Source organism: Orbicella faveolata, unplaced genomic scaffold, assembly GCF_042242905.1.
Source record: "Orbicella faveolata isolate gen_17 unplaced genomic scaffold, um_ofav_v1 contig_37, whole genome shotgun sequence".
Taxonomy (NCBI): Eukaryota; Metazoa; Cnidaria; class Anthozoa; order Scleractinia; family Merulinidae; genus Orbicella; species Orbicella faveolata.
Window position 1 is genome coordinate 3,054,902 of NW_028301566.1, and position 72,089 is coordinate 3,126,990.

A 72,089-nucleotide genomic window follows, 5' to 3' on the forward strand; every position below is an offset into this window, starting at 1 on the left:
CTACATTAATTTTGTTGACACATACATTACTCTTCGTTTTAATCTTTCCCGCATTTCTGTGTGTTATTCTATTAGTTTTATCATTATCAATATCATTTATTATTATTATTATTAATTTCTGAATTTTTACCAGATACATGTAAAATTCAGGTTTGTATGAAAAAGTACTCAATAAAGTTTGATTATTATAAAAAATAATAATATTATTATTATTATCATCATTATCATTATTATTATTATTATTTTAATATATATTTCTTTTATTTTTGACCTTTGTTTTTGTTTTGGGATAATTTTGAATCAACTTACATTGTATTGTTTTCCACGTCGTAAGAAAATACTGAAATATAAGTGATTGTGCAATAATTATCAGGAGAGTGATTCGAAAAGTGAAAGGGGAACGTAATACATCCAGAAAGGGAGAGAGATTTGGGGCGAGGGACAATGCCAAAATTATTCACTGGAAAGAAGGCAGGGTAATATCTAATTTTCAATGAACATTTATGACATGTTCATTTTTTTGTTGTGTAATATATATGTATATCGAACTTGCAACAAAGGCCATTGCAGCTATGCCACGTTTTAAATTATCTTCACTTTTATCAGTCCCGCCCTTTTTCTGCCTTTCTGTCAAGCAAGACTCCTAAACCGCTATCCCACGGAAGCGGTTGTATTAAAACAATTCTTTGTCGGCCGGAAAGAGAAGCCACATAAATGTGTTGGGCGCCAAGCAGCGCGGAGTCATTATCACCATCCATTGACTTAAAAGTATTAGAAGCTTTAATAGCCTATTTAATTTTCTACACAGCCTTTGCCTTTCCCTTACTGGCTTCTCTTTACCTTTTTTCGTTCGCCATTTGCATATTTATTTTTGTTTCAATTCCCACGGGATACGTTGCTCAGATGTCTTTTCCTCTCCTCTCTCTCTGACGAACCCCACCACGAGGATGGGAATTTGTTGACACCATAAAAACCAAGGTATAAACACTCCACAGGAAAACACGCAACAACAAAATAATTCTGTAATAGTTTATTACAATTTTAACCTGACGTTAATATAATGTTATAGCTTAAATCGCATTTCTGTAACACCGGTAAATATACACAAAGTAGTAAATGTAAGCGTGCTAGATATATTAAATACTAATTAACAATTAGATTATGAGCTCGAGATTTCTATGAGGTGATAGCTGATGAGGCCGAAAGCCGAATCAACTATCGCCTCATAGAAAACGAGAGCGAATAATCTAATTGTTTTAGAAGAATTCTAACTGAATTTCTTCAAACAACGATCCAACTCTTTCTGGTCTTAGTATTAAACTTCACGCTTTAAAGAATTCGTGCGGACTGAATTTATTGTCAGTTTGATATTTGCAGTTTTGTAAGCGCGCTTATCGGTTTCTTTAAAAATTTAGAGCTTTTTTAATCCAAGAAACCGTAAATGACCTCCTTTTAGTTTTCTCAGGAATTTTGTTTATTCGTTTGTTTCCAAATGCTCTTTCAAAACTTCGGAGAAACGAGGAAACGTTGAAATTTTGTGGACCACACCAAGCCACTGCACACTAGTGGCTGATAGTGTGCAATAGCTCAGTCAATCAGATTACAGCATTTGCATTAGTATACTAGTAGAATTCTACTAAATGTAATTAAGCAAACGATCAAACATTTTCCTTAGTTCAGTTTACTTAGTGTTTTTGAGGAGTTCACCTCTACATTGTCTTGTATCACAACCTTTCATCACAGAAAGCGTACCAATAAATTTCAAAACAACATTCCTCTTTACTCGATCCAAACTTCACTTATTTTTATCCTTCGCAGGCGAAGCGACTGGCGATAATTCATGTATACCTTCCATTCTAAGCTCTCTTCTGCCACTGAATCAACACGCTAAAAAGCAGGGTTGTTTCACAGCATATTTCCTTCCACGAAGTCAAAGAGAATATTGGCTGAAAAGCAGCTTAAGTTCTAAAGTATACAAAAATGGTTCTTGTGAACTGATCCTGGGTTTTCAAGAGTTTCGGAAACGAAGAGTTTGGTTTTCAGTTTAAACACCTGGGCGTCCCCATGTTTACTTCATGTTAATTTATGACGTCATTATGCGGTCAGAGTTCCCAATATGGAGCCTACAGAAGACGATATCGTGTTGGAAATGGACATATTTATCCGGAGCTATACATATTCATCATGAATTATAAACGATTAGAAGCTTTTTCTTATATATATCTAGGTTCAAGTAATGCTGCGTTTTAAAAACGCCAATTGCGCAATGACGTCATAATTTCCCATCAAACTTTCCAAAAATATAAATAGCAGAAGCAAAACGCCCAGCATTCAAAGACCGGCAAAGAGTTCTTGACTGAAAATTCTTAAAACAATCCAACAAGAACCTCAACATGTGATTTGGGACAAATTGTGTTTTAGCCAAGATTCCCTTTAACGAGAAGGGTTGATTCAACCAGCCTGCACGAGAAAGTAGCTCACATAGCGCATTGCTTTCACAAAGAGAAGAGCTGCTTGCACCAGCTTGTAGGTATACAGCGAGCTTCCCTTGAATTCATCTTCACAGTCTAGTAAAAAGTGTAGACAGATAGGGAACGGTTTACAAAATCAAATGCTCCGACTACGATGCAGGCTGCTGCTTTCGATGAGAGTGGCAGAAAACCTAACACGGGACTGACTGAACACAATCAAGTGACGAAAAGTGGTTATGAGAACAATCATAACCGGACGTTATCAACTGAGAAACGTCAGAAACTGTCTGGGATTCTGTTCAATGCTTCGCTAAAAGTACAAACTATTTTCAAAGACTGAGTCTGGAAAGTTGGTAAACCAACTTAGAGTAAAGCGCTTCTTAACAGACGTCAACAACTACCGGCACCATACCAAAGACTTCTTCACTACATAAACAAAACCGACGCGTACGGACAGCCCTGAAACAGAGCGACTTAATTGGCCTAAAAGTAGATGAATAGAAAATTGCAGCTAGAACCGATCAATGAATGTTGACAAACTTCACACAAGTGTTACAGTCATACAGTCACGGCTAAACTGACCAATGAGTTTCAAAATTAACGGCTCGGCTTATAACATCATCCAATGACTAACACTATCCACTTGACTCTGCACATGACTTCTGTTCATTTTGTGGAAACGTCAGTCACCAACAACAGTTCTTTTTAAAAGTACCTTCTCCCACACGATCCCACTATAAGACCTTCTGATACACGTGGGTTTGTTTGAACTATTCACTATCTTATAACCAACCATATCGATATCAATGTCAAAGTAGCACTGTCTAATTTGGTGATGTCTGTTCTGTCCATTACGTATACTCTTAGATCAAGTAAGCCTGTGCGTCGGAAGGTTCTGCACTTGGGGAAGAAAAGGAAAATCTCTTGAACATTGCCACCACTTTGCTTTTGAGAAAAACGATTCCTCGGCGAAAGAAACTCCACCATCGCAACGGGCACAGAAGAACTGCCCTCCAGAAGAATCGCACATAAAGGAATCCCTTAACTAAAAAAAAAGTTGTAGTTAGTATTATCCATATCACACCATTAAGAAACGTTTTTTTGGTCCCTACGTAAGCCTAAATCACAATCCCTCGCTTTTATTTTACAGTCTTATAACGTTATATGTACTTATTGACTTAGTGGAAGGGCCGGACGGGAAAATATTTTGCTCGAGTTTCGTACGTCCTGACCTCGAGCCAAATATTTTCCCGTCCGGCCCGACCTAACTCAGTCAATAAGCATTTTATCATATGACCACTTATTATAAAATAACTGATCATGAGCGACTACGCGCGCTTTCATTGGTCGAAAGGTGTGTTAAGATGAGAGTATGTAAACACGGTTGTGACGTTTTAGCTTCGCGTGTATTTTTGAGAATTATTTTATAAAAGCAATAGAACACTTTTTCCGTGTTCACATAGCCTCATCTAAACACTCGGGGGTTGGAAGAATTCTAGAAAGTTATGCAAACCCGAGACGTAGTCGAGGGTTTGTATAACTGTCTCGAATTCTCCGAACCACCCTCGTGTCCAGATGAGGCTATGTAAACACGGAAAAAGTGTTCTATTGCTTAAGTGTTGACTATTCTGTTAGAACCTAAATAGGACGCGATTACATAACATCAGACGGCCGCGCGCGGAACAACTACAAAAAAGATTTTACAATAAACACTTGTCATTTATTTCTTCGCGTCGAACAAGAAACACACAATTCATCGAAAAACACGACTCGTTTGCTCATGTTTGTTTTTCAATGTAAATCAACAATTTCAATACATGCTAACGAACAGAAAGTTGACATAAAGCTATCAAAAATATGTCAAAACCATCAAAAACTTAGCGAGTGACAAAAGTTCGCTTTACGCTTCAATAAAATGTCAGCGTCGTTTCAAGGTATTTGTTGACCTCTTGGATTCCCTTGAACAAAGGAGAACTAGCAACTGAATATTAATGACACCGATGTTGAATCCCGCAAACAGTGCCTGGGTTTGCTGACTTTGCTGGCTTTGCTGTGTAGTGGAAATTCAAGCGAGTTTTATTATCTGTATGAACTGTACGGTAATGAACTTGTGTTCGTATTAAGTTTTGTCTCTTCAAACAACACTGATGTAGAAACCGCAAAGCAAATTATCCTACTGTACATATGGTATGTTTGTGATGTCTCTGATTTAACCAACTTCTCCCAGAAACTCTGGAAACTCGAAGAAAACTGAAGAAAACATTTATATCGTGCTTTGTTTTCTTTACGTTGTCTTCTTGCTTTTGACCCAAGAGAAATTTTTGATGCTTTCCACTAGGAGAAGTTTCGCCTCAAGAGTCTGCTTTTTCCAAAGGTAAATTATCGGACAGTTCATCCGGAAAAGTTGTTTTCTTGACCGGCTGTTTGCTTGTTGTGGGCTTCTGAGAAAGTTTGGATTTCCTCAATTTAAAAAAAAAACGTCATGTCATTAACTCGCATCGATCTTGCCGTACGCGTTCCTTGTAGGGCCGTACGGTTTTTCCAGCCCTATCGCTTCCACGCGTACGGCCCTCATACGGGACCTTTTTTCCTATGGTTTTCCAAGGAAATTGCGAAATAATTATTATTTAGGAACTGCCGCCTTCTCCTTATTTTTTCCTTATCTTGGATTTTATCAATTAAAAAAAAAAACGGCTCGAACATAGTTAAAACTGACAAAGAAAGTGAATGGTACCTAAAAATACCAATAAGGTCTAATAAGAATACGGCTTTAGCCCATGCACTTACCAATGGCAAATAACAACACAGAGGCGTTAAGGAGCACAAAAATGACATTCAAAACGACGGAGTCGTTCTGCATCTGGTCCTGGTGGTCTGGTCTCCAGTTTGTATATACTACACCAAGGCAAACATCAAAGAAAATGACCCACAGCACAAACGTTTGCAGTCGATCTTCAAACTTTCCTTTTATTGGTCGAAAGAAGGTGTACGCTACTCCAAATGCGCTCACTGTTAACATAGTGAAGCTAATTTGAGAGGGACTTTCAGATCCGAAAAGAAACACCAGTGAAATAAGAATTAGCTTACGATACATCTCTGTTATCTCCCAGAACCAAAATTTCTTCTTATAGTTTTCAAAGAAAACTTTCAAGCCAAAAGAAATTTCTTCTTCTTCCTGTGACTCACGGTATTTGTACATGAGAGACAACACCAGAAGAGGAAATCCCAAAGGATAAAATGCAAACACAGCAGCAATGGGCCAGAAAAAGTTGTGACGAGGAGTAAAACATTGTATGGAGTAGTCCGCTCTCAGGAAGAAATTACATTGACTCTTTTCATCTGTGAAACACGTCTCTACACATGCGCCAGGAAGAGGCAGAGTTTGAATAATTGTTTTACTTGTTGTCGAGTAAGAAGTCAGTAGAAACAGAAAAATGTTCCGATAGCAGGATTTCTTCAAACTTGAAACTGCACGTAGTTTCTCGCTATCAGGAATATCCACCTTCGTTTTGACGTATCTCTTTTTGAGGAAAAGATAAAGAAGAATTATGAAAACAACAACAACATTCAGAGAAATGATCCCTAGGAATTTGGCAAACTGATCCATCCGCAATTGAGAATGAATGCAGCTTAATGGGGCAAACTGCAAAATATTTCCTTCGAACAAGTTGAGATATTTTTCCATAGAGATCAAAGCTACCGGCCATCGAACTCTCGCCAACGCCGAGAAGATACCGGCAATAACTTGGTAAAATCCAATCACTATTTTAAAGCAGGACATGATGATATCTGCAATGGTTCGATCATTCTCAGTCTGCTTCGAGTCTCCCCAAAGAACCATCAGAAACACAGCAACAAAGAGTACAACCAACAAAATGGATGAAATTATTGTGACAGTTAACCGTGGACATTTCAGACAGTTGTTAAATCGGAAGTAAAAGCCGTTTGTACAAGAAGCACACAAGATCCCTTTATATCCTTTTTGGCATTCTGAGTTAATCCCTCCCTTGCAGGAATTGGCATGAGGACATTTTATTGGTTTTGGTAGTGAAGCCGTAAACGTGGAAAAGGTGTTGTTGTATTCAGGTCCAAAAGTGTGGATGTTGTTAACAAAGCTCCCATAACGCTCCTTCAGAGTTTGGTCAGACCATTTCCAGAAGTAATTCGGCGCAAGTATCGCTGTATCGTTCTCACAGACAAAACCATGGGCGGGACAGGCTGAACAGGCTCCAAAACGATCCAAGCGATATAAATTGCGCAGGCATCTGCATGCACGATAACCAGCGGTCTCATTCGATAGAGTTCCTGATGAAAGGAAAAATAATTAATGAATCTATTTAAAACTATAAGTGTGGACAAATCTCAGTCAGTTAAATAGCAAAATAGCATCAAATGTGTATACTTTCATTCAAAATTACTGGATATGAGATTTAGCAGGATTAAGGCCGAGGGTTATAGAGCCAAAGGCTGGGACGGTTAACACAAACTAGGTATTTGTTTCGTTTCACATTTGTAGCCTCTAAAGCTCTATTTTCGGTAATTGTGGGATATCTCAAATTTCCTTCTCCCAACACAAGTGACAGTGCGTAGCCCAATGACGCCATGTCTGCTGCAACAAAGCTATTGCGGGTAGATGTTGAATATTCAATTAAATTGACTATATCAGGAGTCCACGGGCTCTGGGTGTATGCTCTCAGCCAAAGAGGACACAAAATGCAGAGTGATTATTTGTTAACTCCGCTGTACTATTTTCGCTTTTGATTCGATGAAATATAAAAATTTGTTTAACCTACGTGCAGACGTCTAATATGAAATGAAGAATATGGTAAACGTCTAGACACAGACCAAGCTTAAAGTAAACACGCTTCCACATTACACAGACAGCCTAGTAAACCGTGGGAAAACGTGTGACTGAATATCATTAAAAATTAGTCTTGGTTTTTGGATGTCAAAGTTGCGTGTGTTTGCCAAGCAATCGCTTAGCGTAATCATGCAAAACCAAAAGAAATGCGAATTACTTTCGACACTCAAGTAAAAACCACTCTAGCCAATAGCTGAACCAAAAACACATTCCTTACCATATGGGCATGCCCGGCAGCTAACGGCACTTGTACCAGGACGATCTTTCTCGGAGACAAAAGTACCATTACTGCATGTTTTACAATCAATTTGCCCCATTTGATCCTGGTAAAAACCTCCTGTGACGCAAAAGAAAACAAACAAACAACAAAAAGCAGAATAATCAAGTTATGATGTGAACTTTCAGCTATATAATTGGTTTACTTTTTTTTATTTTCCTTTCAGCATTGTTTCATTTGGTCAAAATAAATATGGAAAAAGCCCTTGGTGGTTATAAAGCAGTCACCACATTTAAATTAACAGACGAGTAGCATTTGGTGCTATGAAAAGCAGGATAAAACTGGCATTATAATTGACCAGAGATCGATTCCCACCCCCCTCCCCCCAAAAAAGATCAACTATATATCAAATCTATTCCATACATATCCATATGAGTCGTGGAAAAATGACCAATAAATTTGTTGCGCAAAATTAAGAAAGTCATATGCGCCCTCTTGTATCAGCATCACCCGATATGTCCAGCAACCACCAGCTATAAAACATCTAATCCATCCAACGGAAGAGGGATAGCTTAGGGCTCACTACTCCTAGTTTGGGAGAAAATGTGGAAGGAGGAAGAGTTGTTTAAAGAATTTGATTTCTTGGACAGTAATTTATACAAAATTTGGCCTATATCACTGTGGAACAGTTGCCCACCGAAAACCAATTAGTCGAGGAAGAAGTTAATACACTTTGTTATACAGCTACCGGCTCCATATACCAGAGAAGGCATAAAGCCCATGTTGATACTTGGTGCCAGAGCACAGTGCCTGAGTACAATTCTCGCTGGACAATAATGTGAACACACCTTTGTTTTTTTTTCTAAATACAGAGTTCCCATACCCAGGTACAAGGTCTCGACCTTGTACTTGAGCACCAAATGGTACTTGGATACTTAGACTACCAGTGTCTGAACGCAACACTATTTTGTGCCGGTGTCCAGGCATCAGTGCTCGGGCGCCAAGTGTGAACGAAGCTTAAGATACAATTTTCGTGGCAGTGTGCATCAGGAATTTTATTTTTTTCGTCAATATTCTGGCAGTTACCTGCCGGACACATTTCACAGGAGTCATGCTTGCCTCTGTAGGTACCAGGTACACAAAGACTGCAATTTGAACATCTGGAGTCATTAACGTATCCAGTGTGACAATTATGACACACAAAGCCCGAGCCTGTCAAATCGATTTTGTAATCCACGTCTTGGAGCAAAAAGATATGGAACGATGCTGACGGGGCGCACTTACTGTGTGGATATAAAATATGACAATATGCACAATTATTTCTTTCAAGTGAGAAAATCGCATTCTTTCTTAGTACTAGTAATTGGTTTCTTTTTTAAATTAAGATGGTAATAATAATGATAATAATAATAATAATAATGATAATAATAAATAAGGTTTACTCACATAGCTGTAGCGTATCTCCCTCGAGGAAATTGGCGAAGGTTTTTACACGTTATAGACCTGTAGGTTATTACTGATGGTTAGCTCACAAAGTGCCAATTTCAGCTTTCCTAAAACGGTTACCTTAAGACCGGTACCTACTTTTGTTAGTGCGCACACGTTCTGCGCATCACGCAAGACATGGTTTAACCGCCACGCACACGCTAGGGTTGGCATTGACGTAATCAACTACCCTACCAAGGTCACGACTGAAATGAGAGCAAAGTTTTCCTTCTGTGACCAAACCAAGTTTGATGAACCTGCACTAAACTTAGGCACACCAGAATAGCAACATATATCCCTAACCACTCACTGTTAACGGCTTCCAGCTGAAAAACTAGCTGTTATCTGTCGAAAATTATACTGGATTCCAACTGTAAATATATACCTGCAGTACAGGTCACCCAAGCGTAATATAAGAGTTTGTACCTTGAGTTTGTATGGAGAACAATGGTTGAAATATAAGAGTTTGTATGGAAATTAGGAGATGACATTTAATTCGTTCAATGTATGGGTAATGTACCGAATAAAAACCCTTGAACATTCAACGTTGTCATTTTATCTCATCCTGCAGAGTTTAAACGAGATCTGAGCGAATCTTGATATATTTGTCCTACGGTGTTATAATAAGAGACATGTTTGGAAACTGCAGCCAGTTTGGCGACAAAACACTCCTCGGAAACGAGTCAAATTTGCACACAAAAATAGCATATACTCAATATTTCTCGCTGAACTCACAAGGCAAGGCCTATACTTTCTCTCTCTGCAGTCCAATGAAGTGCGCATTCAGTTTTCACCGTGTTAGCTGGGCAAAAAGTTGAAATATGACCGCATAAATAGCGGAAAATGATGCTCGCAACTCCCAAGTTGATCAGTTGATCAGGGGAACGTTTTGAATTCCATCACGGAATTAGACAGGATGCACCTTCAAATTCCTCCTCCAACAGTATTTACTCACAATATTTCTCGCTGAACTCAAAAAGTTCTTCTGACGGGCAGACGTGTGAGACAAAGTTTGTAAGGTCAAAAATTCCGTGCCCTCTACCTGTGAGGTGGTAAATGACCAGGTTACCAGTCTCGGCCGAGCGGTGACGACAGCAAACTGATCAACTTGGGAGTTACGAGCATCATTTTCCGCTATTTTTGCGGTCATATTTCAACTTTTTGCCCAGCTAACACGGTGAAAACTGAATGTGCACTTCATTGGACTGCAGAGAGAGAAAGTACAGGCCTTATCTTGTGAGTTCAGCGAGAAACATTGTGAGTATATGCTATTCTTGTGTTCAATTTTGACTTGTTACCGAAGAGGGTTTTGTCGCCAAACTGGCTGCAGTTTCCTACCTGGGCTCTTATTATAACACCGTAGGACAAATATATCAAAATTCGCTCAAATCTCGCTTAAACCCCCCAGGATGGGATAAAATGACAACATTGAATGTTCAAGAGTCTTTATTCGGTAAATTACCCATACATTGAACGAATTAAATGTCATCTCCTAATTTCCATACAAACTCTTATATTTCAATCATTGTTCTCCATACAAACTCACGGCACAAACTCTTATTTAGGCTTGGGTGACCTGTGCCTGTAGATGGTCTAGTTTGCGCGCAAAACAATGTTTTATTTACTAGGGAAGTGACAAGAAAGTTGTAACGGGCACCGTAAAATAAAACAAACAATTCAGTTAACTTTAGAAAAACGCGTGGTTACCCCCTTTTTTATGTTATCTAATGGACGCGGCAAGCCTGTGCCACATATGATTAGTTTCTGGTTTTGAGTAAAAGCTATACACCGAATGCAGATATGGCGGACCACTCGGTCGGCGCCCGGAACAAGCTGCATGAAAGCGAGACTAGTCAGGCTTTTAGTTTTTGTTTTGACAATACTTCCCCAGAAAAGTCTTGCTTCGTCGTCGATGCATATGTGGTCTGTTTTATTTCGCTGTCCCTACGAGTTGCTGTGTTTCTGAATGACACAAGAAGGAATAAAAATCTTTCACCGTTCGCCTCTAAGGGAAAATAGTGGATCAATGCAATTCGTTGAGACGAGTAAGAGTAGTTCACGATCGCTGCGGAAACTAAAGTTTGTTTGTTACATGTCAGGCTAGAAGATTTTAGAAAATCGTTTTAAAGACGGGCTTATGGGGGGTCTGGTGGTGTTCCAACATGATTTCCATGGCCAGTACCTTCCCCACGGTAAAGATAAAAAGCTCTTCTTGAGGGTTTTAAAAGAAGAAGTTGTTTACGTCCGCGTCCACTCGCACGGAATCGCAAGAAAAAAATACTACGGTGCGATAACCAAGCGAATGATCTTCAACTTCCCCCGTCGTTGAAACCAGTGAAAGCATTGAGCCAAATGACAACGGCTTGAAGCTAAATGCGATCGCTTACACATTTTGTAAGATCTTCAGGCCTGAAATGTAACAAACTAACTTAAACAGTTCCTTCGGCGATCGTAAGCTCCTTTCCTTCCACTGCTTTCCCTCAGAGGCGAACGGGGAATCTGGAAAAACAAACAAACAAAAAAAAACACTTTCTCTTCTGTGGAAGATTTCCCACCCCTCTGGTGGTAATCAGGAACGACACAAAAGCTCGTATGGAGGGCGAGAAAAAAACGGACCAAATCGACAACGAAGCAAGACTTTTCTGGGCAAGCATTGTCAGAACTAAACATCAAAGCCTTACTAACCTCGCTTTCACGCGACTCGTGCCGCGCGCCGGCCGAGTTGTCTGCCATATTTGCATTCGGTGTATTTAGACTGTACTTTAGCTGAACCAGAAGAAGGCTGTCAGAAACGCTAAAAGCGCTCTAGCAACGATTTTGTTATTAAAAACATACTAGACGTGGTTTTTATTTGACCATTTACTATGTAGTCTTAAGATCTTTGTAAAAGTGTTTGTTTTTCTGTATGTAAATCTGTGAAAAATATCCTTTCCTTCTTTTTTCAGAAAAATGCTGATGTCAGCATTTTTGTTGAGATTCAAGGCTAATTATCTCGAACACATATATATTAATAATTAATGATTCATTTCTAGCGCATTATATCAAAAATCTCAAGGGTCTTACAAAAAATAGTGATAATTAGGATCAAGGGTCCTTTACAATAATTAATTACAACGTAAAAACTAAACAAAAAACAAGATTGGCATGCTTGAAAGATTAAATAAAAAAGTTTTTGAAAATATCAACGAACGAGGCGCTTCTCACGACTAGCGGAAGGTCATTCCAAAGTGTGGGTGCACAAGATGAAAAAGCGCGACCACCATAGTTTTTTTTTGTGCTAAACACCAGTCTGTACAGTCGCAGGTTGTCAGTGGCGTTTGACGGGACGTTGTCTATAATATTAGCAAATTGGCTAAGTACTTAGGAGCGAGACCATTTAAAACCTTGCAGGTAATGAGAAGAATCTTAAAAGGCGATACGTTTATGCACAGGCAGCCAGTGTGGCTACGAAGAATTGGAGTGTTGTGTTCCATTTTCCTTGGTTTTGTAATTAATCAGGTAGCTGAGATCTGAATGCGGCCCTATGCCCTACTAAGGGCTATAAGGAATTATGATGATGACGATGAGTTCTGAATGCGTTGGAGTTTGGAGTTCTCTTTATCGGGGAGACCGAACAAGACACCATTACAATAGTCCAACTTCGATGATATGATACAAAGGCGTGTACCAATTTTTCCGTGCTTGCTTGATCGAGGTACTGCCGAATACTCCTAATACGCTTAAGGGCATAGGAGGCAGACTTCCAAAGGTTGCAAGGCTGCCCCCATTTTTCTTTGTGGATTTCAATAGTAGTTGCAAAGATCTACTTTTTCCTCATGGTCCTAATATAATCTGGCGCGAAGACCTTTAGTAGGTAGGTAAAAGGTAAAGTCTGCATGCGAGTCAAGTGGCCCATCAGGCCGGAGCTTATCCCGGTTTCTGTAGCATGAAGCGACTAGGAGTATTTCTACTCCCCCTGGATGGGATGCTAGTCCATCGCAGGGTTACCCCCGGCATTAAGTTCGCCGGTACCCATTTATACACCTGGGTGGAGAGAGGCACTGTGAGAGTAAAGTGTCTTGCCCAAGAACACAACACAATGTCCCCGGCAAGGGCTCGAACCCGGACCGCTCGATCCGGAGACGAGCGCACTAACCATGAGGCCACCGCGCCTCCCACATGGATGTGTTTTGTTCACGATTACTGTAATGGTTTATCCAGGATACTCATTCTTGCACGGGTGGATAAACTCACTACTCGCTTTCGGCACCGGTTTAGAAACTGGCAGAGCAGCATTCTCTTTTCAGGTGACTTAACTTTGGTAATGTTTAGGTAAAACAAATGGAGACTAAGCAGAATTCTAAATATTTATAACGTGCTGTGCACAAAGTTCAAACCATGTTAAAAAAAAAACCTTCCGGATATATTGAAGTTTTAAACTCATAAACTCATCAATGCGATAACCCCATTCATTTGCGGCTGGTAGGAAGAAACTATATTCTCGTCGCCACGAAACTTCGCCACACTGCATTGCCATGGTATAACATTGTCTCCTTCGTAAGCAGAACCATGCGAGGATGGCGATACAATGCAGCAAACCCGTCGTAACTAACCGCATTTACTTTATAGTTACTTTGTATTAACCGAGTTTGAGGTCTGTGTAAGAGAATTTGACCGAGGAAGTGAATAAAGACGGCAGTGAGGTCTATACTCATGACCGTGGGCAAGATTAGCACATACAGACTGACCAAACTCGGTTAATAAGATGTTTATTATATAGCCAAACAAGGAACCTTCAATAGGCCATTTCCGAATTGTCTTTTGCCTCTGTGTCAAAACGAGTCTGCATGCGAAACAATTCATATGAAAATGAGATCCACCTACAGGTTCACTTTCATGCCAATCAAAGTCATTTTCATAAGAAAGGTTTTGCACATAGACTCGTTTTGAAACAGGGGCAAAATATGACATGGAAATGGCCTACTCTTTGAAAGTCGTTTGATGTAACTGGTTCGTGGTCGTTGAAACCTGCGATTAGGCGCTTTTTGAGGTGATCGCAGGTTATGGTGGTCGCCATTTTGGTGTCGAATTAGCATGATGCTTGTCTGGCGAAAATCTAGACTGTGATTTTAGGCAATCGTGTTCTTGAATTTGAGAGACACGGCAATGTAATAAGTAATATTAAAACCACTGAATATTAGTGATTTCTCTGCTGATGTTATATCTTTACTTACACTTCGCTATCGGATTTCATTTCGTCAAATATCCCATCTGGTAACGAGCTAAATGGGTTATCAAATACAGTACTGAAAAAAAGAAAAGCAACAATTGTTGATCGTCAACTGCCTTTATAATGCCAATATATTTTCATGTTTTATAATGTATTTAATGTTGTTATTTCAGATGACCTCAATAGCCTATACAACAAAATCTGTTACAGTGATGAAAGAAATGTTCTGCATGCGAAACGTAGACAAGTGAGTTTTGTTTGGATTATATCTTCTAACTTGATCTATTGTTTAATTTAGCTTTTAAATTATTCAACTCCAACCCTCTGACGTACCCGCACACCGCCAACTCTACTTTAGAACAGGGAACCCCTTCCGTGGGTTTTCGTTGTAATAAGACATACCTAAGACACTTTGCTTTGAACAGATAGCCGTAAACTTGCTTTTTAAGATGACATATTTTTGTCAGTCATAACGTAACCTGACGTCGTCTGACATAATTTGAGTTATTTAATTTCGCCACCTTCGAATTTCCTCAAGCTGCCACAATACTTACAGTAACTTGAGGTCACTGAGTCCCTTAAAGGCTTTACTTTCGACAGTTTTGATTGCATTGCCGTGGAGGAACCTATACCAAGAAAAACATATGCTCATGCTAACTACATTTGCTTTTGAACTGGCAGATCCCAGCAGTTTTATGTAAGTTGCGATTAATAATGACGTAACCACTGAGAGGTGAGATTTCGTCTACCTATTACTGAATGCTGAATTTTATTTAGTTCGTGATCGTCCACGTCAAACCCCAAGTATCTTGTCTAGGCTCTCGTTACTCATCTGGCCTATTAAGTTGAACTTTAACAATAACTGCCACAATAGTCATGTTTCCGTTTTCCTGTTGACCTTTGTCCGTATATGTGGCGAAAACACCCTAGTTTAAGCTTTAAGTGCTTTAAGTACTACAACCATGGACAAAACTAGTTGAGACAAATTGAAAAAAGAAAATCTTTCGTTTTTCTGTTGCACTAACTAAAATCCAAAACCTCGTTAATAAGTGTCGGTTTTCTCTCCTCCTCCCTTCTTTCAAAGTTGTTTTGGATAACACAAGAACTGTACGATCCATTGGTTTTCAAACCAAAGCAACATTGAATGGGGTTAGGAGAGGAGAGTGACTTTGATGTGGCTTTATTACATCGTGGTATCGCGTGCAGATAACACATTGATAAAACTGTTTCAACAGTTTTGTCTAGGGTTGTACCAAGTTTGCTACTTACAAAGAATGCAGAGGAGTTTCAGCAAAAATATCGTTTCCAATAAATGTCAGACTGTTTTTAATCAGCATCCTTTCGAATAAAATAAAATAAAATAATATAAAATAAAATAAAATAAAAAAATGATTGAAAATGTCAATAACTGACCAAGTTACCACAACTAGGTATGATTACTACAGTCCGAAATTGTAAATATCTGGCTGTTGTGCTCCTTGTTCATCATTTTTGTTCGTCATTTTTTCCCTATACAGCATGCAAAGAATTAGTTGATTGATTCTGGTGTGCTCAATGTTGAATAAATGTCTTAAAGGAGAACGGAAGGCTAGCAGTCGTATTTTATATGGGAGCTTAAAACTATTGAAATAGCTTAGATTTGTAGTAAAAAGCAAGAAAAAGTGAATTTTACCTATCGAAAGTGACGAAAAGAGTACAAAACCCGTGGTCATTTTTTCAAAATTGAACGTCCGCCATTTTGGACATCTTTCCTTCCGGTTACTTCCATAAAAGGAATACCCGCCGCCATGTTGTGATGTCACCACGCACATGCATTTTTTTTTTCATGTCAACAAAATTTGTGAAGAAACGATCTTGAGTCGAACCTGCATTTAGCTTGCATTATGGCTGAGATCGAGCCTTATTCTTTTGAACCTATGCGAGACAGTTCAGAGTCAGAGGAAGACGATGTTCACGAGAGTCAAGATGGGCGCCTAAGAGGAAATACATCGTGGTGTGTATGCGAGTGTTGTGCGAACTGGGAAGTGCAACAAGGAAGCCGTAAATAAAATACAATTTCAAGTGAATAACACTTTTGTATTCAGCAGATGTTGATTATTTTGGCACTATATATATGGGAAGCTGATAAACAGCCAGAGACTCGGTAGGAAGAAAGTGTTGTTCGATTTATTTCATTTATTTCGCATTTTGTCGTGGCGCGCGTGGCAGGCTCACATGGCAGTGAAATGGTTGCGATATAACCTGTTCATATTTTTTTTGGTTCAGACATAAAGGCAGCTCAACCGACTTCTAGATGTATAACATAGCACCCTCTCTTTCAAACGATTTGTTTACAAAGGAAATTCGAAGTCCTAGAGATCGCTATCGTGGGTTTGTGTCAAGCGCGCAGAATTAGAGCACCAAGAGAACTAAATAACATGTAAGCTTATGTACACAAATGGTCACAAATAATTTGCCAGCTGTGAGATTTATTTCGAACGCTTCGTTGAGCTCAGTTAATCCTCCAACATAACATTCAATTATGCACAAACGTAACATTTCATGCTTTACAGTACGATGTATAATTCGATTTGACGGCAATCTCAGTGAAAACGTGGTACTTGAAATTCGCGTGTTTTTCGCCTGTGCGCAGTGACGTCATGCTATGCGCCCAAGCCTTCAACATGGCTTCCAAAATGGCGGACGTTCAAATTGTTCAGGTACGGAGCTTTTTGCTGTTACAATCAGGCTAAAAAGTTAGTTCACATCCTAAAGCATAGCGATTTGATTACGACGTATCCTGTGCTTTCATGGGTTTTCGCCTTCCGTTCTCCTTTAAAGATATGACGTACTCACGATGTCATACAGGGACTTGGTGGAAAAAATCATGAACTATTCAGATGACGTCAAAATGTGGTAGAACCAAAAAAGTGACACACGAGGCGATGGCCGAGTATGCTACTGATGTTCTCAGCGCATTTTGACGTCTTCTGTGATCTATTACTGAACAGACGCACGACAACATGCATGGAATCTATTTGTTGTCTATAATAAAGAAACATGCCACTGCAGAAAAAGCTTTTCTATTTCAAAATCTTCCAACATATACCTATTGTCTATATAAAAGAAAGCAAACTCATTGGTTGCTATGCGCAGCAAATACTTGTGACTGGTGTAGAGAAATAACGCCGCTATCAAAGTTGAATCAAGCGTTGCTTGTCGTGGAATGGAAAACTTACAGCAAAGGCAGAATTAGACTGTGAAATCCATAAATCTTATTCAAAACTCTTGAAATAAGCGTTTATAGTGACGTTGAAAATTTGGTGATTCTCAAGTGCATTTGCATTGAGATAGTGTCAGAGACACTTTCCAGCTGCTATATAGACGGCCGTGAGCTGTAGTTTGTTATACTTTGCTCGTTGCCGTGCCCTGAAACGAACTGAAACATTCGCATCGTAAAACAAGGTTATGTGTTTATTTTTAAAAAAAGGGGTGTTGTGATGTTTCTTTCCTTACACCAATCTGGGTAAACAAAAGGGCTTTGACGGGAAAATGTAGGAATTCGTGGCCGGAATCAGTCATCCGAAAGTAAAAGGCTATGCGAAAAGTTTACAAGTAGTACAAACTTCATGCGCTCGGCGAAGTGATTTAACGACAATTTTCAAACGTTTTGGGAATGGAATGAAGGTTAGTTCTAGAAACGCTGCTTCTGAAATTTATTCCGGATTAATTTGCTTATGTTAAAGACTATGAAGTTCGTGTTTCTCCGTATTTTGCTGCAAGAATTAAATTATTGCTTGGGCCGATGAAATTCTTTCATATCCTGTTATGCATGCATTCATTGAATTTAACCTCAAACCTAAAACTACTGATATGCTTAATGTTAACTCGAAAGAAACCTTTCAACAACTCAAATTGATCATTCTAGCCCAGCTGTAGTGAAAACTGCGTCCTCCACAGACCGTGGAAAGCAATGAAAGCGCAAACGAATGGAATCGGCGTAAAATTTTGGCCATGGAAATTTAAAAAAGATTAAGAATTTAAGTTATATTGCGACCAAATTTTGGTCCTGTTTTCTTTAACTTTTCTATGGATAAAAGGTATTATGTTGAATTAAAAGATAATGATGTTATTGATATCTCAGCCAGTGAAAACCAAAAATATCTATAAAGCTTATGTTTTCACTAGTGTTCTGAGTTCTCTAGTTCTCAAGGAGCGCTGCGTATTGCCATTTGCTCACTGGTAGAATAAACGATAGGTTTTTGACCAATCAGGGGGCGGTGCGTAGTATGCAAGTTATTGTATACACGTGATTAGATATAAACACCAGAGAAAGATCTCGATCACTGAAGACATGGCGTCACGTGCGTTTAATACTCCAATATTCGCTAATTCGTATCTTCATTTGCAACTTGACTGAGATTGCAAGTTTCAATTAAAAGACACGAGTGGCTGGGCACGAAAGCAACTTACAGATAACGTAGATTTTTAAGTCCAGCAAATGTGCGAGTACTGATATTAGTAATTCTGTTGAAGCTTAAGAACCTGTTGATGAGAACAAAGGAAAAAATGTTGAGCAAAAATAACTAAATAAATACATCAATAGGGGAAACATCAATGAGAAAAAGCAAATTCCAGATACATGATCCATTTCACAGCGCATAAGAAAATTAAATAGACAATTTCCTAGAAGTCATATATGATCAGAAAATGAACTTAAGAGATACGTAAGTAAGTAACTTTATCTCACCAGGGTAGCCCATTCAGAGATACTAGATGTTTACCACTTAATCATATTTACGCCAAACTCTCTCAATATACTTACAGCATCAATAAACTGCTGGAACCATTAAATAGATAGTCCGGTAGAGACTTTAGTTTGTTAAATGATAAATCGCTGTGAGGGATGAAAAGGCGCAAAAATAAATTACAGAAGCAATGTTTAAAGAGATTACCTTTCTGTGAGTAGAATGTCGAAAAGTCGTTAAGAATAACTTATAGAATGTGTTCATTGTCACGCAATAAAAAATAAAATCGAAAACCGTTCAGTGGATAAAGTCAAGAAATTGTGATATTATGGCCAACAAATAAAGTAGACAGTTCTCTAAGTTTAAGGTGTGTGCGTTGTCCTAAAGTTGAGATATTCGTCGAAATGTTCCGCGCAAAATTATAGAGCCTAGTATGGAGCCGCCATGTTGGAGGACCTCGTTAGTCCTCCAATATGGACGTTGAGAAAATTGTGGGTGACTTGATTTATATTATTTTTGTATGGGGCTACGTTTTTCACCCGGAACTGATTTGCTGCTGATTTGCTCTGTTTTCAGCTTTAACATGGTTTTTACAGTTTTGGAAATATATTGTTGCCACGGATGTTTCTCCTGACTGCAATTCATGACGCTTTGGTCATTTTATTTAAGGAGCTCAGTAATTCTTGGCAAAGGAAGAAGCTTAATTTTGAAGTAACTGTATCAACTAAATATATGATAAATGAAGGCCAAACCGCAGCAAGGATGGAAGTCAAAATTATCTGTACTGAGTTGAAGCAAGTTATTCGCCATCAGGAATACAGTTTTCCTAAATCAGATGTCTAAAATGTAAATGAGCTATATGAGCAAACTTTTAATGGGTTAGGGGCGAGAGGGCGGTACATAGTCACATTTCCAATTCCGGTCAATTCCTCCACAGTCTTGTTCTGAAGGTTTTCCAGTATTTTAGTCTTTTTCTGTTTAACTTACAGGACTCCTAATGTCGACATGCGAAAGATATTGGTTGGCAAGTGGTCAATCTGATTGTTAGCCAATGACCTGAAAGAAGAAATTATCATTTTCAATGGTTATTCAACTCCTGTGTTTCTCTTTTCTCACCCTGTGTCCCCCAACAAAACCTTGAGGTCTTTACGAAAGAAAGTGAATCTGATTTTTGCTTCGGTGCCTCAAATTTAATCTGCTATGGATCGTAGGTACTTCCTCGTGTCATATTCATGCAAAGTATGATTAAATGAACCATAATTCAACTTGTAAAATATAGATTGTCTCAACTAGCATTGCGCGCATTTGTATAGACAATAATATACTGAAGCAACCTATAGGGGAAACCCCTGATGTATGAAGTGTTTTCGAATCACATCCAATCACGCGATCGCGATATTTAAGAAAAGCTCCGAGAGTAAAAGAACACGGCCGAATGACCCATTTAACCTAAAGAGACAATTGATCGCTCGCGTATTTTATTTTTGTCTCGTTATCATGGTCTGTATGACAAATGCAGCTCAGTTTTCTTTTGAAAAAAAAACATGGATTTCTTTCTTCTAATTATAAGTGAAATGTGGGCGTTTTTCGTGTGGTTCTTTCTCTTCTTATATCTTACAGTTATCACAAATGATATTTCAACAGTCTAAAATTAATACAGAATCATCTTATCACCATTAGTAATGAAATCAAAGGAAATCTTTTCATAGATCGTTATACTTACAGCTCATACAGAAAATCAATTCCAAATAATGTTGCTATACGTGATATATCCCTTATCTGGTTGTTATCCAAATGTCTGAAATAAAAGTGTTGGTTATTATTTAAAATTATTTTCATTACGTCATAAAGACAGGTGTATCTTAAGGCTTTCCAAGAACTCGTCGCCGATTAATTAGTTCTGCTTTACTATACATTGGGTACGTTCTCGTTGGGTACTTCTGCCAGGTAAACACGAAAACATAGGGTTCATTGATTTTGCTTCTGAGATTCAGCACGTTGAAAAATAAACAACACGCTGATTTTGAAAAATTGGCAGAGAACACTCAACATCTTAATTCGCACATGGGAGTCTGTTGAGTAAGAATTCCAAATGATGCCATCCTCCTGATAAAACGTGACATTTAAAGAGGTGTTCTAAACCATCGTACAGCTAAACGAAGCTCAGAGGAACAGCATTCGATGTTGTATGGGACAAAAAAACATTCAAACTTCTTACATATAAGTAAGTTTTTTCATTATTTTCTTAAAACATAGGAAAACGACAGAGAAAGCGATTTATCGATCCAAGATCGCTAAGTCCACGCCAAGTTGTAGCAGTGACCACCTGCGCTAATGTTACGATGTTAATGTTCTTACTTATCGGAAGCGCTGGTCACATTAGCTTAAAACCTGCAATTTGTAACGTTTGAAAACCCAGGATTAAATGGGGCAGAGCTTGGACCATTACTGTAACCGAGAATGGATAATCCAGGGAGAGTTAGCAGGCAGTGTGGGAATGAAGTAACAAAACTAACGTAAAATGTTAACTATTAATATAAAGTACGAAGTTTGCTATTCGTCCCTGTTATAGTTATGTGTTTTAATTGGAACATTTGTTACAGTACTGTCCTAACAGTTACCTCATCTAGAACATACTACATGTATATATATTAAATGAACTAGTGTTATAATATTTATATTTGTAATGAGAAATTTAAAGATGTTGTTGTTGCTTTTGTTGTGAATTGGATGGTGTTATAACTATTGAACAACAAAAACAGAAAATACTGACCGCGGAAAATTTTTACTTACAACAGTAGAACGCTGTTAAGACCGGTTAGATCCGGTACTGACGTCAACAGGTTGTCGCTCAAAATGCTGCATGAACAAAAATTATGACAAAAAATATAAACAGCAACCCAAAGTTTTGTTTTCATAAGAAACTGATAAACACTGAGGCTTCACTTTTATTGCTGGGTCTATTAGTTGTATTATTATATGGCTTTGGCTTGTGGTCGATACAACGCGCGTTCTGATTGGCTAAGAAAGAGATCTGAGCGGTCATTATGCAGCCGTAATGCCGAAAGGCCGATTACGGATTATGCAAATTAGGAAGAGCCCGGCTCTGAAAATTCAAGCGCATTGAAACGATGAAAGCCGATTAAAAACAGCAAGAGAAAGTAAATTTAATCCGAGTAGCTAAAAGTTTAGAGATTTTCCCTTAACAAAATTTATATAGAAGTCGTTTTTGACTTACCAGCCGGAACCTTAGCGGGCACTGGTGAAAAACAATCAACGTTTACCGAGTCTGGTAAAGCTAAAATCGCTAAGTGAAAAACACCATCGGCAGATCTGTCATGCATCCTGAGCAGAACACCACGAAGAAACTTATAAGTTATCATCTTAGTCACAATTATTACTGAAATATTGAACTCCACGACAGTTCTCATCAAATAGATTCCCTCGCTTTAGCACAAGCAGGTGTAAATCAGCTTCCAGGATCATCAAATATAAACAATCGGGCGGTTTCTGTCGGTAGCAGTGTTTCTGATAACTGCAGGTAGTTATAGACGTTCACAAGCTTGAAAAGTTCATCCATAAATCCCAGAATGAAGAAGGCGAAGATATGTTGTCCAAAGCGAATGCGGAGATAGAGTTATTCTGAGCAGTACATTCTGAAGCATTAGGGTCCGGACGCACTGGACTGACAAAATTTGTTTGGCCCTTCCAAAAATCTCGACAAATTTTGTCTCTGCCAAATTTTTAATTTATCAAGCGTGGGCGCACTGAATCACAGCAAAATATTTGTTAACCACAAGTGTCAATCACAGGGAAATTAATACCATCGCTTGCGCGCTTTCAATTTGATTACATGTAGTCGTGAAACTTGCACTTGTACTTGTACTCGGGTGACTCGGGTGGACATACGAATGTACAAATTGAGCAGAGCTTGGTCCTGGAGATGCAGCTGGAACGTTAACGTAGACTTGGGAACCGTAATAGTTGTACTGTGCGAACGGATCGTCATGGAGCATACCGAGGTACGAATCTTCCATGTTCATCGCTGATTGCCGCGCAAATATAAATTTAATTTTGGCGGGCTTCGGACTGAAATACTCCGACTAAAAATAGAGATCAAATTTTCTTGATTGACATTTTCCTTCAAATCATGGCGTGTAAATTGACAAATCTGTCAGATTTCACGCCTGACAAAAATTTGTCCTGCTCCGAGGCAGGACGACGGCGTCTTTGAAGTTTGGTAGGCCTTGACAAAATTTGGTAGATCTAAAAATCACCGGACGCACTTGTCTCAGGGAATTAATGACAGATTTTTTCGCAAAATAAACAAAAATTTGCCCAGTGCGTCCGGGCCCATAGTATTTTCTTTCACCGAAAGACCGTTGGTTTGGACTATTTTGAAGCACTTTCTGTCTTTTCTATATGCGTTGACGTTTCGCCACAAAAGTCGAAAGAACTCCCCCATCAAGTTGTGACACCACGATACTAAAATACCTTTTTGAGGCTGTGACAATCATTTTTCCCGTAAAGAAATGTGTTTTTCACCGAATACGTAAAGTTCACTGACTGTGTAGTTCTGCCCTGGGTTTGAGACCATGAATGAATCGGTAAACGCGCGCATCGCCGGATGTAAATTGACGACTTCCGTTCGAATAATTGTTTTCTTTTCTTTAATTCATGAGCCATATAATAAACAACTTAATAACCTCGACCGTTCGGTCGTTGCGGGAAAATCTCAAACCTCGACCTACCGTATTGACCTCGCTATCGCTCGGTCAATACGGCAAGGCGTCAGTTTGAGATTTTCCCGTAACGACCTCACTCTCGGTTATTAAGTATTAAGTAGTTAATAATTATGCAAAACAACACATGCACGAAACGGTTGAAGTAGCCTGCGAACAGGCTCCTGGTTGGGTTTTGTGCCAGCTAGCCGAGTGTGGTCTAGGGCGATCGGAGAGAGCCGAGAGTCGTCTGGAGACGAGGTGGAGCGCATGGAAACAGGCTCCCTGTTGAGCTTAGTGCAAGCTAGTCGAGTGTGGTCTAGGGCGAGCGGGGCGAGTCGAGAGCGGTCTGGTAACGAGGGGAGCGCATGGGAACAGGCTCCCGGTTGGGTTTAGTGCGAACTAGCCGAGTGTGGTCTAGGGCGAGCGGGGCAAGTCGCCAGACAGCTCACTTTGCTCGCAAATGTTTTTTTTTTTCGTCCTCGCTGGGAGCCTGTTTGCAGGCTACGGCTGACGCTGTACTATTTCTCCGCTCCTGAAAACAATGAAACACAAATTCCACGTATTAAGTCAAAAACAATATGTACAGGTGTATGTATACATGGCATAATGGCTTTATTTGTGAAATGCGCTTAACGTTGTGCTACAGTAGAGAGTTAGGTACTTGATCAACCACCTGGTAACAATGATTAATCACTAAGGATGGCTGCCCAGTGTTATTAGCCCATTAAGGTTATTTCGGGTAGCCATGCACTCTTTTTATTTGAAACGTATATTTGTTCATTTAATTCTAGCTGAATGAATACCAATAATGTTGTTGTTGTTGTTGTTGTTGAGTACATTTCTATTTTTATTGATAGTTTTCAATCAACTATGCTAAAACTTACCATCGACTGAGATTGTTAAAGCGCGCAAATGTTCCATCAGCTATGTTCTCCAGCTTGTTCCCTTCCAGAAATCTGTTGTTGTGATTTAACAAGTACATCAAAGTACCGATGGAAAAATAAGTTTGAGCCATTTTTCTCAAAACATTTCGACTGAAGTTTATTTACAAGTCTTATTTGGCAGAATTTTGATTTGGCTTTAGTAAATTAAGACACCATTTTCCTGTCATCAGGTAAAGATTGGTTTCGATGTGATTTCTACGATCGCTGCAATAGCTAGAATTGTTGAAATCGCCACAAAAATATTAGCTGTGGTCCCAATACGCACTTTTGTTCTAGTAGTCCGGCGGCATAACTCGAAATTTCAAGCAAATTGTGCACTTTCTGATACAAGCATAAGATTTAGTACACTGATATCAGTCACCAATTCGAACATTTTCAGGTCTACTGCCAAGTTGGGCGTCCACTGGTTTCCATGGAAACCAAAATTTATTAAAATTCATGAAATTCCTCTGTTTATCCTACTTTATCAGCAATTAAATACTTTCATTTCAGTGGTTCCAAATTGTGAACAAGTTCGTCATGTTTTAGCAGATGTCAACTTGCCGTTAACCACGCGTTGCCATGGAAACGACAAAATTACCACATGTGTTGAAAATCAAAAAAGCTTTTCGTCTCTTCGATAGGCCTGCGGGTCGTTAGACTATTATCTGCAATAAAACCTACAGATTTGTAGGCGTTTTTAATGAAATTTCCATATCACAATTAACTTAGTCGCGAATGAATTGGCCATCACACGCAGAAAGCAGGGTAGTAACGTGTTGACATAATCAATAAAATAGCTAGGTATTATAATAAATTCTAATTTATCATGGAAAAGTCAAGTAAGCTATATTGTTGTAAAGATTAAGGGAAATATTGGGATTCTTTCTAAACCTCGTTATTATGTGAATTCAGATATTCTGGTTAAACTATATTATGCCTTAATATATTCCTTTTTAACCTATGGTTTAATTTCATGGGGTAACACCTATTCATCAACTATCCAGCCTTTGTTTATTTTACAAAAGAGAGCAATGAGAGTGATGACTTTCTCTAAATTTCATGAGCATTCTAGTCCAATTTTCAAACACTTAAATATTGTTAAACTGCCTGACCTTGTCTTTCTTAATATTGCAGTCTTTATGTATAAATTTCACAAAAGACGTCTACCATCTGTGTTTGATACTTTCTTCACTCAAGTCAATAAAAAGGCATAACTATAATACAAGAAGGCTTCGAATATGTTCTATACTTTACCTAAAGTAAGAACAAATTATGGAATATTCGACATAAGATTTAAGTGCTCCAAAGTATGGAACTCAATTAGTGAAAATTTGAAAACCTTCTCCACTTCAAACTTCAAGGAATCGGTAAATTAAAGAGCGATCTAGTCAAAGATTATTAGTTACTCATATTCTGATTACCAGTTGTGTTGATTTCCAATTTACTGTAAATTACTCTTTTGCTAATTTCTGTCACCTTTCCAAGTCTTTCTTTTATAGCGTTATGTGGTTTCGTGATGCGTGACATAACCATATATGGGACCTTCCATATTTGGAAGACCATGTGCGTCGTAGAGTGAGGAAGTGTATCGAGAAGGAACGTACGGATTAAAAGAGTACAAAGATTTGAGTTATTCTGTCGGTTGTTCAGTCCTTGTCCGCCTGTCGAACCCGCGGGGAGTTACACTGGTGTCAGAAGTGGTGCTTTTTTTTTTTTTTTTGGCGATTCAAAGATGAACGACGAGGACGGAGAAATTGTTTTCAACGCACAGGCCGAACACACACCAAGCGAAGCTGTCGCATCGGGAACACCACCGCCGGACAGTTCAGACACAAAAATGGACGCTATTATGGAGGCTCTGCAATCGATATCTAGCCAGAACAAAGGCATAGAACTTAAAATCGAGCAACAAGACCACAAGGCAGACCTAGAAGTACAGGAAATCTCCGAGCGCTTCGAAAACTTAGGAGCTCGTGTAAACAACCAGGCAGCTCAAATGGAGTCTCAGCTCAAATTACATGGTGATAAACTTGCAGCGAAAATAAATGTTTTCGAGGAAGAATTCTCTAACACTGTGGCCACCTTAAACGCTAAGCACAGATCCTTCGAAGAAACCGTCAAAAAGAGACTCCAGGAAATACAAGAAAGGCTAGATTCGAAGCTAAATGTTGCATTACAAGCGCTCGACGGGAAATTGAAAGAAGCGCTCGACACAACGAAACCACCGCATGTTAAGGAGGAAACTTCGACTCCAATGAAGCTACAAATGGCATCCCCCGCTAGTATCCTGACGCCCTTATCGTTTTCCGGCGTGGAGCCAGAACAAAAACGGCCGATCCAAAAGCCACCTTCATTCGACGGGAAATCACTATGGGAGCCTTACATCGCACAGTTTGAAATAGTGGCGGGAATGAATCAGTGGAACGATGAACAGAGAGGAAATTACCTGGCGACTAGCCTGAAAGGGTCTGCATTGACTGTCCTCGGAAATCTCGCAACAGAAACGAGACAGGACTACAAGGTATTAGTTGCGGCGCTCGAGAGTAGATTCGGAGCAGCACACCAGCAGGAACTTCACCGCACCAAGTTTAAGAGCAGACTAAGGCGTCGTGAGGAATCACTCCAAGAGCTTGCTGAACGTTTGGCAAGGCTAGCCTATCCTCTTGCTCCGTAAGACATGAAGGACCTGCTGGCTAAAGAGCAGTTTATTGACGCCATCCTCGATGGGGATACCCGGCTGCGATTAAAACAGAGTAAGCCCCAGTCCCTCCAGGCTGCTCTTGAACTGGCCATGGAACTCGAGTCCTATCGACTTGCCTCTCGCCAAAGAGATCTTCATGTCCGCGAGATGAGCACCGCACCAATAGAAGAAGCCCCAACTGTGCCATTGGATGGCAAGAAGTCTCAACAAGAGGATGTACTAGCACAGGTTAAAGTGCTGCTTGAGGAAATAAGAGCCCCCAAAGGGAATATGCAATGTTATTCTGGAACCTGGATGAGGGATCAGCTGTGCTGGGCTTGTGGCAAAAGGGGACAACTTAGACGTGAATGTCAAAATTTCCGCCGGAGTAACCCAAGAGACATGCAGCCACGTAACTCCCAGCCTCCTTTAAACTAATCCAGGCCGGTCTCGATGGGGTAAGGCCGGCCAACCACCCAGATAATTTAACCCCACAAGTTGTGCTGATGACAGGAACATTGACCCACAAGGAGGAAAGCTTAACCGTAATCGGCCACATCGAAGGAGTACCGTGTCCCATGGTTGTTGACACTCGAGCAAACATTACGATTGTTCGACCCGATGTGCTTACCAAGCAGTTACGTAATAATGTAGAAGCCACGACCAGTGTCCTTAAAACTGCAATGGGAGAAATAGCTACGGTGCATGGAAAGCTACAGCTTAAGGATAAAATTGGTGGTGCAGAGGTCTCACATGTAGCACTAGTTGCCGATATTTCAGACAAGTTTATACTTGGCCTTGACTTTCTTATGGCTCATGGTTGTTCTGTGGATACTGGAGTGGGCAGCCTACGCATTGGAGTAGAAGAAGTACCTCTGCATAAGCCATTGGCTTTCCAAGTAGCTCGCTGCCACCGGGTGGTAGCTATGGAAGATACCGTGATCTTTCCTCACAGTGCAATACTGGTACCCGCTCAAATTGTAAATGAGCCATATGATGAACCCTGGGGGACAGTAGGGCCATCGCCTACCACAATACTCCCGCCCGGTGTTATGGTCGGAAAAACACTAGTTGATGCTCAGCGTGACTACATTCCAGTGTGGATGGTCAACCTAACCAATAAGCCAAGACAGATTCCCTCTGGTAAAGAAGTGGCTACTTGTGAACCTGTAGAGAGCATTGTTTGCCCTAGCAGTGACCCCCACCGCCAACCTATTAGTCCGGATGAGGGCCTTCCGGAGCATCTCAAAGATCTCTACCTCAAGCGCTCAAGGGTTGACCGACGACCAACAGCATCAATTGTGCAACCTTTTGCTAGAATTCCAATACATCTTCTCTAGAGGACCTTATGATCTCGACCGTACAGGGGTTACGAAACACAAAATCAATACCGGCGATGCTCCCCCTGTACGTCAACACCCTAGGAGGCTGCCATTTGCACAGCGGGAGGAGGCATTCAAAGCTGTTGAGGAGATGCATGCACAAGGCATAATCGAACCCTCTGCCAGCCCATGGGCTTCACCGGTGGTCCTAGTAAAAAAAAAAGATGGTGGTACCAGATTTTGGGTCGACTACCAGAAATTAAACGAACTGACCAAGAAGGACTCGTATCCTTTACCGAGGGTAGACACAACTCTCGATGCTTTATCTGGTTCAAGCTGGTTCTCCACCATAGACCTCAAAAGTGGGTACTGGCAAGTGGAGGTAGAAGAGCAGGACCGTGAGAAGACTGCCTTCACTGCAGGTAATGGGCTGTGGCAGTTCAACGTGATCGCTTTCGGTCTATGTAATGCACCCGCGACTTTTGAACGATTAATGGACAATATGCTTGGCGACCTGAGGTGTTTGGTCTATCTAGATGACATGATTGCACATGCAAAAACCTTTGAACTGGAGCTACAACGCTTGACACATATCTTCTCACGGCTAAGGGCAGCCAACCTGAAGTTGAACCCAAAGAAGTTTGAACTCTTTCGGCGCAGGGTCAAGTTCCTTGGCCATGTCGTACGCGAGGAAGGGGTTGCCACAGACCCTGAAAAAGTTCAGGTTGTCACAAAGTGGCCCTTGCCACAAGATGTCAAAGATGTTAGAAGCTTTCTTGGGCTATGCACTTACTACCGGCGATTTGTACCTCCTTTTGCTGACGTTGCCCACCCTCTGGATAAACTGACTGAGAAAGGCCAACCGTTTATGTGGACAAAGGAATGTGATAGTTCGTTTCATCGCCTCAAGGAAGCCCGCGCATCCACTCCAGTATTGGCCTACCCTGAGAGCGAGGAGCCCTTCATGTTAGACACAGATGCCAGTAATGTTGGTATTGGTGCCGTTCTGTCCCAAGTCCACCAAGGGGACGAAAGAGTCATAGCTTATTACAGCCAGGCGCTAAGCAAACCAGAACGTAACTATTGCACAACCAGGCGTGAACTTTTGGCTATTGTCAAAGCGATTGATCATTTTAACCCCTACCTCTATGGGCGGAAGTTCACCATCAGAACCGACCACGCATCTTTCCAGTGCCTACTAAACTTCAAGAACCCAGAGGGTCAGATTGCATGATAGCTGGATAAGCTGCAGACCCATGATTTTTGTATCGTATACCGCACAGGGAGAAGCCACCAGAACGCTGATGTTTTGTCGCGTCGGCCATGCTTCAAAACGAACTACAAGCATTGTCAGCACCAAGAGGAAAAAGATGGGGCAGAAAATGGGACCAGCATGCCAAATGATTGCGTGGTGAATTTTACACAAACCCAAGTGTCTGAAGGCCCTCGATGTCAATCTGCTAGCCCGGCGAGGGAGGGAAAGGAAGTAAAAGGCGTGGACTAACCTGAAGATGAACAGCTATCACCACTACAGTTGCGAACCCACCAGATGAAAGATAAGACTATTTGTCACATCTTAGGGTGGAAGGAGGCTGGAAAACGCCCAGAGTGGGCAAGCATCGCCCATCTCGACTCCACCACTAAGGCTTACTGGGCCCAATGGGATTCGTTGGCTGTTAAGGAGGGAGAGCTGTATCATCGGTGGGAGTTAACCGAGCTTGGCAAGGTCACATGGCAGCTGGTACTACCAAAAGGGCTCCGCATCAGCGTGTTAAAGCAACTCCCTGATAACCCTGTAGGAGGTCACCTGGGGGTTTCCAAAACTATGGTTTAAGTCCGTGAAAGATTCTACTGGATTCATTGCGGCCGTGACGTTGAAGAATGGTGTCAAAGGTGCGACCTCTGTGCGGCTAGAAAAGGCCCTAGGGTAAAGCAAAGATCTCCGCTGCAGTTGTACAATGTTGGGGAGCCCATGGAGCGTGTTGCCATTGATGTCCTGGGACCTCTGCCAGAAACCAATCAAGGTAACAAGTACATCCTCATGGCGATGGACTATTTTAGTAAATGGCCCGAAGCGTATGCACTCCCAAATTAGGAAGCGGTCACTTTCGCTGATGTCCTTGTGTCCCAGTTCTTTAGTCGGTTCTGTTTCCCTGGTGAGCTACATTCTGACCAAGGTCGAAATTTTGAATCGTCCGTGTTCCAGGAGGTATGCACCCTGCTCGGGATCCATAAGACCAGGACGACTGCCCTACACCCACAGTCTGACGGCATGGTGGAGCGCTACAACCGGACTATAGAAGCCCAACTCGCCACATTTGACCAGGATCACCAGAGAGACTGGGATCGACATCTACCCCTACTACTCATGTCTTACCGTTCAGCAGTGCATGAAACCACGAAGTTTACTCCGGCAATGCTCATGTTTGGACGAGAATTGCGTGTACCCTTGGACCTGTTAATTGGGCGCCCACAAGAAGAACCTGAGGATAGAGGCTATCCTGAGTATGTTGAGAGGTTGACAGAGTCTGTGCAAACGTTCACAATTTTGCTCGTGTACATCAGCAGGAAAGTAGTCTGAGGATGAAGAGGCGGTACAACATGCGTATTGTCACATCTACCTTTGGAAGTGGGGAACTGGTGTGGCTTCACAATCCTCAAAGAAAGAAGGGCATCTCGCCAAAATTGAGCCGGCCATAGGAGGGGCCATACGTTGTTGTGGAACAGCTTAATGATGTTGTGTACAGGATTCAGCGGGGCCCTCGGAAAAAGCCTAATGTGGTACACAGAGACCGCCTTTGGAAGTACTCTGGGGTAGAACGCGCAGACTGGTTCCAGGGCCCAGTGCAAGAGAAGAGTGAGGATGTATCCAGCCGAACAACTACACAGCAGGAAAACCAGGAGGTCAACACTAAGGGAAGAGCACGCGTCAGACGTCCCAAGAGGAGACAGAAGTTACCTCCCAGGTTCAGGAAGAAGAACTCCCAGGACAAAAAGGAGGCGCGTGACAGGGCATCGAGGCAGCAGCAGGACCAGGAGGGCCTCAGGCGATCCAGCAGGAAGCAGAGAAATCCCCCTAGATACAGGGACTATGAAATGATCTGAACACTTAGTTAAGAGACAATGAACTGCTTCGTAATGAAGTTGATTTTAATGTAGATTTCCAGTTACTGTTTGAAGTTTGCCATTATCCGGGACGGATAATGGTTGTTAGAGGGGGGCAGTGTAATGTGGTTTCGTGATGCGTGACATAGCCATATATGGGACCTTCCATATCTGGAAGACCATGTGCGTCGTAGAGTGAGGAAGTGTATCGAGAAGGAACGTACGGATTAAAAGAGTACAAAGATTTGAGTTATTTTGTCAGTTGTTCAGTCCTTGTCCGCCTGTCGAACCCGCGGGGAGTTACAATAGTTTAATACATAGCTGTTATTAGTTGCCATAACTACTGTGTGCTCTTCTTATATTAATGGTTTAGACTTCCTTCATAGCATAGAAATAGCGTTTTTCCTCTTCTTGTTTTTTCTTCTTGTGCATTTGTGCTTCAGTTCTCTTGCTTACCTGTCGTCGTCGTCGGCAGCCGTTCGTCTCGGGAGACGATGGTGTAGCGCTATGTCGATGCGGAGCATCGTCTCGAGTGGCTATAGAGTCCCACTCTGGAGTGGCAGTCTCTGTTGCAAATATTTAATGCTGCATGATGTTAACTGTGGATGCCTGGCTCCGCTAGCCCCTATGGTTATTCCAGGCAGCTAGTACTCTAACTTTTACTTTTAATATTTTCATTGAACATTTTAACTTTTTTTTTTAGCAAGACTGAGTACAAATAAAGATCGATCGATTGATCAATTGATTGACCCACAGTGGCTGCATCCGCCCTTCTCTACCGAGAGGCGTAGTTAGGTAGTGCTTCCTTCTCGATATGTGGCGCGCTTCAGTAGGGTGTTGGATCAGTGCGATAAGGGTGTCGAGAAAACTTATAGTGGTTGTCGACGACGTGTTGTTGTCGATTTTATCTACCACCTCTATAGTAAAAAAAGCCCATCTCCAGGCTAGGAGGGCGTATCGTGCCCATTTCTTTTAAGTGTTCATAACTGCATTCGTCAGATCTAATATATAGCAAGCCTAAACTGGTGCTCTTGGCTATCGACATGCTAGGACCATGCGGTCTGTCCACAATTTCTTTCTTAGGTATATTTGCATGCAGCATCACGCCTATGCATACTAATACAGGTATCTCCTGACTATTGACATGCCAAGTGCATTCTTTGGATTTATCAAAAATCGCACAATTCAAAAGCTCTGCGCCGGACCATAGGGAAACAGTTTATCGAGAAAAACTGAAAATTGAAGGGTGACTGATTTTACCCCAACTAAATCACCTTGGAGAAGTTGACCGTTACGCTATATGTGGACCGAAGGGCGAAACTGGAATCCCAAGGAAGCTAGCCAATAGATGCTAGTCGGTTAATGCGCTGATAACAGATCCAAAATTAGCTTCTGGGTTAGCACGTGACTTGCGGTACTGTCAAGCAATTTGTGTAAGGATTTTCGAGTTGTTTCACAATTTTTGATTTTCTACGAAAATAAAAATAGTGCAACATTTTTTTTTGTACTGGAAGACATGAACTGGATATAGACTTATGAAAGAAAATGTCATGTTATACGTCTAAGTAAAAGCAAACACATTTTACATACTTGCGTGAACGCTGAGTACTTACAAGTGCAAGAGTTGATCGGCAGGTCCTTCTAATGCACCCGGTTGTATATGGGACAATATATTGTGGGATAGATCACTATGAGCAAATAAATTAATAGGGACAAAACCAAAGTTGACTTTAAAATGTAGATTAAGATAAATACAAAGTTTACTTGAAAATGGGGACGGGGTATCGATTAAAACAAGAAAGTCTGTAGGGTACGCTCAGTTCGCTGTTGCAGTTTAAGTCTACCCTTTTCGTATCTTATTATTATGCCAACCGTTTGTATTTAGCCTGTACTAGATTCATTCCTGATGAAAGAGGTGTTCTAGGTACCTTTGGGGAAAAGGCATTCTAAGGTTGATGTACGTGAAAAGCGTTCTGCACGAGAGGCAAGACACAACACACTTATAGCAGGCAAGTCCCTTACTGCCCCTTCAGCCAGGATGTCTTAGTAGCCATCATACGACCCATATCATTCCGCGAATTAAGGATCGTCACTAATGAAATCTAGATTGATAGATTAACAAAGAAAGTGAATGGATTACTCACAGCCTCGTTAAATTGCGCATCGCACGGAAAGTTCCACTTTCTATGTGTTCAAGGTTGCACCCTTCCATGGATCTGATAATTGTAAGAAATAGAAAGGCTTTAACACAGCATAAAAGTAAGAACCAAGTACTGGCTTTCTGACGAGATCTTGAGATCGCAACCTGCTTGCGTGACAAATTCTGGAACTAGCAGTTGCAATAAACGTATGAATAATTTATTGTCATATATCGCCAAAAGAATCAAATCGGAGAAAAAGAGTATCCTGGGTATTAATATAATGTTTAGATAAAGCGACCGTGAGCACTGTATATTTTTCACTTGCCTTTGCAATTTAGTAAGCAAGGAGCTCTTGCTCTCAATATCTCAATGGCAACGGATCTGTAATCGGCCGTAAAAAAGGATCAAAATTTTGTTTATTGTGAACAGTCCAAATTTTTCGTGGTAATTTAGTCACCTCGTTTCAAAAAATATCAATTGATGACTTCTTGCTATCCTGTTTATTATATGACTGAGAAAATTACTTCAGAGATTAACTAAGAGGAGGCCAATTCATCGTTAGTTCTTAATTTGCACTTTATTAAAATTAACGCGTGCGCATGCGCAATTTTCCCAGTCATTAAAAAAATTACAGCTCGAGCAATTAAAGATTTTCACTATTTTTGAATATTTCAAACTGATATCAACCGTTTAAAGGCTCCTGCAGTTTTGAGAAAATTTTGAAATACAAGTCGTAGAGTAAATCCTGCGAGGCCTTTTTGAACAACATTGCAAATTATTTAAGTTTTCTTTGACTCTCAATTCCTAAAAGAGAATTGATTACAAGAAAAACACCACCAAATATAGAAGATTGGCATGAAAGCCGCGGAGCTTCGGAGCATGTTAATGATAAGTAAGTAGTAAGTAAGTAAGTAAGTACTTTATTTAGACACATTTCACCAGTTAGCCTGGGGCTCGTTTAAATGTGAACGTGTATGCTAAAATTAAAATGTAAAATTTAAATATGTTATCTATTCAGTAAAAATAAAAAAACTAGACTATAAAATTTAAAATTTAAAAACTAGACTATAAAAATTTAAATATGTAAACTACTCGATGCAAAGATTACAACAACCATTGGAGGGGTGGCGAATGGTACCCAGAAAATCGCGGATCTCGGAAATTTTTGATCCGATCTCGAAATCTCGGAAGCTTTGCTGACGAGTCACGAAGTCTCGTTTTTCATGTGTTTCTTCCGGTCTCGGAGTCTCGAATTTGCTTTTTTAGCAGAGGTTCTCTGGGGAGGTATCGCGTTGAGCGAGCAGAGTCAGTGTTGCTGAGATTAAGCATGGCGTTTACGCCAACGGCGGCAAATACGGAACTTTTACATTTCTTTACTTTTGCTTCTCTTGTTATATTCCCTCAGCCCGCGCGCATGCTTATTTGATCAGGTTTCCGCTGACAATAACCATGCGCACGCTTTGATGCTGAAATCGCACGAAAACATGGTCGGTGGTCTGTATTTTTAGCCAATTAAGTCAAAGAATTCAAGTAACTCGATTTAGATTTTATAAGTGGCTAGCCTAAGGACGTGCTATTGTAGTCTGGAATATACCGGCGTGTCTAATACGGTGTATTCTAAGCTATTGTAGAATACCGTTTCGCAAAACAAACACAATATTTTACTGTAATGGTCTTTGTAATAAAGGAGCACTATGTCAACTGGAGAACTTCTGAAGGTCGTAGAAAATACAAATGTAGATATAACCTCTAAATAAGACGCCTTAAAGAAAACGACTAACTGCATGCTTACTTTAATTTGCGTTACTTACATTATGTAGTGTTCTTACCATGTGTTTGGTAATCCAACGTTTTGTTCTCCTCGTCCTTTGTGGTAAGTTACTTCACATTCGTGAGTTGTGCGCCGTGTCGCCTTCTAGAACAAGCTAAACACTTTACTTTCACAGCAGTTGACCTGCACCTCTTTAGAACCTCTATTTTGATTCGTTCTTGTCAATCTGCAACTCTTTTGTTCTTTGGGCAAGGGGTATTGTTTGTGTTGTTAACCTGTTGTTAATTTTTTTATTGTTTCGTTTGGCCAATTATAAAGAACCTTGTAAACGGTGCAGATCGCCCCTTTCACAGTGCCTCTGTCTACCCAACTTTACAAAAATGCTCAGTAGGGGTTAACATGCGTCGAACTCCTCGTCCTTGCATGTTAAGCCACTTGACACGTGAAGACTTTACTTTTATACCACATTTTACATGCAGCGAGCTTCCGTCAGCACATACACCTGTCGGTTGAACAAACGACGCAGTTTTTTCGCAGCGATTTCAGCTTATTTTCGTGGTGCTGCCTGCTCGTCTACAAAAGCTTACAAACACTAGTCAAACTTGTTTCAGTATTGAGCCTAGGTTTTTATCCATTTCGCGGTCGAAATTATCTTTTTACAAGGTTACTCACACAGGTGGCCTGTGCAAGTAAATAATTTGCCGGCGAATTTGTTCACGCCATGACAGCCATTATGATGCTTCATTAGTCTTTCATCGCGCGGTTAAAATACAAGTTAATATAGTTTTAGAGTAAAAGCCTTACAAACACACAAGCAAATGCATATGTAGACCTCCTTAATCGATGCTTACGAATAGCAAGAACTAGTCAAGATACATCTTTTTTCTGGAAACACGAGAATAATAAGCCCGGGCGTCTTCATGAATAATCATGTGTGAATAATTACAAAGTTAACAATTTACTTACATTTGCGTTTTCGCCGTTTCTTGTCCTCCACCCTCTCCTCGTCCATAACGTGTTATATCAACCAGTACGGAAGGTCAAACAATATTTAGCAGCTGAAACTAGATTGCGTAGTAAGCTCGAGAGACTAACCGATGATCGCGAAGCTATGAGATTTTTGAAGCTAGCTGACCGGAAGTTGATGACAGCGCGTGACCTCGAAAGTAGTTGAAAGTCGGGTCATGATAGGCCGTAATAAGGTCGAAATTTTATTGCATAACTAAATAGCTAGCGTTTATCTGTGACTGCTATTTTGGTAATTCAAATAAAATACAAGTTATTGATTGTATATTAGTTTTGACTACTTCCCTAAATGAGATCCAGTTTCAAGCGACCAAGCGAGCACGAATCTCACGTCTCGGGCTCGGAGTTGTGCGTAATTAAGGTCTCGGGCTCGGTTTTCTCTGCACTGAGTCTCGGGCTCGGATTTTCCGAAATCGTTTAAGTCTCGGTCTCGAATTTTTTAACAACGGTCTCGGCGTCTCGGCAAGTCTCGGATTTTACCATTCGCCACCCCTAATTGGCCTCGGTAGTCAGACTAACATTGTTTAGTAAATTTTTAAAAATTCTAAGAGAGGACGCTCCTCTTATATTGTCAGGTAGGTTGTTCCATAAACGTGAAGTTATGTAGCGATAAGATTTATGCAAATACTTTGATTTAAAGGTAGGCTGATTAAGCTTACAATAGCCTCTTAGATCATAATTGCTAGAACGCAATGAGAATAATTCCTTGATGTAGTTTGGACTGGTCCCGTAATAAACAAAGATTTACAAAAAAGGATTAGGGCTTGCATGTATCTGCGATGCTCCAGGGACTTGATGTTCACTATCTTAAGTAGATCGCCATATGGAGTTAACTTGATATATCGAACGTGGCCAATTGCACTCGTATTCATACGATCACCTAAATTAGGGTTTGAAGTGGCTCAGAACAGTTTTCTTTTTGATTTTTTCTTATAGAACTAGGTGCGATTTTTCAGGCTTGGAACTGTTCTGTTTTGAATGGCTGTGCTATTTTTTTAAGGTAACTCTCCACTGTTCCTTTCATTGTGTTTAAGTCATAAATGAAGGTAGCACTATCCTGTTGAATAGCAACAAACTTGACCCACTTTCTACCATCAATTGCATCTATCTTAAGAGCTAAGCCGGTGACCTCATATTTTTTTTTAGTAAAAATCGTTTTATTACACATAGAAGAAGAAAAGGGAAAATTAGGAAAAATTCTGCGGAGTAGATTTTGCTTAAATTAAATAAAATGGAAATTTCCAAGTTGGAAAAATTCCACTCCCAGTAATTTTTTTTTTTTTTTTTTTTTTTTTTTTTGCAATTTCGCACATGCCTTCCGCTCTTGCTGTTGAATAAGTTTTTGCATTAAAAAAGTAGGGTCACCGGATCAGTTTTGAGATATTAGCTTCGTGAATAAGCAATTTTTTAGCGCACGTTCTACGCGCAATTGAAAATCTCGACTTTGCAAGATCGCACCTTGCGCACGTGTGAAAACAGTCCGCCGCTCAGTAAAGCCCGCAATTCCACGCGAATAAACGCGAATACCCGCGAATAGTGTTTTCTTTTTGCTGATGTCGTTAGCAGCATAAGCGGAAGAAGAAGAGTACCATTAATACCCGAAGGTGAGACTGGCTTAGTAAAAAGAACGAAGAAAACTTGAAGAGTAGTTTTTTCCTGCTGTTTTTAGATTGATAGCCGGCGCGATCGATTGCAACATCAATCACAATTTTTGTTTACGTTCCAGCACAGCGGTTTAAAAGAATGTTTTTTCATCTCAAATTGCCTGAAAGATGGATGTTTTTGAAGATAAAAATAAGCGATATCGCAAACAGCTCACTTAACTAAGTGGAAACAGAGTTTTACGAAGTAGGCCTCGCGCCGCCATGTTTGTTGTGAGTTTTGCAAACTTGAAATCTCGCGCGCTTTCTCGCGACCCCTTGGGTGATCGCATGATGCCTAGCGGTGCGCGTTAGAGTCCAGGATTTTAAAGGAAATATTACTGTTCTGAGCCACCTTAACCCTTAGGAAAGTACCAGATTTCTCACTTCTCAATCAATTTTCTCTTCTAAGAATTAATCCATTCACGAATAGCCGAATGTATTGGACTGAGGGTAAGTGTCATTACACTACCTGCGACAGATTTGTTATTACAAGAGAATATATGAAAGATCATGTATTTGAACTGCGGAGAAAGATACGAGGTCATGATTGATCATCGCAGTTGTGAAATTAAAACCTGAAAAAAAAATCAGGCTTGAACGGGATTTCGAACCCATGGCCTCCAGCTGCGATAACGGTGCAGTGCTCTGCTAACTGAGCTATCAAACAACTAGGGGTTAGACTCGTTGTAAGTTCGTAAAACACCCGTAGATGGTAGAGATACAAGTGAATATATGAAAGATCATATAGATGGGTTTGAATGCAATTCAAGCCTGAATTTTTTTTTCAGGCTTTAATTTCACAGCTGCTTAAGTTGTGTATATAACTGCGATGATCAATCATGACCTCAGATTTGTTATTGTTATGATTTATTCCGTTTATTACTTACAGATCATCCATGCTGTCAAAACCAGCAAAGACATCCGATGAAAGGGTGGGTCCAATCCGTGGATTTGAATCAATGTTCCTGTGAGGATTTATAAGTTAATGGCAGCTCACTTCTGAATAAATCTACCACCGCCTGGTCAGCTCAGTTGGTAGAGCGCCAGACTGCTGGGATTCAAGCCCCAGACCGGACCAACACTCGGGGTCTTAAACTAACTGAGGAGAACGTGGTAAGGTAAAGGTAAAGTCTGCATACGAGCCAAGTGGCCCATCAGGCCGGAGCTTATCCCGATTTCTGTAGCATGAAGCGACTAGGAGTATTTCTACTCCCCCCTGGATGGGATGCTAGTCCATCGCAGGGTTACCCCCAGCATTAAGTTCGCCGGTACCCATTTATACACCTGGATGGAGAGAGGCACTGCGAGAGTAAAGTGTCTTGCCCAAGAACACAACGCAATGTCCCCGGCCAGGGCTCGAACCCGGACCGCTCGATCCGGAGATGAGCGCACTAACCATAACGCCACCGCGCCTCACAGGAGGAGAACGTGAGGCCTTTGTAATTACATCTGCAAATGAAAGTGAAGAATGATCATCGCAGTTAATTTTCCAATTTAAGCAATTGGAAAGAAGAAGCCTGAAAAAATCAGGGCTTCAACGGGATTCGAACCCGTGACCTCCGCGATACGGGTTCGAATCCCGTTGAAGCCCTGTGCGGTGGCCTTATGGTTTTTGCGCTCATCTCCGGATCGAGCGGTCCGGGTTCGAGCCCTGGCCGGGGACATTGCGTTGTGTTCTTGGGCAAGACACTTTACAACCGCAGTTCATATATGAATTATTTCATATAAACTTCACATTACATCTGCAAATGGTTAGACGTTTAAACCCTCTCAGATAAAAATTTTAAATCGTTGGCCCCGTCTCCTTCATCTTCAGCATTGTATGGTTAGCAGGGGATGTTAAAGAACCATGACACTTATTACAAGGAGTAGGGCACGTAGTTCCCCCCGGTGTTGTGGTCTGGCGTTGCCTCACTTGTTGGTTAACCTCATTGCACCCTTTCCCCTTGGCCAGAATTTTCTAAGCAAAATTGCTACTTCGTGCCTATCCTTTGCATCTGAATAAGAGTAGAATGCACTTACATGTGACGCAGACGTTTCAGACCTTTAAGAATGACTTTTAGGTCGCCAAATGATAATAGGTTGTCTTTCAGCTTTCTATATAAAGAATGGAAAATTTCATGGAATTAATTTCCAGAGAAATAAAATTTTACCTAGCCTCTCGGAATTTGTTTAACCTAAATTAGTTATGCTTGGCTTGCGCATTCTTCTACGAGTGCAACATATTATAGCATTAAGAGAATCATATAGGTACGTATATTAGGAAACTTAAGAAACGACGAAAGCGATGCAGAGGACGACGCCTAGTCAAAAACGAATTTATATTTTACCCAGCGAAATTCGTAATTGTTTAGATCTGTTCAAGAGGCTAGTGGCTCTAGAAACGTGTTGAGACTAAATATGCCCGTAATGACACCGTTCAGTTCCAATTGGAAATACGAAAAATTAGCTGCCATCGTTCGGGTTCCGCAGATTACGCAGGACTTGGTCATGGGAGCTTAAGGTCACCGTGTACCTTGAGGGGTGTCTCGCGTCCGGTTTAAGCTGTAGATACCTAAACCCCATATCAGATTAAAACTTATAGAGCTGGCTATCAAACTGTACCAAGAATTTTGAAATAAAATGACTTACCGATTTTCTCGCTACCTCTAAAGGCGAGCGCCCTAATCACCTTTTGGAAGTTACCAGTCAAAGCAAATTTTGTTTTTCCCCAATTTATCATTTTCCTCGGTTTCAGGACGAAAAGCGGCAAAAAAGCGTGTCTCCGTTTTGCCACATTCAATTGTAGTTAAAAGTTACAGAACATTTTCGAAATGGACTTTAAAAATGTGAAGTGATCGTACAAAAACCACTCTCGAAGAAAAAAAATTTCGAAATAAACAATTCCCAGACAAGTTTTTGTGTTTTTATATGTTAATCTAGCTACTGTCAAAATTTGAGAGCAATCGAACAAATTCCCTAATTTGAGTTGTAACTCTTTAAAGTGTCTGCGTCAAGCGAAAAAAATTCATTCAAGAAAACAGCGCTAAGAAAAATCTCTTGCTTCGCAAACAAAATCCGCCCACAAACGCCTTCAGCTGGGTTCGCAGACCACCGAGCCAATCAGCGCTTGAGAAGTTTACTACCATTATATTTTACCTCGCGGTGAAATGTACGCCCGAATCTCCAGAAAACCCTTGTGCTTCGCAATGCGCTCAAGGCCCTGTAGCTCGGTTTTTATTGAAGCTGGTCTGGCAAAATGGGGAAGACGAAAAAGGATACGAAGAAAACAAACAAAAGAAAGCGCGGCGGAGCAAATGTGCATAGATAATATTCCAATAGGCCATATTCGTATTCTCGGTATTGGACTGGAACTAGCTTGCAACTGAGGCTAATGCGGGAGTCTTTTCAAAGGCAAATGACTCTAATCGCTTTTTAATAATATTTCCCCGCACAAGCCTCCATTTCAAGCTAGTTCCAGTCCAATACCGAGAATACGAATATGGCCTATTAAGAAACAACGACGGAGACGCCGGGGACAACGTCGATAAAAAAAAATGATTTCATATTTTACCTAAGAATCTCGCGGTACCCTGAAGTCATTTACTTTGTTTATCACTGTCAAAGCCATCACGAAAGTGAATCTAGGTCACATCGATAAATTTGAAATAACAATTTAAAAAATTAGCCGTCGTGGCTCACGTTCTCCAGACAACGCAGAATTTGGTCATTTCACGTTGTTGTTTTGCAGAGGACGGTAAAGGAATGTACCAGGAATTATAACGCACGTGCACAGCCATTTTTCTCCTCATTAAACCTTTTTTTTCGCGACGTTGCCGTTGTGGTTTTCTCAAGGTTCCTGTTGTTTTGCAGACGACGGCAAAGAAATGTGCAGAGATTTATAACGCACGTGCACGGCTATTGTCTTGCTCAATAAACTTTTGTTTGGTTACGTTCTCGTTGCCGTCGTCGTCCTGGTTTGCTTAAGGGCCCATTAAACGATCTTTTCGAGCCGTTGCTAAGGAAAATTTAGTCTCATATAACCTCATCATTTTTAGTTAGTTCAGAGTTATTTCATGTCTGTCAACTTTTTCATGGTCAGTAACACTAATGATGACGTCATCAGGCCACGCCCATGGTCATGTGACTAATACTTTCTTGGGATTTTTTTCATTGATTTAATATTTTAATTCAAATCCTCATTACGCTATGCATCGATTTTGTTTCATTTCTAAAAGGTCAGATTTTGAGAGCATTTCAAAATATTGAAAAATTCGTAATTTTCTGAAAAAAGCATGATTTCAAAAAAGGAATGCGTAGCTATGTTGCCAACGTTGGCTTTGATCGAAATTGGTCGAAAAAGGCTGGAATTAATGAAAAACCGCGTTTCCTTTAGCATTTAAAGAAACCGGAAGTGCGCCCGATATCTACTGGAAGTTACCCTATCAGCGCGTGCGTAATTTACACTACCAGCGCACTTCGGTAAGATCAAACAAAGCCACACGGAGTTAATTTTTCTCTTTCTATTGCTCTTGTTTTTCTGTCTGTCTCTTTTTTTGTCTTTGCTTGTACTTTTTTTACTTTGCATTTGCGAAACACAAAGAAAAACATCTAAAATGTCTGCGAATTTGCAAGTTTTTGAGTTGTTTTTAATTCAATGCTCAGGCTGACGTAATTGACCGGAAGTGAAATTTCACCTCCTTAGCAACGCGCGCGAGCGCGCGCATGAATCGGTTAATGAGCCCTTAAGGTGGCCGAACACAGTTTTCGCGCGCGCTTTTGCTGATGCGATTCAGCGCGCGCACTAGGATTGCAAACAACAAACATGCCGTCAATAGAGCGATCACTTTATTTGCCCAATGCCCGCATTATCTGTGCTATTTTTCTCTATAACTGAACGCAGTATATTGATGGTTTTAATCTTTTATTACAAAGATATGTTAGAAAAGGTAACGATGCAAAGAACCCAGCAATTCTTAGCTTTTTCGTTGTTACCGAAAGAACCCAGTTAAATGCAGCGCATGCGTAGTAAGTCAAAAAATTGCGATTGGATGAAAAATTGCTTTCTCGGAAATACGCCTTTTTCTCGAGAACCACTCATTAGAATTTCACGAAATTTGGCACGAAAATACTCTAGGGAATAAGTAACTAGAGTATTGAAAAAAATGAACTTTAACAAAGGAAATTCTAGATACTCCTTTGAGCCTTCAACAAGGGTCAATTAAAGATCTCTGTTAAATTATTATCAACATGTTGTTAACTTGCGAGAATCGTTACAGGCTTGCTGCATGCAAATTGTAACGAAAATCTAATGACTAGATTTTCTACAAAATCGACAAAAGCGATTTTAAAGGCCTGTTTATATTTATTCATGTTCCCATGGCAACGGTACATACGTCAGCCTAATTATCAAAAAAACAAAGTTTGTGTTGTTAACCTGCTTGCTGCCATTTTTGGCGACCGAGGGATCAAGGGTTTTAGAGAAAAAGGTGAATGAGACACAGGTATCAAAAACTGTGTTGAGCCACCTTAAGCTCCCTATTATCTCTACCATGTGGTATTTCGACTCCTCAGCTTACAGTCAATTGAGCTCTTTCTTCACTGGAAATCTTGACAATAGCATGTTTTAAATAATAATACTTAGCAAACGAGGCTCTATTTTTATTCACAGGCTTTGGAAATAAAGTGCATACATGTTTACTTTGAGACTGTATTTGGAAAAAATACATACCCCTTACTAACCTCGTCTTCTTGGTCCGTACACAGGCGGCCCAAGCTCACACTGCGAGGAGTTTTTTTTTTTTTTAATCTTTATGCGAACGTTCAGCGCGCGAAACGTGACACGGTTACCGCCGACATCTACTATTACATAACGAGCGAGTTTGGTTACGCGAAACGTGACCTTCGCCTTGCAGTATGTGGTGGTGTTGTGTTACAACAGTTTCAATTTATAAAGGTTTGTATGGGGAAAAACGGTAATCGACATTATAGCTGAAATTTTGGTATTTTTGCAGCAAAGATGACTCACCTCAATGCCTTGTTGTCTTTTCTATTGTCATCTCGCTTCTCAGCTCGATCCGAAGCCTTTTAAGCGAGTTATCGCTTTTTGGTTTTCCTCTACTAAGAAAGAGTAAAGGCTACACACTCGATTGTGGACTGACCCCCGCTCGAAGCGAAAAAAAAAAACACTGAAATCCCGCCAGCCGCCCCAATTCCTCCGCAGAATCATAGTACTGGTTTAAGCGCTCCCTTGCAGTTAAATTCCAAGCCAAATTCATCTCCACAGCGCACGATACAAAGCTTTGAATCGAAGAAAGCTAACCATCCGGAATCAGTGATCATGCTGCCGGCACCATTCGTGGACACATTCGAAACCCGAGCGGAATGCCGGGCTAACAAATTGACCCTGGCCAGGGGAAGGGAGCGCACAGTTCTCGACAAGCCAGGTACTTTGCTCCACGGTCCCCTGTCTCGCCGCTGTAAGGCTACCCTCGCAGTGTTCGAAGTTCGATAACAACCTAACCAAAAAGTACTTTTGGATCAGCTGATATGCTTATATATAATCACAGTTAGTAACTATGATATAGTGAGCTTTGAAACGCCTTGTACGCGAATTACAAAATGCGATTTAAAAATTTTCACAGCGAATATTACTCACCACGTTTTCCATTGAAAATTCGAAGACATCCATCAAGGCAAATCTAGTTAAAACTTTGACGGACAATCCAACGATTAGATTGACATTGCCGGTGCGAACGAAGTACTTTTTTTCAAAATTTGTAAACACGTCTAGTCGTTACTTTGATTGGCTTGTCACGACAATGCTCCGTCGGCAGCCTGGACAAAAATCTTCCCAGGGGACCGTGGAGCAAAGTACCTGGCTTGTCGAGAACTATGCACTCCCTTCCCTTGGTCAGGGTCAACTTGTTAGCCCGGCATTCCGCTCGGGTTTCGAATGTGTCCACGAATGGTGCCGGCAGCATGATCACTGATTCCGGATGGTTAGCTTTCTTCGATTCAGAGCTTTGTATCGTGCGCTGTGGAGATGAATTTGGCTTGGAATTTAACTGCAAGGGAGCGCTTAAACCAGTACTATGATTCTGCGGAGGAATTGGGGCGGCTGGCGGGATTTCAGTGTTTTTTTTTTTTCGCTTCGAGCGGGGGTCAGTCCACAATCGAGTGTGTAGCCTTTACTCTTTCTTAGTAGAGGAAAACCAAAAAGCGATAACTCGCTTAAAAGGCTTCGGATCGAGCTGAGAAGCGAGATGACAATAGAAAAGACAACAAGGCATTGAGGTGAGTCATCTTTATTGCAAAAATACCAAAATTTCAGCTATAATGTCGATTACCGTTTTTCCCCATACAAACCTTTATAAATTGAAACTGTTGTAACACAACACCACCACATACTGCAAGGCGAAGGTCACGTTTCGCGTAACCAAACTCGCTCGTTATGTAATAGTAGATGTGGGCGGTAACCGTGTCACGTTTCGCGCGCTGAACGTTCGCATAAAGAGTAAAAAAAAAAAAAAAAAAAAAAAAAAAAACCCGCGCGTTGTGAGCTTGGGCCACCTGTGGTCCGTACTGTAAGTTAAGGACCGAGTTTTTTCACCGTCGATTTATGGTCCAAGCGCGAAGCGCGCGGGCCATAGATAGTGAGGGGAAAACTGAGGATCCGTAACTTACAGTACGGACCGAGAAGGCTAAGTTAGTAAGATGTTTACCATATCTCTATTGTTTGTCTGATGGGTTCGGGAACGATTTATATTTACGCGGAATAGCTTCAAATTTTTCACACACGTAGAAAGCAAAACGAGCCAATTTGAAATCGTTGTTAAGTTGTTAGGATGTTTTGATACACAATTTAAAGTAAAATAGAGATTTTAACATTAATTGCTATAAAAGTTAAGAACTCCTGGGGATAAGTCACAAAACATTTTGGCAACAAAATCAGCTTAAAATTGTAGCGTACGACCCGCCAGCTTGAACAATCACAGCGCGCGTAGTAACTGAGAGATTCATGTATTTGCAAGTTGGCAGACACTCACATGTTTGTTACGCTTTCAGGAAGGTGAAATCCTCCTTTAATGAAGTTGCTTTCCAGATTTCTGATTAAAAACAAGAAACAAAATAGCAAAAAAGGAATTAAAACCATAGAGAACCAAAAAGCTGCAAAAACAGCGCGGTGAAATTTTTTTGTGTCATCAAATTTTGATGAGCACGAAAAGACGCATCTTTCGGCTAAGTGTTTTTTTAAAAAAAATATGTCGATGGGGTTCAGATAAAGAGTGATTATAATGCTGAGTCTTGGAAAGTGCTGGAAACTGTTTTGAGCAGCGGTCCTTAAAGCGTGTGTTACCGTGTTTTTAAATAATGCGAAACGTCTGTTTTAACATAGTTAACTTCAAGCTCAATTTTCCCCTGCGGGGTCAGCTTGAGCTAACTTCTCGATAAGTTATTCTTAACTGCAGACAAAATATTATCATGCCATGAGGTTTCTTAGGTAACTTAATTTTTGCCATTATTGCTCGAATGTTCTGCGGAAGTCATCTTAACATTATTCACATTATGTGTGAAGATTTTGTACACGACAGCTAAGTAGTGATATAGATCTAGTTGTAACTTTACGACTTACCTTGCGTCCTGCTGTCAATGACAACTGATAAAAACAATTCCTAATTAATTAAGTTACTGTTAATGTAATACATATGCAAACAAAAAAAGTTCTTGTTCTGCTGTTTATCAGAAAGATTTCAGAAAGATGGCTTTAATTTCGTGTTAAATTGTGACTCGCAGTAGCCCATTCTATAGGAGGCAGCGTGGCCAAATGGTTAGGGCGCCGGACTTGAAATCCGGAGGTCGCGGGTTTAAGTCCCGATCTGACCACTAAGCTGGAGTTGTTTCTCGGTAGACCCTAGTTCAATTCCTCGGTTATGCTTCTACATAGACAACTGGTCTACCTCCTGCCAGTTGGGATTTTTAACCATGTTATGTTCATTTGCATTATTTGTTTCAACATTTGGTTTCAATGGCCCTGAAAAGCCCCATTTGGGAAGCGCTCAACTAAGATATATTATTATTATTACATTATCTCTCACTGACTCCAAGCCAATTTTGAAATCATTTTGATTTCTCATGAAACAGATAACTTGTCAAATTTTTAATGCAAGATTGATATATTTTAGAAAAATAAAAAGCAATTCATTGAGTCAACTGTGTCTTGGAAACAAAGAAGCATAACATAAAGCTTTTACATCATCTCTAGTGACGTCAGATTCCGGAAAGTGTCTTCTGGAATAAGCTTCAGCAAGTTCCTCGAGAGGTCTCTGAAAGAAAAATTGCGTGGAAGCTTTGGGTATAGTTTGAAGATTATACTGCATTATATTCAATTTATCGACCAGCCACGGGCATAGTGCATATTTACTTAATTTTATTAATCGAGTGCAAGGACCCTGACCCGAATAATGTCCTCGATGACTCTTTGGTGGGTGCGAACTTCGCCTCACTGAGACAAAGAGTGAACCTTATTTGTGGTTAAGTTACTTAGTTGCAAACGTTAACAAGAACTTTATTATATGGCTCTCGTTAAGATTTTATAATCGTTTTCTAATTAAAAAAAAATACTAAGTAGAATTATAGATATCGTAAATTAACGCTTTGGTTATAATTTTACTTACAGAACTTTTAGCGAATTGAGATTTCCAAAAGATTCTTGTGAAATGGAGTTCAAATGACACCCAGAGAGATCTCTAAAGGGAGAAGCATGGACATCACATGTAAAGCGACAACCGGTCAAGAGGAATTCGCAAAGGAGGTTTTGCACGGAACTTACAGCACCACCGTGTTAAATGGAATATCACTTGGTATCTGTCCAGTAGTGTTACATTTAACTTTGATACGTGTCTTGCCAAAAGGGGAGCAGGCACATAGGTGTGGACAAACACTTTCACAAGCCACCACAAGCCACATGACGAAAACGATCTGCCTCAGAGTACTGAAGTACATCGCTTCAAAGCCAGCTCAGTTCAGGTGCTTTCTGCGGGAACACACACATAAAAATTATCAATTACTGGCGTCGTTTAAAAGCCTATTGTAATATGTTAGCAATTAAGATTTGAGATCATTTTGTACCCAAAAATGAATTATTTTCTCGACTTAAATGGCCGTTCTTTATTTTTGGGTCGGGGAAGGGGCATGGTGCACGGTAACTATCTTAAATGTATCACTGGTGCAGCAGAAACCCGCCTGTAAGAACCTGCATTTTTTTTAAGTCTGGCAAAAATAGGTTCTTGTATTTTGGGGTCGTTATTAGCAATTTAAGCTAGGTGGGTTCTTAAATAGGTTCTTAATTTCTATGAAGAAGATATAGTTGTTGATTAAAAAAGAAAAATAGATAAACTTGGGCTTAGTCCTTGAGCACACATTAGTTATTCCCAACTGTGTTAGGTATTTTCTTGAAATATGAATGAATATGAATATGAATTATTTTCTTGAATAAACTGACCCTTCTAAATATTTTTTGGGGAAGCGTAACACAATGACTAACTTGCATGTATCACTTTTTGCTATTCCGCTATTACTTACCACAATAAAGTCCCACTCAAAATTTGAAGTGAACTACCTATTAGATCGAATCTATGACAAGGCATTGCAGTCTAATAAACTGAACTTTGACCGATTTAGGGTTGAACCGGATGTTAGCAGTGCTAAGCTGAGAAACAAAAAGGTCGATCTGCCCTTCGTAGGCAATGACGCAAAAGCATTTTGTGATCCATGCTTAGAAAACGCTCGAGCCAAAGTTAATAATTCATTTCATTTTGGGGGCTTTGCTTTCCTGAAAGTTAAACCGAAATACGTGACGTTTTAAAAGTAATTCAAAATTCTGGTGTTTGTCTTGGGCCAGTTTCCCATGTATCTGAAATTATAACGAATCGAAGCAAGCACAAAATGCCATATTATTCTTATCTTGGTTAAAGGTAATACTTGTCCGAGACGTATCAGTTGTCGTTATCATAATACCGTTTATTAAATGTGTTGACATTGTTCGTTAAGGTTGAGGAGATCACGGTTCGAAAGTACTGCTAATACTGCTGCGCGTGTGTCACTTATATAATTGTCCTTCTAAGAAAATGGACCAAATACGTATTACTTAGCGTATTTCCTTATAATTACCTTGCCTACATAAAACTAATAAGATGTATTGCAAATTGCGGAAAACAATGCATACATTAAAAGTTCTAGGAACTTTCTAAAATGTTAATTTCTTATCGTGTTTTTTTGTAAGCTCTTTCACTATGAATGACAGTAATCGAAAGTGAATGATCATATGCCAAAGCTAGGTGAATGGTAGAAACGTCACATACATGAATTATGGCAAAGACGTTTTGAACACGTCTATTGACAGAAAAAAAGTCCTTGCAAGTAGGATTAAATTCTGGTGAAATTAAACAATCACTCTGAGATGAGCTTCCGTCCCATGTCGAAAGTTTCGTATCTCCAACGGAAGAGCTCATCCAACGAAAACCATTTTGTTTAAGTTTCGAGGCATTATTATGACAACTTTGAAGCTATACGAAAGATGATTATTGCAAATACCATCATGGGACGTGGTGAACGTTTCAGTTAAAAAGGCTCTGTCGCACTTTGTTCCAGTCGAGAAACTCAGTGAGGTAAGACTTCTCTACTGATCAAGAAAAGAATGATTTAATTTGACGTACTGTTTCACGCGAATTTCCATGGACAACTTCTAGAGGCTAAGACTGTATTATCTAGATCTGCCATTCATTATAATATAAATTAAATGATCGTTTATTGCTGCACGATGCGGCGTGAAGCGGGAAAGATCAGCCAGGAAACATTAATAGGAAACAAAAATCACAAAATAAAATAAAATAAAACTGGGCTTCATTCGCAAACGTTCTGTTTTCCCACGAATTATTCCTGCTCTTCATTGGGCCAATGATCCAAAATGACTGACTTAAATCAATAAATGGGAATGATCTAAGGCACCTCCACGGAGTGGCTATTCTTCCAATGTTTCCGGATCAAACTGAAACTTGGAGGGTGTCTTTTTTTTCCCTCATCAATATGTGTATCAGACAAATGGATGAATCCACTCAGGGCAATGATTGAGCGGTTCCTTTGATGCACCATTACCTAGCCGATCTTGGATCCTAAATAACAACCCGCAATCCACCAATAAGGGGCGAATGCTCGACGTGATAGCTTTTCAAAATTTGTTACCACAGCCAAAGTTACGTATCAACAAATTGTTTATTAGATAATCATGTACTACCTCAATGCTATTAATTTGTAACAACATCATCCATAATACTCACAGGTACACTATCAGGCGGTGTTACTATAATGAGGATGAATTTGATCAATCAGCAGCTGTTTTCTCTTGCCCTTTCCCTGGTTCTAGGCTTCATCAGTAGGAATGCAGGACTTCCCGCGGGAGTGGAATTTAAACAAGTGAAATTCTGTGGTAAGATTTATTCCACTAATTCACCGCGAATCATCCAAAATAACCTCACAACTGCTTCTCTTCTTTCGGGGAGTATAGTAATATCTTGCGTATTTTCGCACCAAATATTCCTTACACCAAGTTAGCTACTTAATTAGATAACTGCCTACTTAACTGGTCTGGCATGCTATGCCAAATAGCGCATAAGCGTTCAAGGACGCCATCCCATGCTTCTATTTCCTAGCCTAGCTCATCTGCTTTTATGCGCTTTCAACTGGAACCCATGCATGTAAAGGCTGTCCCTGCAGGATTGATGACTCCGGCAGTACCGACTGTATGTAACGGCCGCCTCCCCGTATTATTCATGGCGTTTTATCTAAAAAAAAAAACGCCGTAAAAGGTACACTGTCATATCGGCTACATTTCCAGATATTCAGTTTAAGGCTTGTTTTTTCCGAATATCTTTACAGGTCCGCATGATGAGACAGCGAGGATCAAAATTTTCCCCTGGCCTTTCATACCATCTGGGAAAATTGCTAATGTCGGCGTGACATTTACGCCTGGTAAGCTGATATTGAATATATAAATGAGGCATTTCAAATATTTTGCTGACGAATAAAGTGTTCATCATGAATACTTCTTCCAAACTAGCTGGCTTTAGGCTTCAAAACGAAAACACAGGTAGATCAGAGACATTGTAATCTCGTTTACTTGATCGGACACAGTTTACCATTGATGGCATCTACGAAACCACATCGTTTTTGATTCTTAAATGCCTTTAACACCAGTTAACTTTGGATGATGAATAAACGACAATTTTATTTAGCAACTGTTCGGCATTTTGCTTTCCTACTTCGTAAAGGCTGCGTAACATAGCTTTTAACTTTGTTCCTTTTTTTTTTCTTTAAATTTAAGTTTGAAATAGCTGGTTCTATTTCAGTGGCTTCCGAGAGGCTTGTATTCATCTCTAAAGATTTCTCTCTCAGGCCCTCTGTAGCTAGGTAAGTTTGGTGTAAAAAAATACGTCTCGTGTTAATTTCGATCGCTATCTTCGGTAGACTTTTGACCAATGCCAAAAGGGCAAGTTTACAGTATATGTCCGCGTCTTTAAAATAGATTTTGCATCTCCCAAGCATCTATTTCACGCTTTCTTTAAAAGTATACCCACCCTTGGTTACTCTGTATGAGGATAAAAGTGTGCAACCGGTTTGCGAGAGTCCAAAAATTGGAGACAAACAGCGAGTTGTCATCTCTGCGATACAATATACTTTGATTACACTAGCCGCCATCTCTACCAACACATTGCCGAACATGAATCTTCTGGATCTTGTGCTGTTGCCAAACCTCTGAAAGAAATTAGGATACGATGTTGGGACCCCTGGCCTTGTAAGCCGTATCTCAGTCCTAAAGATGTGTCAAGGGACGTCGAACTTTCTGATTTTTGAAATGTACGTTCATCGATGACCGCAAACCAAATCTGAACATCCATATCAGACTCCATTCGCGCTAAAGTCTTTGTTTAGACTAAACACCTGTAATTAACTTTATCGCTGTTTCCGTATTCACAAGAAACTATTTGACATTTTATCATTGTTTATTCATTCATCCAACATCTGACACTTTTGAGGCATATATTAACATCGAGATGGTATCTAAACGTTGTGTAATTTCGCTAATTCAGTATTGCTCAATATCTAAGAGTGGTAGATCTAAAACATTATTGTACGTAACAGTGGCTAAATTTATGTTTCTTTCTAACAGCGGTAGACGATTTTGCTGCCACAATGCAATACGAATTGATAACAGTAAAAGAAGATAAAACTGTAGTAAGACGAAGGGATAATGCTTGTCCAAAATTTCCAGAGTTATGCAGTTTACCTGCTGGTGGTAAGTATCCCTCAGTAAAGTTAAAACAAGATAACGCCAGCGACCGAGGCTGATATCAGTCTCACACATACCTCATCGCTATTTACCTCTGATTTTTTTTCTCTCGTTTGAACAAGAGAGATATCCATGTTACCTCTCTATTAGGTACGTCGCGCAGCAATGAAAGCATTGATGGCAGGAGTAATGCACGGCAACTGGAAAAGGCAAGGCAAAGGTATTGCTGAGTTTCCAAAGAAACTGTAAGGCTCCCTCGGCAAGCTATAAACAAGACAGCCTCACGAAAAATGCATCAAGATAAATACTGAAAGTATTAAATTAACAAATAGCTTCCATGCTGCCGTGTGTCTAGCGATCTGATCACAGATGGCATCAAAATGTGGTGAAAACAAAAAAGTGGCACACGAAGCGATAGCCGAGTGTTTCACTAATGCTCTTACCACATTTTGACGTCTTCTGTGATCTGTTACTTAACTGACGCACGGCAGAATGCAATTGAAAATTTTATTGTAAAACTTCTGTAAGAGCCAAGCCACTAGGAATAAATCAGGGCCCTAATAATTTAGAACAATATTATTTTCGTAAAAAAAAGATGAATAATGTTGAAGCATTAAGACTACATTATACGGCAACATTTTAACCAAGACAAGGTTAATGATATTAACGTACACACTGTCGTCTCATTGTTATTTATTCGTTTTCAATAGCTATCCTTTGTTCCTCATTCAGGTTTTCCCTGGTCATTTTTTCGCAGGCGACCCAGATCAAACACACACTCACTATAAATAATCATAATAATCAATATTTCTATGGCGCAACTTAGCATGAGGATATGATCAAAATGGCCTTACAAACTATATAAAGAAAATGATCAATTGAAATAATTATTTTCATTTCTAGTCTAAAGAAAAAGAATAAGCAAACCAAAAGAACAAGTAGAACGAAAACCATTAGTAACTCACTAGTTTTATCAACACTTCCAACCAGCTACACCAAATGGCTTCGAGTTCTATTTACTTTCTGGATTGCCTAAACTTGGGATCGTCAAGAGTGATTACTTTGTCGTAGTTTGTGTTCATATATGAATTATTTCATATAAACCTCACATCATTTCACTCCTTACGGGAAGATATGAGCTCAATTAATTGACTTCGCTCCCAATGTGTGGCTTCATAGCTCAGTTGGTAGAGCATCGCACCGGTATCGCGGAGGTCACGGGTTCGAATCCCGTTGAAGCCCTGATTTTTTCAAGCTTCTTTTTTCAAGCTTCTAACTGCGATGATCATTCTTCACTTTCATCTACAACCGCAGTTCATATATGAATCATTTCATATAAACTTCACATCATTTCACTCCTCACGGGAAGATATGAACTCAACTAAGGGACCGTTCATTTTTTATAAGGTAGGGGGGGCTGGTGGGATTTGGGGGGGGGGGCATGCGAAAAAAAATGGCTTTCGAGGGGGGGCCATCCCAAAAAAATAAGGGAAAAAGGGGGGTCACGTGAAATATTTTAGTAAAACTTTAAAATGGCATAATGTCTGAATATCCAAAAAATTGCTATAGAATAAACATAGAAGGCAGGATACAAATTTATTACAAACTTTCCTTCTGCTTTAAAAAAACGTTTGGCGACAAAAAGCATTTGTAGATACTGAAACAAAGTATTTAACGCTGTTATTTTGGAATGCAACTTTCACTGGCACTCATCTTCATCTTCGCTGTCGTCGAGTTCTTCGTCGCCGCTTGTGCTGCTATGGGAGTCTCTTTCACCAATGCTGCAAGAAGCAGCAATGCTTTCCGTCAGAGTGTACTCTTCAGGGTACATGAAGGTGTAAACACAATCTCTGACTTCCTGCTCAAGGTTGGTGGTGATTCTGCTTCTTGCAGCATTGGTGAAATAATTCCCTTCCAAGAGCGGTGCGACGTATGGCCTATCTCTTCTAAATAACGACGTGGCAACATCCTCAACCTTAATACACTCTTCCGGGACGGCCGCTCTAGGAGGGTACACAAGGCATTTTGGAAGATCATTTCCTAGCGGGTTTCCAACACAGATTCCATAAACTCGTTGGACGTTGTTTTCAGTCCGCTTCCTCTTTCTTTCATTTGACTTTCTGCGGTTTTCTTTTTTCCTACTCCTTTTGTTGATGTGCTGTTTGAGTATGCCCTTGAATATGCTGTTATAATTGCTCTTCTTATTTTCTAGTGCTTCCATGTCCTGCGTGACCTTCGTCAACTTAGCTTCTATACATTTCATCTGTTTTACATTAAAACTGTGGGCAAATTCTTCGCCCTGCTTTAAAGCAAGCCCATTGGACTGAAAGAGTGTGGAATCGTGTTCCTTTACATCTTTCAATATGACATTCAACTTTTCCCCCATTGCTCTGTGTTCTTTGATGGAGAAGTTCAGTTTTCTTCCATCACTGGGTTTCAACTGGTACCCTGGCATGGAAAACTCACTTGCCCTCTCTGAACGGCCATCCGCACTTAGAAAGATTGCTTCTTTTTCTTAAACCAGTTCCTGACCATTCCTGCCTACCGGAATACCACTACCTCTCCTACCAGAAGACCCCAAAAGAAGGGCGTGATCCAGATGACTGGCAGCCAAGGGTCCAAGCGAAGAAAGAGCATGGAAGTGGCAGGCTGGTTTTATCTCACCCAGAGGGCGTTGCTGTATTTGCAGATAAGTTTATTGTCAAATCAAAGTTTGTGGTGGATTATCTTCAGCATCTTGAAGTGCTGGAATTTAAAAGGAAAAAGAGAGCAGAAGAAAAGGCAAAGTTAAGTAGGGATGCAAAAGATAAATCATATGAGGATTATCCTTGGACTGAGTTGTGCGAAGATCTAACCAAGCTTAAAACGCTACGTGTTCCAGAACTAAACAAGTACTTGAACCACCTCGGGCTGAAGTAGCATTTGAAAAGCAGCAAGAGTGAGAAAGTAAAGGCAATTGTAAGACATTCATGCTTGCAGCAGAAGAGTCCTCTCAGAGCTGGCCAACCAACACTGAGAAATGCCAGGACATTGACACAAAATGACAACAGGGCAAGTGCTGACAGCAGTGAAACGGATGAAAGTGACAATGATGAGTATGACAGTGATGCCATTGACTCTGGGGGAGAGATGACTCAAGTGACGTCATTCTTGCATTCATCAATTCAGATGAGGAAGATGCCAATGAGAGGCCAAATGCCACACGCTCAGGGCGAGCCATAACTAGGAGATCCGAAATTGACTTCTCTTTCTTTTGATTTGTTTTTTAAACAACAGCTCTCTGTAGTATAGGGATTGTAAATATTGTCTTCATAGTGAGCACAATAACGTGAAGTAGGGGGATAATAGAGAAATATTTAAAAAGTTGAAATCTAAATATTGTTTGTTCAATTTTTTTTGGGGGGGTCATCCCAAAAAATTACCGCTATAAGGGGGGGGGGGCATGTGAAAAAATTGGTAAGCTGAGGGGGGTCATGTGATCTTTAAATGGTGCTTACCAAATCCCACCAGCCCCCCCCCTCCCTCATAAAAAATGAACGGTCCCTAATTGACCTCGCTCCCAATGTGCGGCTTCTTAGCTCAGTTGGTAGAGCATCGCACCGGTATCGCGGAGGTCACGGGTTCGAATCCCGTTGAAGCCCTGATTTTTTCAGGCTTCTTCTTTCCAATTACTTAAATTGGAAAATCAACTGCGATGATCATTCTTCACTTTTAAACAACATTAGATAAGATAATATTTCTTGCATTAGCTAGATATTGAAGCATGTTTATGCAAACTTTACCCACCTAATTTTGTCACTTTTCTCCTACTCCATAAAAAGATCCAACGGAAAAATATCTCCTATTATGGAAAAAAATACAAATATTTCGCACTAACAGCGGAAAGGTGAGACCATGTCATTCCCTTACGTTGCTGATTGTTCCGCTCGCTTGAACTCGATTGAGCGCGTGAAAAACTTTGCGCATGCGTAAACGCGAATTTAGTCGACTCGGAATTTTCCCTCATTTTCCAAATTCGCGCGTCTACATTTCCGATTCCGATCGGCAAATTTTTTTGAAATTTTTGGAGAAAAGTAAGAACAGTTGACTACGTATATATACCGATTTTTTGGTAATTTCTATAGGAAGGGAAAAAAAGAAATTAAACCAATCCAGATCAGGATCAATCCAGATAACATCTAAAAGAGGAGTTTAAGAAGATTTCACCGTCCTGTTTTCTAAATAAGACAATATATTCCAATTTTGAGTGCACAACTAAATTCTTCAGATGGTTGCCATGGTAACAGGTTTCTGGTGCAAAATATGATGAAATGAATCTATGATGTCTCTTTCAGTTCTGTGGTAAATTTCATACTGTCACGGATGAACCAACCTTTTTTTAGAAGAGAATTTGTAAAACTTGTTTGGGGAAATGAAAACTATTTCAAGCCACCTGAGCGCCGCTTATCCGATTGGGACTTGAGTAGGTGTACATATGTCTGATGTCAAACAAAACAGAAGGGAAGGAGGGTTAAGAGGAAATGAAAAAAATGATCGTATGGGATCATTCGGGACAGTGCCCGGCTAAATACTTAGTGAATATTGGACCGCCAATGGAGCAATATAATTGGTCAAATCGGAACTAAATCAGTCGTCTTATATGTTCAGCTTTGACTATAGTTCCTGTTTTCGTTGTGGTCTCGCTATGCAAGTGTATCTGTTTCTATTTCTTTTTTTGGAAAAGTATGTGTTGACGTATTCTGCTGTAATGACAACATTCCCACCAGGTTTCAAGGTAATTAAAGTACGTATCATAAATCAGTACTCATTTGTAAATTTTGGGAAAGGCCTAAAATACAGCGAAGTTAGTTATATACATTATTGGGCTATTTCTGACAGAGTAGTATTTCATACCTCTTTTCTCTCCTTTTTTTTTTTTTTTTTTTTCATTAAATTTGTTAGATGGCCTTCAGAGGAACAGTTCAACTTTATAACGAAGAGGATATCCTGTTGTTCTGCTGGAAAAGAGTGGTTACGATCCACTAGCAAACAAGCAAGAACCATGTACTTTAATGGCGGTACTCCTAAGATAGCTCTTTTGGAACAGTGGTTAAGTCTTTTTAGGTTTTCGGTAGTTTTAACTGAATATTAAAAAAAAGCAATAAAAAGAATAGAGTGGAAGTTGGGAGAATGAGAAATGCCGTGGGAACTCGAGCCGAAAAAAAGGCTCCGGTTATACTTGCCTGAATGCCGTTCCTTTCAATCTTACAAAGTAGACAGCTTAGTAAGGTTACTGTAGACCTTCAAGGGCCTATTTTGTCCAAATTTTTTTTACACCAAATTCAAGACTTTTACTTTATCTGAATTTTCCAAAAACAAGTTATTTTCAAAGCTTAAAACGCGAACGAGCTTTCCACAAAAACGTAAATTTTTAAAACGAGTCAATGAGCCGCAAACTGTGATAAGCCAATTAAAATGTTTCAACCCTTGAGTTGAGCAGTAACAATTTTCGCGGCAACTGATCTCATCCGCTCTCATTACATCAAAGCTTGACTACTGTAATTCGTTACCATATGGTTTACCCAAACACGTGACTAAACAGCTCCAACGTGTGTAGAACGCTGCTGCTTGAATTGTTTCTCTCTCACCCAAGTTCTGTCATATTACACCGGTTCTTATGAGTCTCCACTGGCTCCTAATTGATCTCAGAATTGAATTTAAGATACTCATCATTACCTACAAGACTCTCCATGGCCTAGCTCCTGCTTATATTGAGGATCTCCTTGACAGCTACATTCCCGGACGTTATCTAAGATCTGCAAAAAAAAATTAACTCGCCGTGCCTGGTTTCAAACTAAATAGTTATGGCCGCCGTGCTTTCTCTGTTGCTGCACCGTTGCTTTGGAACAGTCTTCCACAACATGTTAGGGATGCAAAATCGCTGGACATATTTAAAAGAGAGCTGAAAACAGTTTTTTTTTAAGCGTGCTTTTTTAAACTGAAAATTTTATTGTGGTTAATTATTTTAATTTATCTTTTAGGTTTTTACTTCTATTCGTAATATGAATTTTTAACCTTGTAAATAGCGCCTTTGGACCCTTGGGAAAGGGCGCTTTAGAAATGTTATTATTATTATTATTATTTTTATTATTATTATTATTATTTTTATTATTATTATTATTATGATTATGATTATGATTATGATTATGATTATGATTATTATCATCATCCGCGGAGTTATATTTCGCTTCTTTTGTTTATCCCTTACGTCTTGCAATTTTTCCCAGTTCTCGCACATAAATCTTCGCTTTTGTCGATTGTTTTCGTCTCTTAAGTGATAGACTAGGCGCTTCGCGTTCCCTCATTTAAACGCAAGCGCAAATCGCAAGCGAATATTTCGTCGATGCCCTGCTCTAGCTTCTTCTGGCACAGAAGTTGATTGCCGCGAAATTACCGACGAATTTAATCGCTGATATCTGACAAGGCAGCTTCTCCAAACTCTCCTTTCCCCTACTTCGAAGAGTGTTTCTCCATATTCTACTAAAGCTAGCAGGCCGATGAATTACGCATTTATTTTATTTTATTTTTTTATTTTTTAAATATGCAAATATCCGCCCTCGACCCGGCTCGCCGAATAGGCTTGTTCAAGGCTATTCCGCTAGCATTCCTCTTTTTCCCTTTACCTTCTTTACCATTTATATGCTGATTCGGTCTGTGAGATGCTGAATGTTTCACGGCAGACGATGTAAGATATTAATATATACTGTAAATGTAAACATTGCACATTCATTCCCGGGAAGCGTTACTGTAGCCCGCTGGGGAGTTTCTGAAGCTGCGTTTCATTGGTTGACGGCATTGACCACGTTGACAACAGCTTCAGTGAAGTGCGAAAACTATGAATTCCTTTCGAGGCCAAAATTTCAAGGTTTATTTCTGCGTGAATTACCTCTATGCAAATGAATTAAAAGGGCATGTAGACAAATCGGATTTTAACGAAACTTGGCCAAAATGTTCGTCAGATATTAACTAGCGCACCAAAGTGTGCGAGGCTTTTGTGAAAATCGAAATATTTTTCCCGTGACGTCCTATCGAGTAACAGCAGTCAGTTAATTTTCTATTGTCCAGATTTGAAAGGAATTTCCTAAGCAACCAATAGAAATATCGAAAAAGCCTCACACACTGTGTTAGCCCATCATCTCCTGATTGATCAGTGTCCAGTCAGTTTGGATGTCCTCGGTAACACAAAGGCTGGTAATTTAGTTTAGCAAGTACGGTCTTTTTTGCGTTTTTTGGCTTGCGCATTCCTATCAAAACAAAAATAGCAAAATATATGGTTATTTTCGGATTCTAAAGTCTATTAGCTTTACATTGATAGATAGTTTGCCGTGGTTTTCTTTAAAGCAGCCCGTAAAGGCATCCCTGAAGGCCTACAGTAACCTTAAGATGGAGCCACGGAGAAAAATCAAACTGCCTAGTTTAAAAAAATATCTTTGCTTTGAGATTGACAATTGTAGAACGTGATCCAGTAAATTTCATTTTCACATGGCCTTTCTTATTGTAAAAATGCTAAACCAAAAACAGCTAATTAAATATGCATAAAATAGTGTCACATCGCCTTTTTTGCATGGGGACCCCATAACTTGAAGGGAATAACGTGTTTTGACGCCCTTTTTCCCAGAATCAAGAGCGAAAACCCAAATTGTTCAATAGAGACACGACTGAATTTTGGGAGAGCGAGCCCCAGGTGAGTGTTCCTATACCATTTTGGAGTTCTCTTAAACATTCACTTGCGTTTCTATAACTCAATACATATCGGTTGTGCATAGTTGGATATGTTGACATTGTTTTGTTGGAAGCGTAAGAAAGAGAGGTTCGAAAGCGGAGGGCTCGGTCTGATACTAGTAATATTGCCCCGCGCGCGTCACAGTCAGCTCGTGCAACTTACTTGCGATAATTCATCTCCTCAGAAAAGTATCGAAGCCCCATCTTACTTATTTGTTTCTAACATCCTTCAAGATAAAACATATAAAGATGTTCAGAGTTTCGTAAGCAACGTAGACTGTTAGTCTGAATAAATTAAAGTAAGTTTGGTAATTGTCAGTTAAACAGTTGCGGAAACAAAATATTCACTTCCATATCATCCCATCTGCGGGTATAACTATAATCGCCCAGTTGGCTTGATAGCTCCGTTACACGGTAGAGCACTGTACTGATATTGCAGAGGTCATTGGTTTGAATTCCTGTTCAATTCCTGGTCAAATCCTATTCCAATTTATTTTTTAAGCCCGTAAGTGGCGAAAAATATTTCGATGATCTTTACTGTCTGAACATATATAGACTTAGCTAAACTATTAAGCATAAAATGGTCTGGCAAAATTACACCATCAGAGAATACATAATGTGATACGGTCATATCGAAACTTCCATCAGTTGCTGTTTCTTTCGCATCTCCCACCTTTGATCAAAGAGATTAATTGTCAAACATTTCCGGTATGTTCTGAGCCATCATTTGAAATGTATTAATGCAATGAGAAAGATGATTATTACTAGGAGCCATAATCGGGGACGGAGACCGTAAGCGCGCACCATTTCTAGTATTGGAGTTGTCCCCATGATATGGGACAATAAGTATGGGTTATTGACCAAGTATGAGGTCAAGATGGCTGGATATTGACCAATTTTTTTTTTTTTTTTGCGAGTTTATGGACAGAGACGGAGTCGAGGTCCATAAACTCGCAAAAAAAGAACGAGGCCAATATCCAGCCATCTTGACCGAACAAGCTTGGTCAATAAAGGATTTATTATATGGATTTCAGGGAAATTTTTCTTACGGGACACGGCGGGTAGTCCCGAGCGGGCAAGATAGCTCCATCTTGCCCGCTCGGGTAGCCAATCACGGTGCAGGATTTGTTTCATCATGCCCGCTCGCGGAGCTAGCCATATAAAAATTCTATTTTAGAACAAATTGCGCCATCACCTGCGGCACACGCGCGTACATGCTTCGAGGATTTTTGCGGATGTCGCGCGGGAGAAATGGCGTCCGAAATTCCCGATGATGTTTCATCAAGGCCCAATAACTTTACGTCCGTAGATACTGCTCAGTTTTATTCGTGTAAAAATCCAGTAAATTCTCTGTTGTCGATGAATGAGAGCGCCCGCCGATGCGTGTTTGGTACAGTCAGTAAACGTGACAAATTGTACTTCCGCCGCACTTTCGTGTGAAAGCGTACATCGAACTCAAACAATAACTCTATAGTTTTTAAATATGTTTAAGATTGATAAATGTTTGAGAGCATATTAAAAGCTAAGCTGAAAATATGAGAATAAAGCAAAAATAATCAGCAAAGTTACGATGACGCTTTCTTGAATCAACTTGGAATAACGATTTCGATTTTGTTGATCGAGCTATCAAAACTCCTTGTCTATTTTCATTTTCGCAATGTAAAAGTTCACTATGCTTATGTTGAAGAAACAAACATGATGTTAGTAGCCTTTTTTGCGTTCGTGAAATTTGTTACAGCATCTCAGCACAAAAGATAACGAAAGAAATCTTTGTCAAGACTTGTTGACAATTGAAAACATCGACTCGGACTTGAAAGTGCACGAGCTGCACTATGCAAATGAGCTAATTGTACGCGTCAGACTTTCGTTTCAAAAACTTTTGCAAACTCACCAAACAAGCAGAAACAATAAGAAACCATCAAAACAGGTTTTGGTTATGATGAACCATTGTCTGAGAAACTCACAAATTAACACGATTCCAGAGTAGAGAGTTTTCTTGCTATATTCTTAAGTCAGAACAAACGCAAAAACATACGCGTAAGCTTACAACTAGCGTGAGCAGATCTTATTATTCATTCCCAGCGCGAGATTGAAGTCTTGTTTTCGACCCTGAAAAACCCACCTTTTCCGTTAGCTCAGAGCGTAAAACTACGTATAAGCGCCCTGGTTCGTATTCCCTGCCTTATTCCCTGCCATCGCTGTGAAAAATACGCAAGGGAATCTCTCAACTCTCACCATTTGATCACGCAACGTGACAACATCCACGCGAGAGCCCTCGACATGTGCGCGAATCCGCGCGGATATATGACGTCAGGATGGCGCAATTTGTTCTAAAAATAGAAAAATTGTCCCATATCATAGGTGCACGCGAATCCCAAGACTTACGGTCTCCGTGCCCGATTATGGCTCCTGTTATTACTAAATAGGAAGTGATAGAGACCTTCGTAAATTAGGCTCACTTGGAAGAAATTGAGGTAAGGGTTACGTGTATTTTTGGTAAGGAATGATTTGACCATTTCTGTGGTGAATGACATGTCCAAAGAAAGGTTTCAAGCCTGGAGATTGTAGAATTTGCACAGAGAAGAGAAAAGACTGAGAATAGGCCATGCTCGATATAACAATGTTCTAACATGGCTCCGAGGCTTTCAGGACAAGCTTCTTTATTTGGTGTTGTTTCTTTTTATCCAAGTCTGTTTTGGGAATAGGCCCTTTGCAGGATCCGGTCACATGGTACGGAATTAATTACGCTGGGACGCAAGTTACGTAGTGGGACTTTCAAAACAAAGGAACTCGTACCAGTCCAGCCCGACTTTCCTTTGTTTTGGAAGTCCCACTGCGTAACTTGTGTCCCAGCGTAATTAATTCCGTACCATGTGACCGGATCCTGCAAAGGGCCTATTGAGAGACAAAAGAGACTTAAAATATTTACAACTTTGACCCGAAAGCTTCGGAGCCAAGTTAGAATATTCATATATCGAACTTGGCTTATTTTAAAAACACTCCTGCAAATAGGTGATTTGCACGATGGTGTCATTTGACTGCAAATACCAGAGCCATTCCCTTCTCCTGTTTCTTATCCTAATTAGCACAGTCGTTATTTTTCAAGTGATTTCTATTAGGTAAATATTGTAACAAAGATTCCTCTACAGTACTGCAGAATCGAATTTAAAATAATTTAAAATATGCTATCCTATACGAAATTTCGTCAGCCAGCCATTCTTAAGAAACCTTTAGGTGAGTACGTTTCCTGCTATTTGTCGCATTACTTTTAGATACTTTCGTCATATCTCACCAACAGAAATGAAGCAAGTCTCTTAGTGTCATAGTTAATACCTGAAACAGTCATTAGTTATCCAGATGAACTTCTTATCTCTACTAATACCTGACATCTGATGGGGTCGCTTTCAGTTGCGCCGAGACTGAAATAAAAGCAGATCCGAGAGACGGACTAGAAAGCCCAGAGGATTATTATGTCTACAAGATTCGTAAGCCAATACTCTGAAAACTAAGTAAATAGCACCATTACCACAGCTACATGTTTGATTTTGGGTATCCACACTATTGTTAATTGACAGCTGTCACAACAAGCTATCCGCTGACCAGTATCACGTGACTATATCGCGGGTTCAGGCTTAGAAATCATCGAGGTTGCGTATTTTTTAAAGTTGACCGCTCACCATTTACTGGTTTACTGATTGGATCGCGGACTCAAGTCACGTTATTTCTCTGGGGGAGAAGGAAGGAGTACTCGCAAAGGTAAAATTTCGGCGCAAATTAACCCCTGGCGCGTCGTTGACTTTTCTTTTGACATTCCTTGTACAGTCGTCTCTTGGAAAGTCCCAGATATACTGCGCACGTAATTTCTACAATCTTGGTTAGGCTTGTTGGGTATAGTTGGTTAAAATTTAACTGGAAAAAATAGCAAAACCACACGCTGAACAATTACATGCTCACAATTGATCATTTTTTCGAGTTTCTGATCCAAGAAAAAAACAATTCTCTTTTTCCTTTATCGTCAGTTATTACAATCAGGAGCTACGCCTTAGGCTTGGCTAAATCTATATATTACGCTGATTTGATTTGACAGAGTTTTACTCATCAAAACCGATCCTAGGTAAGCTTGATATCATGCATATCATGCATGCATGTTTTATCTTCCCCTCTTCTCTGACCGTGAAGAATGTAACTTACATGCATTTCTGAGGGGAATTTGTCAGACTAAGTTTATCTTATAAACGATAGTTTAGTTAGGGTACTTTCGTCATCGTGAGCTCCATTAGTGGATCGTAGCAACAACATCAAAGCAAAAAAAAAAAAAGCATGATATGATTCTCGTTCAAAAGACTGGCTACGACTCTGACCGTACCCATCATCTAATAAATAATAAAGTAAAAAAAAAAAAAGAGAGAGAGAGAAAATTCTGGAATCAGGAATGATAATACAATAACAATATCAACAATTTAATTCTGACAGTTCCTTTAATATGTCTTGCTAGCTGCCTACCTTATTTTTAAACGATTTAGAAATTGACGGTTTAGATGACGTATCCTTAACTAAGTGTGCTGATGATTCCACCTTAATAATTACGGTTAGTGATCATTTCGACAATTCAGACAAGGCTTTACAGCAGTTTTTAGATTAGACACGCGACAATGACATAAAATGCAATACATCCAACTGCAAAGAATTAATTTTTTGGAAAAAGAACAATGCTACTGAGTACGATGTCAAGTACAATATTAATCAATTTGGGAACTTATTTTCTTCGTGTCACTTTTCAATCCAATTGAAGGTTTTACGGAGCACATGAGCAGTCTGAAACCAATAAATTTCTGTATGTACTTAGGGGGCTTAGAAAAGAATGATTTAATGAGGACGAAATTGATTTTCTTTTTAGAGCTATGGTCCTTTCAAAGGTTTTTTTATGGCCTTCATATATGTGGAGCAAGTGAAGCTGATCTGATTATTGTTCAATCCTTCTTAAAGAGGTGCTGTAAGAGACGGTATACTTCTGCCTTGTACAAACTTGATGAAATTTTGCGGAACTCCTCTCCATTAAGAAGAGAGAGGATTACGCCACTACGGTCGCATGGCTCCTGGCGAAAGTATCCTTTGCCATCTTACGGTCAGCATTACTCTGTCTTAGAGGTTCAAGAACGAAGAGACGCAATTTCAACATTTTGGAAAATGGCTTTTTATTTAGACAATGTCTAGGCTGGTATTGTATAATATAAGGCTGATATTGTTAGTAGTATTCATGCGAGAACGAGTAAGATTCCATAAATAGTAAAATGTGTATTGTAAAGTTTGAGAGTAATTTTCCGTTGCTTTTTTTTTTTTTTTTTTTTTTTTGCTTCTCGCGCACAATCGATGACACAAACCGCAAACACTTTCGCTACGTTTCTGTGACATTTTAAGCAAGTCATTCCAATTCTCGGGTTTTCTCTATTTTATTCATTTCTGTAAACTACATTTTACCTTCTTTGTTAACAGTGGCCTGACGGTTAGTGCGCTCGTCTACGGATCGAGCGGTCCAGGTTCGAGGCCTGGCCGGGGAACATTATGTGGTGTTCTTGGGCAAGACACTTTACTCTCACAGTGCCTCTCTCAACCTAGGTGTATAAATGGGTACCGGCGAACTTAATGCTGGGGGTAACCCTGTAATGGACTAGAATCCCATCCACGGGGAGTAGAAAAACTCCTCGTCGCTTCATGTTGCGGAAACCGGGATAAGCTCCGGCCTGGTGGGCCACTTAGCTCGTATGCTGATGGTATTTCGGTCATTACACCAGGTAAGTTTCACACCGAAGTTTCTAAGATCAATGGAATATTTTTCATGTAAATAGGGTGAAATTATATTTTTACCTACTAAGGGACTGATGAAGCTGTCTCTCTGTTAAATATCTATTTCAATATTACTGAGTTTCTTTTTGTTTAGATGTCAGTGATAGAAAATTACCTACGCTGCATTTTTCAGTTCACCGAAGGATTGAGAGTGCCAGACAGATGTGTTAAGTGGCTAGTTCAGAGTATTTTAGGCGAGTCTGCTTATTTTTCAAAGCTTCACCAGAGCTTCGTTAGCCGCCCCGTTTCAGGGTTCCAGTCAGGCCTTCACGGTTACCGTAGCGGCCCTGAAGAATGAGGCTTCCCCACCGTACTTCACCCTGACTGGCACTCCCCTACTTTATGACGTTGCCCAGGGTGTACGACAGGGACGTGGAACTGGACTTTACACCCCGAGCTACGAAGGCTAACCCCCCTACGTGGTGGATTCACTGGGTTACTGAAACCGAAACTACGGAAAACTTTGCCGGGTCTCTATTACCAGTAGAGATCGAGCAGGGATCTGTTTATTTTTGCCAACTATGAGCTCTAACTGAATAAATTGACGACAACCAGTCTTTCATTGACAAAGTTTCGTGCGCATATCAAGCAATAGCAATTTCTGAGGATTTGTAACTGCACCCTTATGCGAGGTGACATTAACTCGACAGAGTCAGGCCAATGTTTTCAAGTTTATTCCAGTGCAATCCGTCTTAATCTTTTCCAATTCTCCCATCAATGCCCCTTTTCGGCTTTCCTAGCACGCTTCTTTTGAGTTCGTTTGCGGCTTTAATCCATTATTGTCGTATTTCAGTCGGACCAGCTGGTAAGAGCTTAAAATAATTGCCTAAACTTTGTTAATCTAGCCCTCTTGATGAGGTTGACGAGGTTTTCTTTTGCTTTACTACCACCAGCAGCTATACTGCAGAATTCAGAAGCATAGAGGCATAAGTTGTCCCTGTCTTTTGGTATGACGCGGCCGTCTGATACCGATTTCAGTTCATACTGTATCGTGGCAGCCAAAACGTCAACCACTTTCAGAGAGAAATATAAATGTTGAGTGTGGTTACAGAGTAAATAATCCGTTAATCCTATCATAATCTAATTAAAAACAATAAATAGGAACTCAAAGATACTCAAGAGTTTCTTGGCTTTCTGTAATCTCATGGCTAAATACTTGTAATATAAAAATTGATGAGCTTGATGAGACAACCATCCTTCGCATCTCCAACAACAACACAGAGAATTATTTACTAAATCAAGTATATTCATGAATCATTAAAGGAAAATATACCATTTATTTATACTGTGGTAAAAATATCAAGCCATCGTTATCTTTATTGCTCTCGACAGCTTAGCAGCACGAACAATATGTCTTTCGCAACTGTACCAGCCGGGGTCGACTATCACGCATAGAAATCGAAAGCGAAATATCTAATTAATTTAGTGTTAATCTACTTTCAACTAGTAAATTATCGAGTTCCTCTTCAAACCCTGGGGGAGGGGGGTCGTACTCTGTTAATTTTTTGGTAAGGTTGTGCCGCTGTGACACTGAAACCCTTGCCCTACACCATGATCAGCTTCATTTTGCAACCCTATTCTGGACTAGGCACCAAAAACCATACCCTGTCCTAGACCAGCCTTTTTCTTTGCAAAAGCTTGATCACTATCGTAGTCAAACATACGCTAACTAAACCATAAACCGGTATCTTACAAAGTCACTTCCGAGTTTCAATATCTATTATGGAACCTCGAGTAAGGAACCCTGTTCTACACTAAATTATTTATACACTGGCCACTTTTCCGATAAATTATACCCCATTCTGGACCGAAACTCTCTGATTTCTATAGCGGCACATAATCATATCGATTATATATGACAGACACTTTGAAAAGAAGCGGCTGCCATTTTGTTGACAACCGCAGGCTGCTAGGCTACTCACCATCTACAATAGAAAAGATAGTAAGCAGCGTAACCGATAAAAGAACGTCATTCGTAATAGAAAGTTAGTAGATTCCTGCTAAAACTGGATAAAAACCCGGAGAATTTCTTTAATTTGTTATTCGGATAACACTTTTTGGTAGTTGTTACCTTTCAGTCATTCGAAGAGCGTACTGATTATTTTAAGATCGTAAACATTTCTCCTCCACAATCAATTTAACTTAGACGGTATTGCTTTCATCACGTCAAAGTTAATAGAGGGGAATGGTTATGAAACTCGACAAAGTTCTTTGTTGCATGTTTTTGTTCGCTTTTTTGGCCTTGACGGTGCACAAAACACAGTAGTTGTTTACTCCGTACTGAGGAACCAACCAATCGAAACGCGTTGGTTACGTAATTCATGCATAGTGTATGAGCGCAAAACAAAGGTTTGTGCACTGTCGTGGACCTTCCAACATAAATCTTGGCATTTTTGTTTCCTTCTTTGATGTTTGCGGGGCTTCATAACCAGTCTCCTCTATTAACTATGATCACGTATTACATTTTTATAAAATTTAAATCTTTGCTTGCATCCAAACTGATTCTTCTAAGATAAGTGATAGGGGAGTCTATAGAAAAGCAAAACAAAAATGCTCGAATTTATAGATCCCCTGCTTGTACGGCAAAAAATATATTTTATCTTAAGTCATTCGCAAACATTAAGACATCGAGAGCTCCGCAAGGCGTCGCACTAGTTTGCTGGAGAGATAGGTAGACGAAACGAATCGTTTGGGATAAATGGCCAGAAATGTGACGAGTTTAATTGAAACCAAGGCTGCAAACGAAGATTCAAATCTCTTCAGGTAAGGTGGGGTTAAAACAGCTTTTTGTTTGTTTGTTTGTTTGCTCTGCCGGCTTTTCTTTTGTCGGCGATTCTTTTTTTACCCAAAATAAGGGGAGCCCGTCCCCTGTCCCCCTCTCCTAGATCCGCCACTGTCTAAGGGTCTGTCAGTATTGTCCCTCTCACAAAGCCGAGTCATTTTCTCATAGAAGAAGTAATCGTAGATTAGGGAGCGGGCTCGATATGTTGTGTGGCTGCAGTCCGATAGAGAATGTTATAATGTCTTGACTCCTAGAGAGTAAATTGTGAGTCAAGATCTTTTATGACCCTATTTTAAAACTCTTTGACTCGAAGAATCGGTAAATTTGTGTCGTGACCTCAAATCTTGTCATTTAATTACCGTCACCGAGCTACCTAACTCGGTAGGTGTAACACTTATTATCTTGTTGTAACAAGCCATGATCTTTTTTTGTAGGCTCGGAGGTTTGCTTCATTCCCGAGGGATACTCCCAGAAAAATTGGGTGGGGGTGTGCTGTCCTCTTCCCAAAACTCTTACCCTATTTATGACCAAAATTTGCGACTTTTCCTACCCTATTTATGACCTGATCAAAATTTGATACCCTGTTTATGACCGTTGCGGCTAGCGCAGTTGGACTAAATACGATTTATCATGGGGGTCTTTTGTTTATGGTCTTATCAATAATGATGAAAAAGTAGCTTCTTCTACCCAATTTACGACTAGAGTGCCAAAAACATGCCCTCTTTATGACAAAAATGGCCAAAATCGATACCCTATTTATGACCAAAACGGCTGAAAAACCATACCCTTCGGGGTCGCACATATCTATATAGCCCATATAAGGGAGTACTCTTTTCCCGTCCCACCCCTCCCCTCCCCTGGGTTTCATTCACCGAATACGACTTGTATCACGAATATCACTTATATCTGCAGAAAATTAGTAATAGTAATTGGACCGAGTGAGGTACAATTTTGGGAGTAATTGCGCGAGTAATTTCAAAATCGGATGAGCGTGAAGCGCGAGGCCAATTTTAAATTAAGAGCACGATTACTCCCTGAATTGTACGACACGAGGTCCAATTACTAATTAATCGTATCTATAACAAATTTCGGAATTAAAATGTCTTTTGAGAACTTCTTTTGAGCGAAAACGTCTGTAGCGCTGTCCGTAAGTTTTGAAAACTGTGCGAAACATTGCGAAAGAAGCCATTAAAGTGCGCGTAATTGACGTGCGAATCACGTGGGTATCTAATTACAGGTATGCAGTTACAAAAAGTTCAAACTGGATACCTGTTATTAGACACCCACGTGATCGCGCGCCAATTAAGTGCCAAATAGGCGCGTGGAGAGCCAATCACGATAGAGAATTTTGTTATAGATACGATTAACCAGGTTATTTCATTTACGAAGAAATACAAACAGGAGACAATTAACGGATGAACAAAGAACACATTGTTTCGCTTATCCCAAGAGTGATCAATATACAAAATATGCAACGCAAAATAAGAGACAGTTATATAGCTAAAGACACTTGTTGCCAATCATAAAAGACCTCTCATTAATTGCATTTGGTGTTTACAATTCTGTTCCTTTGGGATTTATGTGAATATTTCCTTATTTTAGTCTGGGTAATCAGGTAGTGATGGGTGAGACTGAGGAAATGCACGCAATTTCACGCGAGTATTGTCAAAATTCTTATAATTTCCCAGGCCTCAAAGAGGAGTAAATCATTTGATTATATCATAGGTGACAAAATTACGATTACAATCGTGGGTGTTTGACTTCTTTATTGTTTCGAGAAATTTCGCGCCAAATGTTACCTTGGCATTTTTTTTAATTTCACATTTGAAATTATGAATTACAAGTATCGGGAGTTAAGCTTGGGGGATTCAAAACACGGAAAAAGGGCTGTGGTACAAAAAACCAGTATACTTTCGGCTAAGATCGAACCCTGCGTATACTGAGACTGAAGAGATTAGAATTCCCGACTGATAAAGGAGAACAGGAGGAAGAAACAGTATGAGCTTATAGGAGATGAGATCAAGTAGTATATAGGGGATTAACCAAATACCATTTTGTACCACAGCCCTTTTTTTTCCGTGTTTTGAATCCTCCAAGCTTAACTCCCTCACAAGTATCGGGAATTAAGCTTGGGGGATTCAAAACACGGAAAAAGGGCTGTGGTACAAAATAGTATTTGGTTAATCCCCTATATACTACTTACAACTTAAGGGAAAGGGGGAGTGACACCAATTGGAAACAAGCGAGCCCGCTGTTATACCGCCCGAGCCGCGATGTCTCGAGCGACAAACATGTGCGCGTGGCTGATGCGGGGCCGGAAAGAAAGCTGCGAACTTTCCGAGGCCATCCAAAATCTCCCTCCAGAGCTTCGTGAGATGATTCTCAAGGAGTACATAGCGATAAAAATAAAGGAAAAAAGGAAACGGGGTGGGACAAGGTACACGAGAATATTTTAAAACTGCCTTTCTGTCAATACAGGGAGCAGATTGTGCCGATGGTTATTTGCTTTGAATATCCGGACTGCTATTTCGAGGTTTGTTGTTTCCTCTGTTTCGAAAGGGAGGGAAATCTTCATAAAGCATCGCTAAGCCGGCCGATGGAGTTAATAGAAGCCAGCCCAGAACACAAGAATTTTTTAAAAGTATGCTCCTGGGATGGTTACAATTGGCACGAGTGGTTCCTTTTTGGCAGGGAGCGTTAGCGAAAAAGGCGGCGACTAACCTTCGTTCGAAGCAAAAGTTTTGTTTTGAAATCTGCGAGTTGCGTGACATTTTTCTCAGAAGACTGGAACCAAATATTACCCAGGCCCTTGGACGAGCAGTACTGAAAAACATGGAGGACAACTCAAGATTTTTTTGTTTGGGCCGAAAATAACGAACCAGAACAGAATTTACCAAAAAAATACGCTCGGCCAACGCGCTGTAAGTTATTTTTTTACCACAGAAGCTGCCGAAGTGAAGCGAGCAGGAGGAAACGAGAAAATAGCAAGATTTGATCGCAGCGTTCGATCGCTCGTAACATGTGATATTCCTTGAACAAGGGCCTCAATCGAGCTCGTTTAAGTTTCC

General features: G+C 40.1%; 1 long non-coding RNA gene and 1 pseudogene across 3 annotated transcripts; one reads left to right on the forward strand and one right to left on the reverse strand.

Annotated features, from left to right (window-relative positions):
- Window positions 1-272: 272 nt before the first annotated feature.
- On the reverse strand, window positions 273-48,318 carry LOC110067937 (uncharacterized; annotated as a pseudogene). The gene is made up of 22 exons (XR_016202851.1): window positions 48,120-48,318; window positions 47,965-48,036; window positions 47,542-47,613; window positions 46,336-46,395; window positions 40,331-40,405; window positions 39,196-39,273; window positions 33,872-33,943; window positions 33,341-33,415; window positions 24,579-24,650; window positions 21,764-21,829; window positions 20,694-20,768; window positions 19,958-20,026; window positions 19,048-19,119; window positions 18,696-18,767; window positions 15,513-15,581; window positions 14,798-14,869; window positions 14,248-14,319; window positions 8,996-9,052; window positions 8,636-8,832; window positions 7,550-7,669; window positions 5,259-6,776; window positions 273-3,516 (listed from the first exon to the last, which is right to left on the reverse strand). The product of XR_016202851.1 is annotated as an uncharacterized LOC110067937 (transcript).
- Window positions 48,319-49,966: 1,648 nt separating this feature from the next.
- LOC149101625 (uncharacterized) lies at window positions 49,967-52,925 on the forward strand. Of its 2 annotated transcripts, none has more exons than XR_016202849.1 (5): window positions 49,967-50,774; window positions 51,224-51,316; window positions 51,669-51,754; window positions 52,515-52,640; window positions 52,757-52,925. It is a non-coding gene; the product is annotated as an uncharacterized LOC149101625 (long non-coding RNA). The 2 variants fall into 2 exon arrangements; XR_016202850.1 differs by having other exon boundaries at window positions 52,785-52,925.
- The last annotated feature ends 19,164 nt before the right edge of the window (window positions 52,926-72,089 follow it).